This window comes from Schistocerca americana, chromosome 5, assembly GCF_021461395.2.
Source record: "Schistocerca americana isolate TAMUIC-IGC-003095 chromosome 5, iqSchAmer2.1, whole genome shotgun sequence".
Taxonomy (NCBI): domain Eukaryota; kingdom Metazoa; phylum Arthropoda; class Insecta; order Orthoptera; family Acrididae; genus Schistocerca; species Schistocerca americana.
Window position 1 is genome coordinate 396,993,240 of NC_060123.1, and position 72,089 is coordinate 397,065,328.

Consider the following 72,089-nt stretch of genomic DNA (forward strand, 5'->3'; position numbering starts at 1 on the left):
CCCGCGTTCGCCGAGGCAGATGGATAACCGCCTAAAAACCATCCACAGACTGGCCGGTTCACAGGACTTCGACACAAATCCGCCGGGCGGATTCGTGTCGGGGACCAGGCGCTCCTTCCCGTCCGAACGGAATAGTAGTTAGTTGTTATTAAAGTGTTACTTTGATCCTACTTTGATCCTGGCTTCTGCGAAAGGTAGGAAATGAATAACAGAATCTACAGACATATTTTTGTCAATGGTTTAGTCGAGAACAAAATTATCACAGTGCAGAACTTATGTTTATAAATTTGGCACTAACTAAAAGAAATGCTGGCTGTTACACATCTAACAGAAGTCGTATAATTGTCGCTGATTCGTCTCCGCATATTCATGACGTGGTTGGTCTTTCGTATTGAACGGACAGAGACTGTTCATTTGTCCATACCAATTAACACAGCACCGTTATCTTGAATTAATAAGCAGCCAAAAGTGTGTTTCGCACCAGAGCTGCATCTACATAGTGGGTCGATAACGTCGACCTGTCAGTTGTGGTTCAATACTGCCTGTCAGCCGTCTCTACTGGACTGTAGGTCTCTTATTCTAACAATACCAGTACACTTACATCAATGACGTCTGTTACTGACTGTTGACTAATACTTTTCCCACGTTCTGTTCTTATAAAAGTCACATAGGTCAATTAATACAGAGTTCTGAATAATTACACAGCGTATTGTATGACATCGTTTGCGATTTAATTTTACGTGCTGAGTCGCAACCGTTTGCTTGCTCAGATACATAGTCTTAAGCCAAGTGAGATGACATGGCACAATGTGTATGATCACTTCAGTCTGTATTCTAAAAAAATGGTTCAAATGTCTCTGAGCACTATGGGACTTAACATCTGAGGTCATCAGTCCCCTAGAACTTAGAACTTCTTAAACCTAACTAACCTAAGGACATCACACACATCCATGCCCGAGGCAGGATTCGAACCTGCGACCGTAGCGGTCGCGCGGTTCCAGACTGAAGCGCCTAGATGCTCTCGGCCATTGCGGCCGTCCGTTGATTTAGTAATCCACGTCGAATAATATGTTTTCCTACAAATTTAATCAGATGAAACTGAAAGTTTCGTGCAATTATGAAACTCGTAGAATATGCCCCTCCAATCAATAGTAGTTTCTCATTCAGCCCCAGGCTCTAACGGTAGAACTGGAGGCGTACACATGCCCTACCAGCCATTAAAATCTCACTCAGAAACCTTATCCGTTACACGTTCCTCAAGCAGCAGTTGTGGTAACAAGCCCTGCTGTATTACATTGCAAGTTCGTACAAAGGAAGCGTGGAGAAAACGAGCACTGCTTCTCCACGTGACAGTCCTAATCGCCTAGCCATGTGATTGTGATGGTAAACTTGTAATTATCAGATAATGTAATCAACGACTAAGTTCACTAAGGTGAGTTCATAATTTATTATGTGATGAAAATTTCAATTTTGTACATTCCTGCTACACAAATAGGTACTGCTCAGTATAACTGAGTGCGCAAAATATGCTGCTCACGTGAAAAGCCCACTAAATACGAAAACAAAAAGAAATTTTCAGTTCGTGAAACTTTTCATCTTACAGCTCGTCTCATTCACAGACGGTTTCACAAGTGGTTCACCAATGCAGAATTTCATCAAAGCTAAACGTGTGATGAAAGGGGCATTTTTCCTCTCCGACGTCTCTGATAAAATATTCATTCATTCGTATTGCTTCCTTTGAGAAGTTAAACAAAGCCACTTTCATTCAGGTAGATGAATAAATAAGGCAGTTTGTAGACTCCAGTTTCCCGCTTCCTCCTTTGAGATCCTGGTAGTGAGAGAATTCGCAGCAGAAAATAACGAATTACTTCCGTAGAGAGGCATCTGAAGCGTTCAATAGTATTTTTATGAATAATCTGTGTGCTACTGATTCGCTCCGCTTATCACGGTTAATAACAACGCGACCCTACTCCGTAATAACGTTTACAATACAGTGCTTATCAGAAATTTGGTGAACGTTGTCTTGTCCATTCTGGGCTTTATGATAGCTCGTTTCACACAAATATTTTTATGCTACAACGCATATTATATATCTAGAATAATAAGGATTAGGCCAAGAAAAACTAGTAATTTGGTAGTATACCTGCAAAACCAATATTATCATCAGTGCGACCAGTACAGCTAAGATCTGAATACGTTCTGGCAGCTAAACCATTTTCTGGTACCCGTCATCTAACGGGAAGTCCGCTATAGTTTGATTACTAGCACATGGAAGAGTCAATTACTTCAACCCACTCAGTGGCGAAGAGTTATCGTCTATCATCCAACTGAAAAACTGAATAAGAATGTGTTCGGGATATGAACTACAATTCTATTCTACTGAAGCGTCTGGCGAAAAGAAAGAATGATCTGTCGAATGAAAGATGATGACTGGTCCTCAGATCAGATAGTGATAAATGTTAAGCCCTTTAGGGAACTATCCTAGGTATCAAAAGGCTGAAGATGTACGTGTATTACTGCAGATGGGGCTAACATTTTTGTTACTCGTGGGTTAAAAGAGGGTTGATTATATCATCAATAGGTCATGAAAATGCTGTAACATTGATATTACGTAAACGGTATCCTTAGTCTAAGCATAACGGGCCGTCTTTCTGGAAGAAATTGAAGACAATGTACCATAGAAACACATTTTTATCACTTTCACACAAAGTGCTTCATTTTTGTGAAATGAAATGAAACGATGAAGATGATGTGCAATCTCACGCTTAACACATATAGTGGTAGCTTTTCCTGACACTTTCTATATCTAAGTTGGATTTACTTCTGTGTCGTACTGTCCACTCTCAGCGGTCGTAGCGGGAATCTATTTTTTTGTTTTGTTTTAGAAGGACTTCTTTCGTTGCTGCTAAATTTCATATTTTATTGAAAAATTGCAGTAGCAATATGACTGCGAATTGCAAGATGGTCCGTAGGTACTTCTTTATACCAATACAAAATCAAGGCATTTTGTTCTGTTACGTCACTCAGATGGGCGATTATTGTGAAATACCACTTATTGGCTCTGGCTGGTGTGCGGTAAAGTGATATATTTTGGTCTGCACCATCAGTGCCATCCATGTTATTATCCTAGTCCTCGAAGAGTTCTGGTTGAGGCACAGGTATAATTTGCTTCTTTTCTCTGTAAACACGTCCACCCGGCTTCCAAATCAGAGGCTGATCATAGTTTGTCCCTATTGCAACTATACTGTTGTCATTTCCATGTGACGATAGAAACACGTGAAACATGCAAGAAAGTTTTACATAATTTTTATAATAGGATAAAAAGTATAAAGAGACACATAAATAGTTTAAGTTTTCGTCAGTCTTCATATCTAAACACGTATTGTATGTCCCCTCTTTTTACCTTCTTCAATTTATCAGCCCGAGTAAGAATACAAGTTTCATGTATGCGATTCTGACGGATAGTTCCTGTTGCTTCAATGATTCTTTTCTTCAAATCATGCATGAGATCGATACTAACGAACAAATTGTCTAAAAAACGTGGCAGGGTACGTTGTGCAACAGTTGACCATCGTAACTCATAACAACTCCATACCCCAAAAACTTGCCAATGCATTTTTCCCTGCAAGTGTCAGCCCCCGGACGTGGTTCAAACCACACAAGGTACTCGTCACTTGTACTGCCACACTAGGATTTGTAGCCATATGGGGTAGATTTCCTGAAATAAAAGTTGATGATAAACCCATTACATGTAAACGTAATAACACAGTTTTAAGAATGGCACAGCTATTTACCTTTTATCAAATGTCTACTGAATTATTAAGGTCATGTGGAGCTGGAGTTTGAAATATTTCATTGAGCTCCCTAATTGTGTCAAATCGATTTGTTCTGTCAGATTCTTCGTTGTTTCCGACATGTAAATTAGTCATTATAAAATCGAACCTGTCTCTGGACAAAGCACTAGATACAAGTGTGTTATGACTATTCATTCCCAGATGCCAAACCATTTACCTCCTTGGCGCCACAATATAGCCACTGAGAAGAAGAACAGCTATGAATATCATCATCTCATCCTCTTTACGCTCACCTAACCTGTTCCTCCCTGCAGTATATTGGTTAGTGTATGAAACCATAAATTTGATAACATCTTCGTCAAAAATAATAGCTATAAAGGGCTTATCCCCTTCATATCTAAGACAGCAACCATGGGTGGCCACTCTACATTTGAAGAAATTTGGTAATTTCTCTATATTGTCCGTTTCAGCTACATGAATATACGATTTTTACTGCAGTGCTCAGTAGTTTCTCTCTGACACGCCCATTGTTAATCTAAACACCTTGTTATTGACCGTTAACTAGTCATGCGATATAGTGTCAAAGAGCACGAATAACTTCAATAGAGTAAGTCAAACGATCATTGATGTCAGCCTATGTGTCTACACCTGACTGACGCATTACTCATGGTTTGGCTAACACGCTGGCGTGCTAAACTTACGGACTGAAGTAACGTTCGCATGATGTTTCACTTGTAAGTACCATATCTCGATGAAACTTGGACCGTACATGGAAAGAAAAGCTACATTATAGCATAGCCGGTAACTGGAAAAAAATACCCAATTAGACGAACAGGAACGAGACTTATATTCAAAGACAATAATTACACTGAAGACACTGTGATTTTTCTGGAAATTTCAAGAGGCAGGACATGGTTGTCAGTAGGATGTATGATCACAATGGACTGCAGTGCTCGCTCTGCAACGTGTTCCGATGTTGGCCACATGGTTGATAAGGGGTTCTTGTGGTAGGGCGATCCATTCCTCCACCGGAGCCGTTGTCAACTCCTGGACGGAACAGGCCGAATGTCCTCTTGTTCCAAGAACTTCTCCACCTGCGCAGTTCGAAGCGGTCGCGCATTGTCATCCATAAAAATTAAGTCAGGGCCGAACGCACCCCTGAACAGAGGCACATATGGAGGGAGTACAGTGACACAATAATGTTGACCGGTGAATGTGGCGTGTTCAGAGATATGGAGGTCAGTATGCCTATGCAAGATTATGCCTCCTTGAGTCACAGTACCACCAAAACAACAGTATTCGACGAATCTGGATGTACCCTCGTATGACGAGAAACGAGAACCCGCAACGAACCTTGGAAGACTGTTGAAGCTGATCGTTTCCGTCGTCTACGTATAATTGTCTGGGGACACATAATGTTGTATGGCCATGCTGACTTTATGGCCCTCAGGTTGGTGACTCTGTGGTGGTACTAGTTTTCCTAACGTGAGCATCCGTATGGCTGCAAAAAAAAATGGCTCTGAGCACTATGGGACTTAACATCTCAGGTCATCAGTCCCCTAGAACTTAGAACTACTTAAACCTAACTAACCTAAGGACATCACACACATCCATGCCCGAGGCAGGATTCGAACCTGCGACCGTAGCACCAGCGCGGTTCCGGACTGAAGCGCCTAGAACCGCTCGGCCACCGCGGCCGGCCGTATGGCTGCAGCTTGAATTTGAAAATAGCAGACCTAAACTTTCACGGACCCTCGCCATTTTGTGAATTTTCTCCGTCCCACCATTCGACTGACCGCAGGCCATCAGTAGTTTCAATACGCCAGAGAAAGCAGATTTTATGCATAAATTGGCTAATTTTATTCACATTTTATTTACGTTTTTTATAGGTCTAGTATCGCTAGTCACCTATAGGTCGGTGCCTAGTATCACTGAACTCTTGTTTACCTAACCAATACGAGCTCACAATTACAAACATGATTCTCATTTAATTCAATGTTTTTCTAAGGAATGAGTGCACTGGACAGCTGCTGATTTTTCTCCACATGCATTTGTACATTTCAGAAAACTCTCTGGGCTACAATGTTAAAGGCTCAGAAGCAGAGCTATTAACTATGAAATAATTACCACATTAATCGATGTCCCTATCTCAAGGGTATAACTAAAAGTAGTGGCCGAAACGTAAGTGTGTTCTGTGGTTATCAAATTTTCTGTATAATGTGGCAAGTGCGTTCCACAGGCTTTTATTGTTTTCACCGATATCTTATTACAGTCCTGTATGACACGAGCGGTGTTCAATAAGTAACGCAGCACATTTTTTTTCGTTAGCAGGTTGGTTTTATGAAGGATCCCAATTACCCACATTGTTCCCTACTTTTTTGGCTAGCAAATGATAATTTTCAACATCATCCGTTCAATGCGACGGCCTTATACCACCTTATTGGGAGGGCCCGATGCTCGCATGGTACTACTCTACTGGTCAATGTAGGAGCCAACGTCTTGCTGCTGTAATTGCGTTCCAGTCATATACGTAATGATTCTCGTTGAATGTATCCTTAATTGGGCCAAAGAGATTGTGCGAGATCCAGGCTGTAGGGTGGATGAGGAAGGACATTACAATGAAGTTTTCTGAGCTCGTGTCTTGTGAGCTGACTGTGTAAGGACTTCCACAGTCATGGTGAAGGAGACGTTGGTTTGCATTTTTGTGACGACGAACATGCTGAAGTCGTTTCTTCAGTTTCCTGATGGTAGCATAATACACTACAGAGTTGATCGTTGCACCATGAAGGAGGATATCAGAGTAACCCGTTCAGAGTCCCAGGAGACCGTCGACACTTCTTTAGTGGCAGGGGATGCGGCTTTGAACTTTTTCTTCGGAGGAAACATGCTCTGGCACCACACCACTGATTGCTGTTTTGCTTCTGCATGTTTCGTCATCTGTGATTGTTGTTGTTGTAGTCTTCAGTCATGAGACTGGTTTGATGCAGCTCTCCATGCCGCTCTATCCTGCGCAAGCTTCATCACCACCCAGTACTTACTGCAGCCTACATCCTTCTGAATCTGCTTAGTGTATTCATCTCTTGGTCTCCCTTTACGATTTTTACCCTCCACGCTGCCCTCCAATACCAAATAGGTGATCCCTTGATGCCTCGAAACATGTCCTACCTACCGATCACTTGTTCTAGTCAAGTTGTGCCACAAACTCCTCTTCTCCCCAATTCTGTTCAATACCTCCTCATTAGTTACGTGACCTACCCACCTAATCTTCAACACCTCGTACGAGCTGCAAATACCCTGACACGAGAAGTTTGTTTCAATTAAGCTATGGTGTTTTAATTATTGATAACTTACGAAATACTTTGCCTAGGTGTCCAAATTTGTAATCTATGTGTTAAGTGATAATGTTTGGTTTTTATTTTCATTGTTTTGTAGTGATTTTCGCATCGGTATGTGTACAGCAGTTTTATCCACATGTCAGACCGTTTGAATCACTATATTAAGATTATGTAGACAAGTGGGCTGCAAGCGGGTGGTTATGGTGAAGTCTGTCTTACCGAAGTAGAGCAATGTGATACTGCTTTGCGCTGAATAATAACACGTACTATGGAAGCACTATCATCTCACACATCAAATGAAGCCGTACATCTCCAGCCATGTACTAATCAACGACCTCAAAATATGTATATCCACGGGATTGACGGAGTTCAGAGACTACTAGCTGGGCCCTCGATTTTTATGACTAAAGGTTAAATATAAGTGGTATCAAGCGTTCGTATATATACATTTTAAGGCAATACAGGTTTCATCTTACACAATGAGAAGCTTAATACTCTTTTTTAATCCGAGGTGAATACATAACCGGTACGGCTTCAGTGAAAATACCCAGAAAACTTTGACTCATGATTGAAAATTAGTCTGGCTGCGTGAGAAATTGCAGTAGTATTACATTTGTCCTGGAACGGAGGACGTATGGTACAGTTCCAGAGAGCATTTGAATCAGATGGGAAAGGAGCACCATATAATGTTCAATTCCCATAGGAATATTATGTAAGTGGGATAGTAAGGTAAAAGTCTCTGACTTTGAACAGCGAATTTAAATTGACACGCGAGGAAGCTACATTTATGAAGCTGAAATCGTTTCAAATGAGATATTAAGCCAATGAGTGCTTGCGAACAACGATCTCGCCTTAAATTCCTGTTTGGTGCATCATAAAAATGTCCATCAAAATGAAACACGGGACAAAGACTTATATTTCGTGCAGCGTCTTCATGTTTCGTCTAGTCCGGAAACACAAGTAGGGACTGTTTTCTTTCAAGCCACATGGCACGTTGCTCTAAGCTCACACCAGACCGGTCAGACAGATACCCTTCCAAAGCCTAGCGTGTGAATACACCATCTCTATGCGGACAAAGAATGTGACAGTCATAGGAGACGAAATTCATGCGAGATGTATCTTTGTACCTCGCCGGCGACTAATAACTTGCGTAGACTAAAAACAAAGCAGCGGCAAAAAAAGATGCTAGCGGAACACAAAAAGACTAAATATGCTCCTGTTTCGTAAAAGACTCTAAAAACACGATTACCAGCTGCCTCAGTCTGCCAACCTCAGCACGTTTAAAAATTTTTCCAAGAATTTTAGCATGTGAACATATTCTCGCTCTTAGTAACAGGCAACTCATGTCTCACTCCCACAAGCTCTTCCAATTGTAAATCGCTCACATCCACTAGACAACTGCTGTAAGTCACTCATAAGCATCCACTCTTCCGCGCCCGGCCATCCTGATCCAGGTTTTCCGTGATTTCCCTTAATCGCTCCAGGCAATTGCCGGGTTGGCTCCTTTGAAAGGGCACGGCCGAGTTCCTTCCCCATCCTTCCCTAATCCTATGAGACCGATGACCTCGCTGTCTGGTCTCTTCTCCCAAACAATCACCCCCCCCCCCCCCCCCACCCAACCACTCCACTCCCACTTGCCCATCCGAACTCAGTGTCATTAGCCGTTTGTGTCTCTGTGTCATTGTTCTGTCTCACAGCCAGCCTCCTTCATTCTGTCCTAATACTACAGTCTCCTCTCGCTGTCACTCTCCTTCTTGCTCTCTCTTACCGCTGCCACCTCATTCATGACTTCCCAATGCTGTTATCTCTCTCACTGTCACCATTCTTTCTTCCTCGTTTCAGTGTCGTAGAATTTGTCCCTCATTGTCACTGGCTCTCAGCAACTTCCATATTGTCTTCTTCTTTATTCATCTCCCACTGGCACTCTTTTCCTAGCACTGTTCTATCACTGTCGATGTTCCACCGCCACTGTATCCCTCTCTTTCCCTCACCCTGCCATTGACTCCTTCGCTCATTTTGTAACACAATCACAGTTTAATATCTTCCAGGATTTACTACTTTTCTATCTATTTCTCACTGTCATTGTCTCCTTCTGTCTCAGCACAAAGTACCTGAACAATTTGGCATTCCAAAAGTTATGGAAAATTTTTTAAAGGTCCCGAGGAAGGATAGAATGTGTCAGAAGGTACCCCATTTGTGGTCATATTCTTGTAACAGGAGTGTTATGATGACGGCGAACGAGTCGTCGCCAATGTTGACTGTGGCCAATGCTAAATAGACACATATAAATCACAGCAGGTTTGTCGGTAACGTCGATAAGGTGCTGGCTGCAAAATCTGGATCTGCCACGACTAAAATAATTAGAATTCGTTGGTAAAAAATAATATATGTTGTATTTAACTGGTTCTACAGGATTCTTCTTGGCTGCATTCATATAAATATAAAAATATAGCTATTGAGGCCTCACTTAGGCCATACGTTACCAAGTGCCTTGTTAGAGGTTGCTTCGTATCAGTTGAAGGCTATACTACTTTCCTACTTGACGTCCGGAGCAGAAGTGGACGAAAGTTCGCTAGAAACTTGATACAAGCTATCGACGATACTAATACGGACAGCGGTCGATAACTGCAACCCCTAACAAGTGTGGTATCCAAAGTTGATACCACAAGGAGTCTATTGGAAATTTGTAAATTGGTGTTAAGATCTTATGGGACCAAAATGCTGAGGTCATAGGTCCCTAAGCTTACGCACTATGTAATCTAACTTAAACTAACTTACACTAAGGAGGACACACACACCCATGCCCGAGGGAGGACTCGAACCTCCGACGGGGAAAGCCGCGTTGACCGGTGCAAGACGTCCTAGAGCGCGCTGCTATCCCGCGCGGCAGGGCCGTATTCTCCGATGTTGTGTACCAGTAGGACCATCATTCCTCTGATTCCCATTCCTTCTTTGCTATCGCAGGGCATGCCACTCATATGAAAAGAACTTTATGGGTTAGTAAAATCTTGATACTTTACTTTCTTGCAACTGAAATAACGTAAAACTATATATTTCTTGAAGGATATCATCTTTACGCCAATGACTGGTATACGTTTTTATTACACTGTTGCAATTTCGTCCTTAGGCCATTATCAAGTGCTGATATTGTGGCTCTAAGCCATGTCAACGTAATGTAAGCTGACATGTATGTCGTTCTCAATACTGTTAAATACACTCGTGAAGTTGTTACCCACTGCCAGCATACGTTTTACGTTGTTTGAATACGTATGATCGCACTGTGTAACAACGTCACGAGTGTATTTATCAGTGTTGACAACGACATACGTGTCAGCTTACATTACGTTGACATGGCTTAGAGCCATAATATCAGCACTTGATAATGGCCTAAGGCCGAAATTGCAATAGTGTAATAAAAACTTATAACAGTCACTGGCGTAAAGATGATTTGCTTTAAAAAATTTTTTTGACTGAGAATCCCAGCTGCAACAAGTTTATTCATAACTATATAATTTTACACCTCAAACCGGATCTTATGTGCAGGCGACAGAAATTTGGCTTCTGCTTCAGTGATACAACAACGTGGGGTTCCGAGTACCATTCTAATGATACCGGAGACGCTTTACAGCCTATTTCTACATATGACGCCACTTTTTAAACTACGCGTTCTCCTCACATCATATTTTACGTTCGTATTCTAGATGTACAGGTAGGGTAACTTTGAACGCTGTGTCTCCGAAACGAATAAAGATATCAAAGGTGTTTCTCGATGTCGGATGAAAATCTTTGGAAACGGGTAGATGGTACATTTAGATAAATGCCCAGAAAACCTGCCTTTAAAATTTGAGGAGTTCTCTGTGCTTGGTCTTTATTTATACACTCCTGGAAATTGAAATAAGAACACCGTGAATTCATTGTCCCAGGAAGGGGAAACTTTATTGACACATTCCTGGGGTCAGATACATCACATGATCACACTGACAGAACCACAGGCACATAGACACAGGCAACAGAGCATGCACAATGTCGGCACTAGTACAGTGTATATCCACCTTTCGCAGCAATGCAGGCTGCTATTCTCCCATGGAGACGATCGTAGAGATGCTGGATGTAGTCCTGTGGAACGGCTTGCCATGCCATTTCCACCTGGCGCCTCAGTTGGACCAGCGTTCGTGCTGGACGTGCAGACCGCGTGAGACGACGCTTCATCCAGTCCCAAACATGCTCAATGGGGGACAGATCCGGAGATCTTGCTGGCCAGGGTAGTTGACTTACACCTTCTAGAGCACGTTGGGTGGCACGGGATACATGCGGACGTGCATTGTCCTGTTGGAACAGCAAGTTCCCTTGCCGGTCTAGGAATGGTAGAACGATGGGTTCGATGACGGTTTGGATGTACCGTGCACTATTCAGTGTCCCCTCGACGATCACCAGTGGTGTACGGCCAGTGTAGGAGATCGCTCCCCACACCATGATGCCGGGTGTTGGCCCTGTGTGCCTCGGTCGTATGCAGTCCTGATTGTGGCGCTCACCTGCACGGCGCCAAACACGCATACGACCATCATTGGCACCAAGGCAGAAGCGACTCTCATCGCTGAAGACGACACGTCTCCATTCGTCCCTCCATTCACGCCTGTCGCGTCACCACTGGAGGCGGGCTGCACGATGTTGGGGCGTGAGCGGAAGACGGCCTAACGGTGTGCGGGACCGTAGCCCAGCTTCATGGAGACGGTTGCGAATGGTCCTCGCCGATACCCCAGGAGCAACAGTGTCCCTAATTTGCTGGGAAGTGGCGGTGCGGTCCCCTACGGCACTGCGTAGGATCCTACGGTCTTGGCGTGCATCCGTGCGTCGCTGCGGTCCGGTCCCAGGTCGACGGGCACGTGCACCTTCCGCCGACCACTGGCGACAACATCGATGTACTGTGGAGACCTCACGCCCCACGTGTTGAGCAATTCGGCGGTACGTCCACCCGGCCTCCCGCATGCCCACTATACGCCCTCGCTCAAAGTCCGTCAACTGCACATACGGTTCACGTCCACGCAGTCGCGGCATGCTTCCAGTGTTAAAGACTGCGATGGAGCTCCGTATGCCACGGCAAACTGGCTGAGACTGACGGCGGCGGTGCACAAATGCTGCGCAGCTAGCGCCATTCGACGGCCAACACCGCGGTTCCTGGTGTGTCCGCTGTGCCGTGCGTGTGATCAATGCTTGTACAGCCCTCTCGCAGTGTCCGGAGCAAGTATGGTGGGTCTGACACACCGGTGTCAATGTGTTCTTTTTTCCATTTCCAGGAGTGTATTTCGCCTCACACCCGATTTTATCTGCGTACTTTTCGTTTAGTTCTAATGTAACATTGAACCTCTGTGTCTCGGAAACGGATACAGATATAAAGAAAATTTTCGAGGTTGGGAGAGAAACCAAGAATACACCAGGAAAATATCGAAAAAATGTTAGCCATTTGGTGTGCATAACAGACTTGGAAACCGCGGCTCGGTTTCGGTACTCAAAGATCTTGTTTTTTGGGTTTTCTCAGGAATGTTCATGAACTAAATGTTTCCCCCATAAGCCACTTAAGACGCACCGTATACGACACCCAAGGAAAGAACAACCAACCCAATTGATCATTTCGTCTAAGCTGGAGGAAGTGTGTATTACTGAAATCGACTCTGCACTGCAGGGTCGTTACAGAAAGACGATCCTTCAGTTAGATATCCAAATGATACCTAGACCATCAGCTATCCAAAACTTTTGACCAATAGAAACCGTGAAATGAGCCCAGGAAAAATTCCGTTTTTATGGCCCGCTTCCTGGACCGTATTATGTAGTACATGGTATTGCATACCTACGGATTACTTCAAAGACTTGTTCTAGTGGATGACTTTCAACGTAAACAGCAATGATTCTCACAAAGTATGTAGGATGTCTCACGGTCAGTGTGACACGTGGGAGTGATACCATTAGCATACTTTAAGGAGATATGTCGAATCAGTTCCACTCGCGCTGAGCAGGTGACGCGGAAGCGAGTTGGCGGCTCCCCGTCAGCCTACAGCGAGATGCGGCCGTCAGGGTGACGTATTAGGACATGGATCCACGTAATTAAGCTGTTCGTCGCACGGTGCTGGCGGCCGGACAGGTGGGTGGCGCCAGGCGCCGCTGCGCCCCGTAAAGTGATTTAGGGCGCCCTTTGTTGGCGCCAGACGCGAGTAAATCAGTTACGGGCGCTGCCTCCGCTGAGATAGCCCTCTGTCTCTCCCACTCTGTGCAGCCCTTCTTGCGGAAGCGTCTCCTTCCGTTCTGGTGGCGCGTGGTCTCAAGCATGACTCTGAGTGGTTGTCTAGGTCACCGGGCAATAAATTTAGCGATCCCCGTTGTCCTGTTTCATTGTTTAAACGTCCTTCAACCTGACCCATAATTTCGAACAAAAGGTTTGTTCTGTTGTATCGTCATCCGGAAGCGACGATGACGCATAGATGTTTGTTCTGCCATCGGATGAGGATACCCACATGACGACTGTAGGGCAGTGATCTTTATTTAAGTAGGATGTCCAACTCAAGGTCCCTAACTATGCTGGCCTACGATTCCCACACCTCGTCTCGTACAACATGGCAGCTGCCAAGTGTCACTAGAATGAAAAGAAAAAAAAATCGGAGCCAGCATCCCCATGAACCTATTACATCACATATTATAGATTTCTGTCGAAGACCTAAACTCTGTCAGGGCTAATGCAAAAGATCAACTATAATTCTGTTGAATAAATTCAATAATCCCTGTGACCCAGACAAACTGATATGAAAATTCATTTTGCGTTATATCAACCGTGCTTTATTCACTGGACGGACATTCTGAAAGTAGATTTTGTCATTCTTTCTGTAAGAGAAGATGATTCAACAATGGAGAAAAACAAACGCCATTGATCCGTGTTGTGGCTCGCGTTAGTGCTGTTTGTAGGTTTCTGCCCTTTGTTTCAGGCCAGACGGTATCGTTTAGCTGGCATGGTGGTGTTTGTTTCTCTTTTTCTCGAGTTCACTAGCACCACTTGGTTTCGCAAGCGTTGCCTGTCCGGTAGTGGAAGGGATGGCCGTTATCGATAACTAGTAACTGTTGCCCTATCTTTGGAGTGACGTGACTGTTTTTACGGATCGAGCCAGTTTGTCTGGGGACTCAGGAGGAGCCAGGTCCGTACAGTGTGAGAACACGCCGGGACCACTGGCGGCACGCATGGACTGCCGGATGGAAGGGCTGTGGTCACGAGGATGCACGACCTCGTCGTAAACCGGATCCAGCAACTTTTAATATGAGTGTATTTCAATCCGAGTAGAGCAGAGTCAGTCACTGGTATGGGCTCCGTAGTACATATGTGATGTTGTGACAGATTATCATCGCGCCGTCATGTGCAGTTTGGTGGAATTGGGTATTGCATAGTACTTGAAGACCCTACTGCGTTAAAACTACTTGGCTCAGTGATTAGACGGTGTGGTTACTCAGCTGTCAATTAATAAAGCAGTGAAGTGATTTGTTTCTTTCTGCCAACTGTCGTCAGAGTTGTCACAGTGAGTTCAGTGTGCATTTGTGTGCCTAATGAATTTGATGTCATTAATTTGGTACTTGGTTTTGACTCACTTTGCATTGTTTCTGCAATGACGTGTGATTGCTGATTCGGGTTGGTTACATTTCAGTTTTGCCTTGCATGCAAATCGAGTGGGGTTTTAGTTACTGTTAGTTAGTTTATGTTCTGTACTGAGACTTGTTTGCTCAGATTTTCGGGTTTGTGGAATCGGACAGAAAACTGGTAGTGTTTCCTTTCTCGTTCTGGGCGCTCTAAACACAGTATTCTGAGAGCATAGTGCAGTCCGCCGGTTCCGGCTTTGGCGTGTTATTCCATTATTGCATTTGGTTATTGAACGTCAGGTAGCGTCAGCAAGATTATCATTAGTCATTCGTTAGACTGCCACTAGTCCATCTTGTGAAGTGGATGCAACTCGTGGCTGCCTACCTCATCGCTCGCGTAAGTGTTCGTTGCTGGACCGTCTCAGAGGTCGATTCCTGGAGCACCTTCTGTGACTGGTTCTTGTGCTTTATTATTCTATTATTTATTACGGTGCCTTGTAATGCCTACATTAAAGGTTATGCATGTCTAGTTAATAGTTCCAGTGGCCTTCTGGTATAAATAAAGCAGCGTAAGGGTTGTGTTATAAAGTTACCATCATCTTATTTCACCCGTTTAGTGGTCAGTTGCTTGTTGCTATTAACTAACTTCTGATTGTATTTGCTGTTTTACAGCAGGTTTCTAAAATTTTTATATAATTGCCATTCCTGGCGTGTAAGGCCTTTAGCTGTGATTGAGGTCATTTGCTTTAAAAATAATTAGATATTTGTATTTTAGCAGTAAACCTTTAAACCGTATTTACTGCCATTCCTGGCGTTTGATACCTTCTGATGTGTTTGTGGACACTTTTGTTTTAATATTTCCACTTCTGTAAGTTGTAATTGCAGCGAGTTCTTAAACATTCTTAATTTATTGCCATTCTTGGGGCGTAAGACCTTCAGCCATGTTCACAGCAGTTTTTTTTTTTTTTTAATTATCTGTATTTGTTTTTTACGGTGATTTTGCTAAATTGTAACTATTATATACACAGTTGTTTATTATTTCATTAATAATGTGTGTTTTTTTATTAATTGTTGAGTCTGGTATTACAGTTTTAAAAATAAATGTGTGTAATTGTAAAAGGCAACCAACTGCAACTGATTATGGCCCCATCCACAATCGTAACTGAATCCTGCCTTCCCTTGACTACCAGGTTTCAGCCATATGAATCCACACTGGTTACTGATTCAGTGCCGGCCGCGGTGGCCGTGCGGTTCTGGCGCTGCAGTCCGGAACCGCGAGGCTGCTACGGTCGCAGGTTCGAATCCTGCCTCTGGCATGGGTGTGTGTGATGTCCTTAGGTTAGTTAGGTTTAAGTAGTTCTAAGTTCTAGGGGACTTATGACCTAAGATGTTGAGTCCCATAGTGCTCAGAGCCATTTGAACCATTTGAACTGATTCTGTGACGGAAGAGGAACGATTCCTGCGCAGAGCGGAAAAGAAGAGAGAGTGGCAACAGATCAGCGTACTCGAGGTGATTCGAAGACAATCAGGAAAGGAGACAGACGTGTACTGACAACATGGTCACTAATGGAAGTGAGTGCCGTTATTCAGTGTGAATGGGCATGTGGGACTAGGGTGTCCGTCAACCACGAAAGGCTACAGACCTTCCATGGTGGAGAAGTCATGTGTCGTCAAATGACTCAATGTTGAGAGAAGGAAGGCAGAATGTGGAGGATGATGCTCGAAGTGGGAATCCCTCACAAGCACGAAAGGAAACAAAATTCCTAGACTACAGGACACGGTGTTAGCATACAGACGCATAACGGTGTCAAACTTGGAGCCCACTTTGCGTATTGGCGGTGCTGAAGCCCATCGCATGCACCATGTGTTGGATTACCGAAAAGCGTTTGAAAGTTGGGTGTCGGAAACCTGACACCGGATCAAAAGAGTACGAGAATGGCAACTAGCCTCGATTACTTGCTGTGGTATACACGACGGAAATGAGTTCCAGTTCAGAAGCTTCGCAGGTGATGAGGGATGGGTGCACTATTTTGCCGCAGAATCCGAGGCAGATTCGATGATATGGAAGCATCCTAGGTAAAAATTCAAAGTGTCGTCTTCTGCATTAAAGATTGTGGTCACAGTGTTCAGGGACGCAGGACGTGTAAATCTACTTTACTTACTCCAGCAAGGGACCACCACCGCGGCAGAGTACTGCGACGCCCTCTGCGAACTCAGATCCTCCATTTTACGGAAGAGACCAGGGCTCTTGAGAGCGGGTGTTGTGCTCTTGGACGGCAGTGTGAAACCACATACGGCAAGCATCACACGGACCAGGATCAAATTCGTCGCCTTGCAAGGGAGAGATTAGATAATCCAGCCCAATCGGACTTTCAACTATTCCCTCCACTGAAAGTCGCACTCTCGGGAGGTCACTTCCAAACTAATGCTGAACTGGAAAAGACGGTGTTATATCATTCCATGTAGGCTTTCACGGCCGGCGTCTTTATCAGTAAACTCTTCCGGGCTAAGTTGCCGTGGTCGATCTGTAGAACTTCTTCTCCCTGACGTTTCGTTCTCAACTACGGAGAACATCTTCCGAGGTGAGTCGACGAGTGGCTGCTAGGAGCTGGGGCCGCCGCTTATGTAGAGATCGTAGGGGGCGCCACCACACGTCACGTGGCGTCGATGTGCAGCTATCTCTGGCTATCGTCTGTTCTCTCGATTGCAGGCAATCGATTGTCACGTGATTGATGCAACGTCGACCGCCATATCTTATCCAATTTTAATCCTTCTTCTTTACGATTAAAATTGTGTTGATGTTTGTGGATTTCAATTGCCTCTCTATACATACGTGTATAATAGTGCGACGTCCTCGCTAGCACGCTTGTTTCACCAAATTTTATGTCGTGATCTCCATCCTTAAAAACATGTTCCGCTACTGCCGATTTGTCGATATGTCCCAAGCGACAGTTTCTTTTGTGCTCCGTCAACCGTGTATTGATGCTTGTTTTTGTAGTTCCTATGTAAACCCTGCCGCAACTACACGGAATTTTATATACCCCTGGGGTGGCTAGGGGGTGACGAGCATCTTTTGTTGATCTTAGGCATTCACTAATTTTCTTAGTAGGTCTAAAAATGGTCTCTACCAGAAACTTGGCTAGTACTTTTCCAATGCGATCCGTGATATTACGGATGAACGGAAGAAATACTTTTCCAGCTGATGGTTGTTGCTGTCTCCTATTTTTAGGCATTTTTCTATTTGGGTGAAGTGCTCGATTAATCTCGTTTTTCGTATAACCATTCTTCGCAAAGGCCATTCGTAAATGATTTAGTTCTTCTTGTAAGTAGCCTGGTTCACAAATATTATTGGCCCTATCCACTAGTGTTTTTATGACCCCCCTCTTTTGCCTAGGGTGGTGGTTTGAGTTCTTATGGAGGTAGCGATCAGTATGTGTACCTTTCCTGTAGACCTTATGGCCTAAGGTCCCATCCGCCCGTTTGATAACTGATACATCCAAGAAGTTAAGTTGTCCATTCTTCTCCTTCTCCATAGTAAATTTAATCTTTGGGTTGATGCTATTTAAGTGTACCAGAAAATCATTCAAGTCTTCTTCCTCATGATTCCATATTACAAAGGTATCATCCACATACCGATACCACTTCGAGGGGCTTTTTTTGGCCGACTGCAATGCTTTATGTTCAAAATATTCCATGAATAAATTCGCAATTGCGGGACTTATGGGGCTTCCCATGGCTACCCCATCGATCTGTTCATAAAATTCACCATTGTACTGAAAATAGGTTGAGGATAGACAGTGTTGGAACAGGGCTACTATATCAGTAGGGAACATATTGGCTATATGGGAGAGAGCTTCATCAACTGGAACCATCGTGAACAAAGACACTATATCAAAACTGACAAGTATGTCATTAGGACCGACAGTAATTTCCCTCAATTTCTCAATGAAGTGTAGAGAGTTTTTAATATGACTCTCAGTTTTGCCTATGTGAGGTTGTAACAAAGAGGCAAGGTGTCTGGCTAGTTCTTGGGTAGGAGCTCCAATTGCGCTGACTATTGGTCTCAAAGGAACATCAGGTTTATGTATCTTTGGTAATCCATATAATCTCGGAGGATAAGCCTCCGTTTCACATAGATACTTTTTAACTTCTGTATGAATTGAAGACTGTTTTATCAGACGATTGGTGGCATTCAGCACATTCGTTGTGGGATCCTTTTTCAACTTCTTGTATGTGCTGGGTTCCAGGAGATCCCTGATCTTCTTGTGATAATCCTCAGAATTCACACTTAAATAGCATCAACCCAAAGATTAAATTTACTATGGAGAAGGAGAAGAATGGACAACTTAACTTCTTGGATGTATCAGTTATCAAACGGGCGGATGGGACCTTCTGCCATAAGGTCTACAGGAAAGGTACACATACTGATCGCTACCTCCATAAGAACTCAAAACACCACCCTAGGCAAAAGAGGGGAGTCATAAAAACACTAGTGGATAGGGCCAATAATATTTGTGAACCAGGCTACTTACAAGAAGAACTAAATCATTTACGAATGGCCTTTGCGAAAAATGGTTATACGAAAAACGAGATTAATCGAGCACTTCACCCAAATAGAAAAATGCCTAAAAATAGGAGACAGCAACAACCATCACCTGGAAAAGTATTTCTTCCGTTCATCCATAATATCACGGATCGCATTGGAAAAGTACTAGCCAAGTTTCTGGTAGAGACCATTTTTAGACCTACTAAGAAAATTAGTGAATGCCTAAGATCAACAAAAGATGCTCGTCACCCCCTAGCCACCCCAGGGGTATATAAAATTCCGTGTAGTTGCGGCAGGGTTTACATAGGAACTACAAAAACAAGCATCAATACACGGTTGACGGAGCACAAAAGAAACTGTCGCTTGGGACATATCGACAAATCGGCAGTAGCGGAACATGTTTTTAAGGATGGAGATCACGACATAAAATTTGGTGAAACAAGCGTGCTAGCGAGGACGTCGCACTATTATACACGTATGTATAGAGAGTCAATTGAAATCCACAAACATCAACACAATTTTAATCGTAAAGAAGAAGGATTAAAATTGGATAAGATATGGCGGTCGACGTTGCATCAATCACGTGACAATCGATTGCCTGCAATCGAGAGAACAGACGATAGCCAGAGATAGCTGCACATCGACGCCACGTGACGTGTGGTGGCGCCCCCTACGATCTCTACATAAGCGGCGGCCCCAGCTCCTAGCAGCCACTCGTCGACTCACCTCGGAAGATGTTCTCCGTAGTTGAGAACGAAACGTCAGGGAGAAGAAGTTCTACAGATCGACCACGGCAACTTAGCCCGGAAGAGTTTACTGATAAAGACAGTGCTATAATTCCTTGAATCGCATTGCATTCAATCTTACCAGAGTGGTCTCTTCAAACTTATTTCACGCTACAGAAAATCTCTCAGTCGCCGGCGACCATGATGAAAAATAGTGCAAGGTGTAAATAGTTCATGATTCCATGGGTATTTGTGTCTAACAATAAAGTTTCCTTGTGTAAAACAAGGACAAAACTTAGTTTCGGAAAATCCTTCCTAGATTCCGCGGTCGTGCACAGCAGTGGCATGAGGTACGACAGAAATAAAATGTGAAGTTTAGAAGTAGTGGTTGAAAATGACGAACTGTTGAAATTGGCTAATTGCACAGATAGAAACAGATAATAGTATGCTTGGATCATTTTTTTGTTTTCAAAACACACTGAGTCTATGAACCACCATAAAATAAGGTAGTACAGTATTTAATGAAATTTCGCAATTTGTGGAATTTGTAAAATCGAGAGTTGTAAACAATGCAGACGCTTTTTGAACAAAACTAACATCGTTTGCTCAGACAGACCACTACTCACAAATATAAGTTGACATTAAAATTTGCTAGGGCCCATGCAGCTCAGTTTAACACGAAATACATCCTGAAGTATGTGATACATGAATTAGTGTATAACCTACTAGCATTTACGTTGCTATCTAACGTCGTGGAGACAAGTACTGTGAATGGGACACTATATTTCCTTAAACAAGGGATTGGTTATCGAGGTGTGGAACGCCGTCCAGAGAAGAAATCCGAGAGCATATTGTACCCTGTGTGCCGCGAAGATCCACTGTGAACCGTCTGCTGGCAGTAGGACTGAAAACACGTGTGAATTTGACCAGGACACCACTGACACCTCGTCACCACCTAGCACAGATACTCTGTCGTCTTTAAAAACTCGACTGGATAGTGTGTCTTCAGCGATAAGATTAGTTTCTTTTTGTATGCGAGTGATGGACGTAATCGTATACGACATAGACATAGTGACTGGCGCATTCTGCAGTGCATATGCTCACGACGCACAGGCCTCACCCCTGCCTTCATTGTGCGGGAGTCTATCAGCTACAACTCGTGGTCACATTTGGTATTTCTGCAGGGTAAAGTAATCAGTGCCCGATACATTTCACAGGTTGTTATCCCCATTCTACTTCCAATCTCTTCGTCAGGAAGGTGTGCTTTTCAGCAGGAAAATGCACTCAGATTGCTCGCCAGCTTAACACGTACGGGACATGATTCAGGGTGAACTTACTCGTTCTCCAGAGCCTGCAAGAACCGTTGCCTAATTGCAACAAAACGTTCACGGCGCTCGAGACAATCTACCACAGATTTCCATTCGGCACTTTTATCATCGTTAGCATAGGAAATACACGCCATAGTTGCCGCTAGAAGGGTGTGTACTGTATATTGATCACACTGGTTGGGTAAGCTTCAAAGTGATATGTGTGTTTCATTTGATTCGAATGTGTTACCATGTACTCTACAAAGATGAACTACCGTTCCTCTCACATCACTTGTCAGTGGCCCTTTTCCGGCCTTATCAATTAGAACAGCAGACAGAGTATAGCAAATCCTTGGAGGACTGACAGATATCTCTTTTCTTTTAGCCAATGGCTTTCCAGAAGGTGCTAGAAACTCTGATCTTCTTGACAGGAAATCAAGAATCTCGTCGCACAGCAGAGGGTGACAATCCATAGGCATGCAGTCTGATGAGATGCCGCTTGTGAGGAACGACGTGAAAAACGTTCTGTAAGTCTAGAAATACGATATCAGTTTAATGTCTTTTATGAAAAGCAGTCATTACTTCGCGTGAAGACTTTGTTAAGTTTTTTCTGTAGTTAATACGTCAAGTTTCCTTAGGCCCATAACGGAAAGCTGAAAAACGAGAGCGAGGGAGAGAGAGAGAGAGAGAGAGAGAGAGAGAGAGAGAGAGAGAGAAGGGATATGTACGTGGGTATCATTAAACCCCTTCCCTCAAAAACATTTCTCTTCCTTATACCTCCTCTGTGTTACCACAGATGACGTGTCACTGATCTCATTGATAAGAAGATCACACTACACGCGAGGTGCCTATTTGCTTGCACCACCCGAAGTGGAATGCGTAAGTTGTAACAAATGTTCACCATTGTGCAGTCTTCTATAGTTGTTGTCCCCTGCGCAGAAAACAGCGCGGAGGTCGTGAATCCGTAATCTTGAGGTTGTAATAAGCTCTTTGCGATGAACATATACTTCAGGAATGATTAAATTTCCGATCAGTTTGTTTATACGGAATGCCTCTCGCTTTTTCTTCGAATAACACGAGAAACTGCACAATTACATTATTTTTAGAGTCACAAACGATTTTCATTCTTCAACAAATTAATAAACTGCATATTTCCGTAACTAGTATCACACAGTTCTCAACTATATGTCCAAATAACAATACATTGCTAATGAAGTCGTAACTAACATCGACCGCGCAGACTACATGGATGCCTTCCGACATTTCTCAAGCTGTTCTATTCACAAACTAGACATTGCAAACTAAGTCTTAACTAATACCGCGGCGGACAATATGTGTGTCCTCCGAGACTGCCGAACCAGCTCTGACCTTAACAACCGAAGCACTTCGCCCCCCATCCAAGTTAGACGCGATCCGAAGATCATCGAAGTGCTTTGTCTGGCTTTTCGTTTCGCAGTTGTTTATTATTCTGCTGCTTATTAATACTTGTGAAATAATGGCATTATAGCACGCTATTGCGGGGTGCTTTACATATGAAATGCAAGTAAATAGTCTGTTTAGTTTGTTTAATATTAATAATAGAAGATTCTCATTTTGGCACGCAACTTCTGAATGCAGCAGCCAATCGCGGAGAATGCCCACAATTTAGGCGGTCTTTCTGACGATACCTGTACCTTACAAACCGTCTGTCATCGGCACCTCACGCCACATTAAATCATCTTGCCACAGTTACCTTCTCTACTGTTATAAAAAGAGCTTCTTGTAGCCGAATATGATGGTGCAAAGCCAGAAATATTACAATATGTGAAGTATCGTATTTTTGTGCACATTTAAAAATAATTTTAAATCATTGTTCGAAATTGCTATATTGTGATTTCTCTGTATATTTGAGTTTGTTTCTGTACCAAGATTTTGGCTGTAAGATGCAATAAACAAAGCCCGATATAAATCATTTATTAAATAAAAAATTAGAGCATGGAGGCCACTAAGTGATCCTAGAACTCAGCTCTCTTTCTGGTTCCGAACTACATGAATATTTTGCGTCGGAAGTTCCAAATTTCCGAAGAGGGCCAGACGGTAAAAGACGGTAAAGCTAAATATTATATGCTTCAAAAACTTTTGTGTGACTCGTATATTACAAGACGGATGAGATAACTAATTCTGCTATATTTCACTTATTACATACTCATAAACTATCGTGTTCCCATGCGGTACACAAGACTGGGAAGGAGTTTTTGTGGTAGAGTGCTCAATTCCACCACCTCCGCAAGTGACGTACTGCTGGATAGTCGTTGCTGTATGTGGACATGTTCCACTTCGTCTCCCCAACGCATTCCATACGATAATGTTCGACAATGTTCCAGAATGCATTACATGTTCCCACCGCTAGCCGTATGGCGCACGCCCAGCGTTGTCCAACATGACTGTTTGGTGGTCCAGTTGCTATGGCGCCGAGACGAGTTATATTACATGGGTGTGCTGATCTCTAAATCTTTGAAACGGTACACTCACTGATCATGGTTATTTTGAGTCTGTACACCATCCCCCCGTGCATCTCCTCAGGGGTACATTCGGCCCTGACTTAATTTTTTATTTTTTTTTGTAATGGATGACAATGTGCGATCGCATCGAGCAGCACAGGTGAAGGAGCTCGTGGAATCGAGAGAATATTGGCCGAATTAACTGACCTGTTCGCACTGGTCGTGGAATGGAACGCCCTGCCACAAAAATTCCTTGCCAGACTTGTGGTCAGCATGAGAGCACGTTTCAGAACATGAGTTGCAATCCGTTGTGATCACACACACTATTAAGAACCATGTTCCACCTTTTTTAATGTCCCGGGGACTGCCATGAACCACGTGCCATCACTTTAATTATTGTCTTTGAATAAAAACTTCGTTTCTGTTCGTATCATTGCGTACTTCTTTTAGTTACTTTGTGTACTATACTGCAGCTCTTCATTCCATGCATGGTCTAAGTGTCATCGAGTTATTTTACTTTGTATTGACACATGAAGCGAATGTTTCTTTCGTCTGTAGGTTTCGCACACGAGTGTGCAAGTGTTGCAAAAAATGCAGACATCTCTTGGACATAGTTGACAGGGTCTGTTCAGGCATGCCACTACGAATCAACTGAGCAAATTCTCATAAACCGTAAACTCATCAAATGCGTGAGGTCACCTACATGCCGACATAAACTGAAATACACTTTTGCATACTTGGTATAGGAAGTGATTAATTGGAAGCGACGTATTTCCGAGAAAAACTTATCTTGGAACTCAATATCGTAGAGATACGTAGCGCAATCGCGACAATGTATTTCGGTCAATATGACATGAGCTGTCGAATTTTCAGAGAGATTTTGTTGCGTACTACCTCCTAAAGTACGGACAAGAGGCGTGGGCTCAGAGTGGTACAGCAGTGGTCATCCTAGGAAATCTGGTCAAGAGCAGAAATGTGTAGCGAAGAAATAAATACAATAAGGAGAAGTTTTAGTTAACTTTTTCCAGGCATTGCCAAGAAACTTTACAGTAGTACAAAGAGCTCTAAAGACTAGTTATTACAAGAAACAAACTGAAGAGTGTCGTGTAGTGTGAAGCTCCTCCTACCAACGCAGTTGTGAACTATCGAAGGCTGACTAAGCCTGAAGATTGCCAAAGTTGCGACTGAGTGTGGGCTGCATAGCTGCCGCCGGCCAGTTTATATCGTGGTAGCAGAGGACGCTCGTAGTCGGAGACGCTGAAGGCATGTCCCAGCCGGCACGCGTAATTGGTTCTGCAGGGTCCCTGCACCATCGCTATCGGCGTCTGTCGCAAACGTGAATTTCTGTTGGCAACTGTGAGACGCTGGTGTGAATGATGTCGATCTGTGACACCACAGACTTCATGGTCCCTTGGATATAAGATTCAGTCCAGTTTGACAAAAGTAGTATAGTTATTTGGAGGTAGGCAATGTATTTCGAGAATCGTGTTACAGTCATTGTCAGTTTCGTGACAGGTACATAATGTAAAGACGCATTTCACTCGATTTACTTGTGGGACACTGAATTTCCTTATAACACTATCAACTGCATCAATATTTCCGTCTGTATAATTACTCTATATTGCACAGTTAAGTGTCTGGCAGAGGGTCCAATGAACCACCTTCAGGCTATTACTCAAAAATGTTCAAATGTCTGTGAGATCTTATGGGACTTTGCTGCTAAGGTCATCAGTCCCTAAGCTTACACACTACTTAACCTAAATTATCCTAAGGACAAGCATACACAGCCATGCCTGAGGGAGGACTCGAACCTCCGCCGGGATCAGCCGCACAGTCCATGACTGCAGCGCCCTAGACCGTTCGGCTAATCCCGGGCGGCAGGCTATTACTCTACCATTCCCCTGTCGAATAGCGTGAGGGAAAGACGAACACTTCAATCTTTCCGTGCTCCTTCTGATGTCTCTTATTTCATTATGATGATCACTTCTACCTATTTAGATAGGTGCTAGCGACATATTTTTGGATTCGGAGCAGAAAGTTTCTGATCGAAACTGTATGAGAAGGTCTTGCCACAATAGGAAATGCCTTGGTTTTCATGACTGCCACCCGAATTCGCGTATCATATCTGTGACACTCTCTCTCTTCACTATTTTCGCGATAATACAAAACTAGATGTCCTTCTTTGAACTTTTTTCTAATTGATGCAGGTCCCATACCGCGCAGCAGTACCCCAGAAGAGGAGAGATAAGCATAGTGTAGGCAGTTCCTTTAGCACATCTGTTGCATTTTCTGAGTTTTTGCCAATAAATCGCTGACTTTAGTTCGCTTTCCGCACAACATTATCAATGTGATCGTTCTAAGTTGAGTTATTCATAACTGTAATCGATAAATATTTAGTTGCATTTACAGTCTGATTGGTGTGATGCGTCGTGTAAAGGAAATTTAGCTGATTCAATTAAGTAATTATGTGGGTGACTTCACAGTTCCCAATTTTTGCAGTAAACAGCCACTTTTCTCACCATGCAAATGTCTTATGTAACCATTTCCTAATTGGTTCTGATCTCTGATGACTGTATTAAGACCGTGATTGTCAGCATTATCTGCTGAAAGTCTTAGAGTGCTGATCACATTGTATCCCATATTGCTTAAATTGATCACGAGCAGCATAGAGCCTGTAACACTTCCTTGGGCGACACCAGATATCATTTCTGTTTTACTCGATGACTTTCCGTCACTTACTACGAACTCTGAATCTTCTGACAGAAAATCACGAATCTAGTCTCAGAACCGAAATCTGATTAGAAGCTGCTTGTAAGGAATGGAATCACAAGCCTTATGGAAAACTAAAAATATGGAATCAGTGTGATGTCCTCTGTCGTTATTATTCTTACTTGTAGTCCTTTTTAACAAGAACCGTAATTTCAGAATCCATGCTGGCTGTGTGGCAATAATTCGTTTTCTTCGAGGTAAAACATAATGTTAGAACACAGTATATGCTCCAGAGTCCTACTGCAAATCTCGATTATAAAGGCCTGTATTTCAGCGGTTTACTCCTACTTCCCTTCTTCGGTATTGATGTCACCTGTGCAACATCCCATTCTTTAGATACGGATCTTCCGAATAGTGTATAGGACTCATAAAATTGAGCTAATGTATCAGCATATTCTGATAGGAATCCAACTGATGTACAGTATGGAAAGAATGACTTGCCTTTATTAAATGACTCAAATTGTTTCTCTATACCAAGGATATCTACTTGCAAGATACACATATTGGAAATCGTTCCCAACTCCAATTCTGGAATATTTTCTTCGTCTAGTGAAGGAATTTCGGAAAAACTTGTTTAGTAACTCCGCTTTAGTAAATTTGTCGTCGGCTATGTTATCATAATATGGTGCAACGAATGTGTTATTTCTTCCCACTGGTGTACTTTTATGTATGACCAGAATCTCTCAGATTTCGAGACAGTGTTTCGTTGTGGAAATTATTAAAAACATCTCGAGTTGAAGTTCGCGCTAAATTACAAGCTTCTGTAAGATTTACTGGTTTCGTTAATGTGCTACCGGTTTCGGCGTTACAGTACACCATCTTCAGCCCACCTTATGACTCTGGAGTAACATGTTGATACCGGGAATTGCTATGATACTTTCTGAAGTAAGGCCAAAACATCGGCAGCAGTTAAACTGAAGCCTTTTATCATGTATGGTGCTGCCTCTGTATACGCCATTGGCGATAAGAGACTTCACTTTATCGGCAGACGATATATTGGACAGTCTTCAGAAAGTACCATAGCAATTCCCGGCATTATCGTGATCACCTAGACGTAACCGGATCTGAAAATTGTGCACTGTAACGCCGAAATTGATTGCATTTAATTAAAACGTGCAAATACAGCTGATGCTGTTATCCCTGATACATATAACACACAATAACGACTGTTGTGGCAATGTCCACCGGAAGACAGGTGTAGAGAGGGGACACTGATCTTTATTTTACCATTCAGAAGAGCAAATCCAGAAGACAGACAATAAAAGAAGACAGACCGTAAAACTCACACCTTGTATGAAGGAAGAAGTTACTTTTCTTACGTGGGTATCTTTTAATGTAATATTGCGATATCTTACTAATCTGGTAGTTCCGGGATTCGCACTGTGCTATAGTCAATGAGTTAACTTTTATATCCAGAAAGAAGTAGATAGTAGTTAATCAAATACAACCGATAGAAACTATAACATGGCTGACGATCCAGATGGTAGCGATATGTAAGCGCGCCGTTATTGTAAAATCAGAGACCAGAGTTCTACAATCAGACAACTGGGTATATCTTGGCAGAGGCAAGAGAAGCCGCACGCAGCATTATAAGTTGTTGAGAACTCGCCTGCTTGGTGCAAACCACCAGGCCTAAAGTGGCCTTTGAAGTCCGCCGCAATGCACAACAGAGCAGATGTCTCTGCTGGATGAAGCCTTTCCGAATGCGCCACAACAGCCTTGTGTTGTTAGCCTCTTTTTGTGTCGCTCATACTCTGTTGTTGACGGACGGTGCTGTATTTACAAAACGATTGCCTCGCAGTTTCTGCTCTGTAGTCGCTCACCCCCATCTTCAGGCCGGTGCGAACTCTGAGCGTAACCTTTACCCTCTCCAGATAATCCACTGGCGTTTAATTGTTTAGAGGCGAAGCCGGGCATCCCTTTGTGGGAATCTCGTTTGGCCCATGTTAGTTTGTATCCAGTGGAGTACAAAATGTTCAGCGTGTGCACCGGAGGTAAATCAGTAATATCGTGTTATAAACCAATTTTAAAATGTAAACTAACGTTAATCAAAGTTGTAGCAACAAGAAATAATGGACCAACAGCACCCCCTCTTGTGAGATGAGATCACAAAAGCAGTAAGTTAGTTACGTCAACATACAACTTTATAGCGCTTGGTGGATGTTGCTTCGTACATTTTTCTCCCCTTGATTTTACGTGTGGAACGAGGAGGTGACTTAACACCCTTATCCTACTTTTAAGATTCCTGCACAACATATGTGAGCGGAATAGCAGAATTGAACACAAACTACCTGGGATGCCTAATCTGCAAATCTATCCGACAGGTTCTGCGAGAACAGCATCGCATTTCTTTCAAGATTTGAGAATTTTAGTTCTCTGAGTAACCATTGCAGTTCTGTATGGACACTATACAGACTAAGAAATTTATATGCCAATGAACCTAGAGGGTTAGTGAAGACGTTTGAAAAAAATAAATTAACAACAAGAACCACGGTTTGAAACGCTATCCAACTACGCTACGTAACATGGCATATATTGGGGCCACATCTGCCACTGGATTAATCACTCGGCAATAAAAGTCAGTTAGTATGCTGATGGAGCGAAAGCACTACTCATAGCAATATAGCAATATCCAGGACGTTACACGGTGTCGAATGCGTGCATGCATCTCAATGTAAACTGCAGGGCATAAAAACTCATATTCGCTGCGGAAGCTTTGGCCCAAGTGTTGGTCCCCACAACTTCGTCGTTCTCTAGAGGCGATGGATGACGTTTCCGGATATGCGTTCCATCCCTCCAAAATTTGAAGTTTTTCAGCGTGATTTTCTTACATCCTGTACAATCCTATTAAGATCCTACGTCAAAGTCTCATAAAATCGTTCTGTGTTTTGGATGAGGACTCCACACAGTGTGACAGTAGCAAAGAGCCTTTTGCGCTAAAGTCTAAACATAGTTTCATTTGTTCGTGGACTGTAGTTCGTGCCACATGTGCACTGCCAGACAAAAAACGTTAACCATCTAGAAAGAGAGGACGAAACGAAAAAAACTTCACTGGCTGAGGGAGTGAGTATGTGATGTTTCAATGATTTCAAAATCGAGTCAGACTTACAAAGAACTTGGCAGCATAATCCCCTAGTATAAGGCTGGTCGCTGTCTGGCCTGTATGCACACACTGATTCGTTTGGAAAGGGTGTTCAACAACTCTTGCATCTTGTCCTTGATAATCTCGGCGGAGTTGACATCCGAGCTGATCCCATTCATGCTCTATTGGAGAGAGATCGGTGGATGTTGCTAGCCAAGGGAGTATCTGAACATCTCGCATCCGGTACATACAGACGTATAGAGAAGTGACATCTGTGGACGAGTACAGTTCGTTGTTCCGGTTGCATCAGAGGTAGTAAATGAGGATGCAGGATGCCCAAGACTTGCCTTTGTGCCAACAATTACTACCACGAAGCTAGGAATAACTCCGCTCTGCCTCAGAAAATCATTTGAAGGATGGGACGTCTCCGCTGGTCGCCACTGTACTCCTTGACGATGGCAGTCCGTTGTAGTGCAGTACTGAGATTCATCGCTGAATCCAATGCGTTGCCACTGATCAGCCGTTCACGCGTCCCAGTTATGGTCTCTCTCCAAACACAGCCGTTTGTGTGGTGCCGGTAATGGCAGCCCAGACGTGAGACGGTAATTCCCTAGTTCGAGTAAGCCTCGCACTGGTAGTAACACATGATGGACTGGAACTTCGACGAGTATGTTTGCCATAACTTTCCCATACAGTCCAACACCAAACCACTATCTTATCCGAATGACCCAGAATTCTGCAAATTGTATGATCCGACCAGCCGGTCAAATGTATACCCAAAATGAGGGCACTTTCGAACTCTTCAGTGTCTGATAATGCTATCTCAGACATCCACATCTCATCTCCTTGAGAATGGTCTGACATAGCTCTCACCCATTATGTACTCTACCCAGACCCGCAACAACCCTAAAAACGAGACAATAATCTGGTGACCATTCTACTGTCAGACAGCACTGCACCTCTATTATTTACATACCCATCAATAGTTTTTTACGTGTACTAAGTTCTATTGGCACCCAACCATGTATTCTGGATGCACAAGTAAAAGCCTTATGTTCACCATCAACAACCACATCGTCTTACTTCATTTGTCGGCTGAAAATAACCAGCTACCATACACAGATAGTGTGCCATTACCATGGATACTTTTGTGAGGTATTGATGGTCAGTTAACTGAATGGCTCTAGTTACCCCATAGATTATTATGGAGAAACTATGGTGAGTTGATGTATGGTGACTACCATTATGCCAAACACTTGGCGCATGCTATAGGGGTAACTATGGTCATTTTATGTATGATGACTACCATCACCCTGAAAGCAACTGGGGCAACTCTGGTGAGTTGACAACAGTCACTAGCCCAAATGAATCTGGGGCGATCATGAGGAGTTGTTAGAATGAGTACCATACTGTGAATCTATGATGATACTGTATGCATCGTAGCTTGACATTGCATGTTAACTTCTGGATGTTACATCAGAATTCTAAGACTTGTAACTGATCATGTGTGTGAGGAGTGGGTGTCAGTTACTGGATGTCTAAAACTGTATTTTGACACAAAAAGCTGACAGTGTGTATGTGCAGTCAGTGTCAGCTTTTGCATAGCCATCAGATCATACATTATTACAAATATTATACACGTTACACGCCTTTTATCAGACCACGCAAAACATTCATGACTACTTGTTCTTCCTGTTCTTTCAGTACTCCTTCATTTGTTCGCTAACTGCTCTCTTCCTTTCTTCAGTCCACTTTGAGCTTTGGGTTTTATGTGCTGTTTTCTCTGACATCACTTTCCACTTGTACACCTCGTGTCTATAGACGCCTTTGCCAATGACGTCCGCTGAATCTATTTGACCTCTTGCCAGATCAATTTTGACTTGTCTCATTCAGGGTGTAGTGGTCCCGAGTTCCTGGATGTTCCTGAGGATTCGGTTGGTGAGTCTGGTCTGTGGAGATCTGCTGATGTGTTCATAAAATTTTGGTCGCCTCTTTCTAATCTCCGCTGCGATGTTGGGGAACTTCTCTGTGGCGTCCCTGGAGTGAAGCCTACATTCTTCGTTCGTGAGTTTTGGTCCAATAATTTTACTAATGATTTTTCTCTACTGTGTGAGAATGTCGGCCTTTGTCCAATAATTTTACTAATGATTTTTCTCTACTGTGTGAGAATGTCGGCCTTTGTGTGTAACATCAAAGTCTTACTGGCGTATGGAACCTCGGGTTCGATTACAATGTTGTAGTGACAAATTTTGGTGCAGGTGGACAAACATGTCTTGTAAATACACTGTTTTGTATAAGGCTATCTTCATTTTCAATAACCGAGTGTTCTGGGCAATTTTCTCCTCTTCTGTAGTTCGAGCACTTCCAGGGTACTTAAAGTGTGTAACCCTGTTGATCTTCCATACTTTGTGTTCAAATTTGATATGTTTAATATCGTGCTCAGTTTTCTGAAAGGAGATGTATGGGCCTACTTTTTCTGCGCATTCTTTGAGTATTTCTATCTGTATGATTGCTGTGGTTTCGTTAGCTGTGAGTAGTGCCAGATCGTCTGCGAAGGCTAGATAGCCGACCTCCAGCTTGTCCTTGCGTCGTCCAAGTCGCACTGGCTTCCAGTGGCCTTGTATTTGCAGCTCTTTCTCCCATTCCCTGATGACCTTATCCTGCACTAGGTTGAGGAGGAGCGGTAAGAGTCCGTCACCTTGCTGAACGCCTGTCTTGACCTCAAAGGGTTCAGAGATTTTCTCCTTGAACTTTACCTTAGATGTCGTGTCTGTCAGTGTCTGTTTGATCAGTCGAAGTGTCTTGCCGTCCAAGCCCTGTTCATGTAGAATGTTGAACAAAGACTGGCGGTCGTGTGCCAGAGTCATATGCCGTCTTGAAGTCAACGAAGGTATATATGACTGAACTGTTTCTGAGGGCTTTGATTTTCAGCGTAGTCTTCAGATTGAAGATTTGTTCTGCACAGGAGTGACTAGGGTGGAAGCCCGCCTGGTACTCGTCGATCTTATGTTCGATTTGGTTCCATGTCCTTTGGAGTAGGCTCGCTCAAAATACCTTGTATGTGACTTGTACTAGTGAGATGCCGCTGTAATTGTTCACATCTGTCGGGTCACCCTTTTTATGCAGAGGGTGGATCAGTGCACATTTCCAGTCGTCTGGCAAATTTTCTGACGTCCATATGTAACGATCTGTGTGAGTTGTCTGAGTGAATTTGGTCCGAGGTTTTTCATTAGTTCGGCCACTATGCCGTCTTCGCCAGATGTCCTGTTGTTTTTGAGGCTGAGGATGTGCCTGTGGACTTCCTCTTGTGTCTGGGGGGGGGGGGGGGCGGTAGTGAGTCTATGTGTCTGTTTGTACGTTCTTCGTTTGGGAATCTCTCTGTGGGTTCTGGGCAATTTCTAAAGCAGAGGCTCGGTGGTGTGTACCCTCGGATGTGCCCTGCAAAAGTCCTGTAGAAGTCCCTTGCGTTGTAGTTGTGGAAGTTGTCCTCTGTTCCTTCAGATATTTCCTCTTGGATTGTCTAATTATTTTTGGTGTTGTCTTTCGTGTTTCGTTGAACACTTGTAAATTTTATGGGGACTTGTTACCGTTGTATTTCTGGCATGCCAATTTTCTGGTGACGAGTGCATTCTCACAATCAGTCTCCCACCAGGGGTACTTGGTGTTCTTCTTCAGAGGAATGAGGGCTTGTGGTTTTTCTGTGATGTCGGAAATTTTGCCAGTCATTTGTATGTTCTTTTCCCCAAGCCTCTTTCACTCCAGACTCAGCCATGTTTTTCGTGTCAAGTTTCAATTAGGGTGTTTTCTTACAGAAAATTCTCTTGGGGGTGAACTTGACTTTGATAATTTTTAGGTAGTGGTCAAAATCAATGTTGGATCCCCTGCGTACCTTTATGTTATGGATCTCTTTCTGTACTAAGTATGAGATGGCCACATGGTCAATTTGGAACTCGCCTAACTGTTGGACTGGTGAACGTCAGTTTTTCTGGGGTGTTTTCTGAGGGATGTCGACATGAACTTGAGGTTGTGCGGCTGTCAAAGTTCTATAAACCGTGTGCCATTTTTTTGGTGAATTTATGTGCGGCATAATTTCCAACTGTTCTCCTGTGCATTTTTTCTATGCCGATCTGTGCATTGAAATCACCCATAAGAAATCTGATGTCATCAAATGGTTCAAATGACTCTGAGCACTATGAGACTTAACATCTTAGATCATCAGTCCCCTAGAACATAGAACTAATCTAAGGACATCACACACATCCATGCCCGAGGCAGGATTCGAACCTGCGACCGTAGTAATCACGCAGATCCGGACTGCAGCGCCTAGAACCGCACGGCCACGGCGACCGGCTGATATCATCCTTGGGAACTTTGTATAACACCTTATCAAGTGTTCATCAGAAGTTATCTGCGGACTTTAGGTCTCTCTTGTTGCTCTAGTTAGTAGAGGCGTGTGCAAACGTCAGTGTGTATTTTATTTTGGTGCACTGAACGCGCATGGTCATCAGTCGGTTGTTTACTGGTGTGACTTCTCTGATGGATTCGAGTATGGTATTATGGACCGCGAAGGCCATCCCCAACAGTGGAGCGCCTTTCGCAACTTACCTATGAGTTTTGCTCTTAAAGAGGCTGTACTTGCCGTAGTCTGTGATGTCTTTGTCTGGGATACTTGTCTCTTGCATGCGAGGATCAGTATCATCTACCTATTGAGCTTTGTCACTAGGTTGTGCAGCTTTCCAGGCTGTATGAGACTTTTCATGTTGAAGGTGCCTATGTACGTTGGTGTCTTGTGTGGGAGCTTTCCAGAGAACTCCGACTTTCTCTGTGATCTTGGAAGTCCAGTTCTCTCAGAGCCCGAGTGCCCGGTTGCCGCCTGTCGAAGGGTGGATTGGTTACCACCTGCGGTATCGCTGTTAATACTTTTTTTTTTTTTTTTTTTTTTTTTGGTCATGAATTTACTGATTGGTTTGATGCGGCCCGCCACGAATTCCTTTCCTGTGCTAACCTCTTCATCTCAGAGTAGCACTTGCAACCTACGTCCTCAATTATTTGCTTGTTGTATTCCAACCTCTGTCTTCCTCTACAGTTTTTGCCCTCTACAGCTCCCTCTAGTACCATGGAAGTCATTCCCTCATGTCTTAGCAGATGTCCTATCATCCTGTCCCTTCTCCTTATCAGTGTTTCCCACATATTCCTTTCCTCTCCGATTCTGCGTAGAACCTCCTCAATCCTTACCTTATCAGTCCACCTAATTTGCAACATTCGTCTATAGCACCACATCTAAAATGCTTCGATTCTCTTCTGTTCCGGTTTTCCCACAGTCCATGTTTCACTACCATACAATGCTGTACTCCAGACGTACATCCTCAGAAATTTCTTCCTCAAATTAGTAGACTTCTCTTGGCCAGAAATGCCTTTTTCGCCATAGCGCGGCCTTTTCCTATTATACCTCCTCCTCTTGTGGTTCTTGAACAGGGTATTCGCTATTACTAGCTGAAACTTGTTACAGAACTCAATTAGTCTTTCTCCTCTTTCATTCCTTGTCCCAAGCTCATATTCTCCTGTAACCTTTTCTTCTACTCCTTCCCCTACAACTGCATTCCAGTCGCCCATGACTATTAGATTTTCGTCCCTCTTTACATACTGCATTACCCTTTCAATATCCTCATACACTTTCTCTATCTGTTCATCTTCAGCTTGCGACGTCGGCATGTATACCTGAACTATCATTGTCGGTGTTGGTCTGCTGTCGATTCTGATTAGAACAACCCGGTCACTGAACTGTTCACAGTAACACACCCTCTGCCCTACCTTCCTATTCATAACGAATCCTACACCTGTTATACCATTTTCTGCTGCTGTTGATATTACCCGATACTCATCTGACCAGAAATCCTTGTCTTCCTTCCACTTCACTTCACTGACCCCTACTATATCTAGATTGAGCCTTTGCATTTCCCTTTTCAGATTTTCTAGTTTCCCTACCACGTTCAAGCTTCTGACATTCCACGCCCCGACTCGTAGAACGTTACCCTTTCGTTGATTATTCAATGGTTTTCTCATAGTAACCTTCCCCTTGGCAGTCCCCTCCCGGAGATCCGAATGGGGGACTATTTCGGAATCTTTTGGCAATGGAGAGATCATCATGACACTTCTTCAATTAGAGGCCACATGTCCTGTGGATACACGTTACGTGTGTTTAATGCAGTGGTTTCCATTGCCTTCTGCATCCTCATGTCGTTGATCATTGCTGATTATTCCGCCTTTAGGGGCAATTTCCCACCCCTAGCACAAGAGAGTGCCATGAACCTCTATCCGCACCTCCGCCCTCTTTAACAAGGCCGTTGGCAGAATGAGGCTGACTTCTTATGCCGGAAGTCTTTGGTCGCCAATGCTGATTATTTATCAAAATTTAGGCAGTGGCGGGGATAGAACCCGGGACCGAAGACGTTTTGATTATAAATCAAAGACGCTACCCCTAGACCACGATTACGGTTTTTGCTTACACGAGTCATTATTGCCTATAAGCATTAGTGTCCATTGGCCACCCACTGACTTACTGTTAAAGCAAGTCCAGACTTGCTCTGGCAATTTGCTGCTTGTTCCAACCACCAAATCCCTTAGATTCGTTAATCACATGTAAAGGTCAGTGTCCCAGGCCATGCCCCCTTCAGTACAGTGTCATCATGACATTACATGTGGATCACTGACCTTCAATGCGTGACATCACAAATAACATTATTTTACAAGCCTCAACTGTACTTAAAGTAATGTCAGGCACCCAATCAATTGACCACATTGCTCCAAAAGCATGAGGGGTAATAGTAGTGACCTTTTTCACCTTATCATCTCTGTCCCAATTGCATTTGAGTGTGCCATGCAGGGAATAGTTTCTTTTAGCTATCTGTCAATTGATTTCTCAGGTTGGCGGCACTGCTGGTTGTGACAGTGGATAGAGTAATGGGTCCACCACCAGATGCAAGTTCACATGTTGTGACACACGTTTTAAGGACAGTCGCTTTGGTCATCACTCCCAGTTAGTTCAGAGCAGGCAGTGAGCTGCGAGCAATGGCAGCGTCTTGGGGGCCAATGGCAGGTTTGGGCAGTGGTTACACCTCAAATTTTTGTCTGTGCTGTTCCCAGGTTCCATTTGTTGTTGTTTGGGATATGAATACTACCCAACGAGAAACTTTTTCTGGAGTGATGGTTGGACCTCTAGTGGTGCTCTGGATGCGAATATCTGATAAAACCCTGTGTTAGCTGCGGCGGCGGGCTCACAACCTGTCAGTCAGTTCTGATCATTGCTCATAAGGGCAGCCAAGTGCTCGGATTAAAAAAGGTCTAGGCCAGGGATGTAGCCTTTTGCCCCTTCTGTTGAACCTATACTACGAAGGAGCAATGACGGAAATAAAAGAAATTTCAAGACTGGGACTAAAATTGAAGGTGAAAGAATTTTCGTTACGACTCACTGATGACGTTGTTATCTTCAGTGAAAGTGACGAAGAATTTCGGGTTCTGCTGAATGGAACTAACAGGCTAATGAGAACATAAAACGGAATGAGAGTAAATCTAAGAAAGACGAAAGTAATAAGCAGGAGCAGAAATGAGAAACGGGAAGAAATTTAACATAATAATTTGTGATCACAAAGCAGATAGAGTTAGAGAATTTTGCTACCTAGGCAGAAAAATAATCCATGATAGATGGGGCAATGAGGATATGAAAAGCAGAATAGCACAGGGAAGAAAGGAGATTTCTGGCCAAGTGAAGTCTTCCAGTACCTAAGATAGGCCGTAATTTGAGAAAGAAATTTCTATGAATGTACGTTTGAAGCACAGCACTGTGTGTCAGTGAGACATGGACTGTGAGAAAACGCGAACAGAAGAGCACAGAAGCATCTGAGATGTGGTGCTACAGACGAGACGAACGTTGAAAATTATGTGGACTGATAGGGTAAGGAATAAGAAGGTTCTCTGTAGAATCAGCGAAGGAAGGAATATGCGGAAAACGCTGACAAGAAGGTGGGACACCACAGAACAGCTTCCATAATTCTAGATGGAGTAGAGGAAGACAGAGAATGGGATTCATCCAGCAAATAATTGAGAATGTACGTTGCAAGTACTACTCTGAGATGAAAAGTTAGTGCAGAATAGGAATTCGTGGCAGACTGCGTGAAACCAGTCAGATGGTTGTTGACACAAAAGATAGACTGTCTTGGCTGATGCAGTGCAGATGAGGACCTGGTATTTTGGTACTCTCTAGATTCTCCACATGTGTAATACCTGGGGCAGAGGGAAGAAGCGTAACGGCTACTTTGATCAGCATACTTCAAACACTATGGTGCAACGTTTATCACAACATTTAAATGCCGGCGAAGTCTTGCATCTAAGAGAACGATACAATATAAATTACTTCTATTTGTCATCATTTGTCCCAGAGACAGCACAAATATTCCATGTGTTAAAGAGTGACCCACAATATGGCTTCGACTACCACTGTCAGCGCGGAGCTCTGCCCAGTTCATTCTATCTGCGGTATACCTCGTACTCGAAAAAAAGCCGTTCCTAAAATGGAAAACGCCACTTGACAGCTGCCACCCTTTCCTCCGCTGTCCATCGGGATAAGCTGCTACGTGATTCCCATTGTAGAAAAGGTATTTCCAGAACGGAAGGGCAAGGGAAACGGCTTCCCGTCTTCACGCCTAATGGCTGCCACCGGGTACAATGCAGAATACTATTCACTGAGTAACGGTTACTCAAATTATCTTCAGCAAGAGCTCAAACGTAGTATCAAATAATATTATTGTATCACAAGGTATGATTACATCTTTCTCTACATGAGCAGCATTACATATTCATAAATCAACGAAATCGTATTTTTGTAACATACAACGACCTCTGTGCAGTAATACAGTTCCGTTGTAAGCTGCACCCTGAGACAGGTTACAACGGCCGTTATCCTTTCTCGTCCATACCGTCCTGTACTATTGACTGCTGACTCTACCGTTAAAGAAATGTAAATGTCGTGTGACTTCGGCCTCCCCTCGGGTAGACCGTTCGCCGGATGTAATTGTTTCGATTTGACACCACTTCGGCGACTTGCGCGTCGATAGGGATGAATTGATGATGATTAGGACAACGCAACACCCAGTCCCTAAGCGGAGAAAATCTCCGACCCAGCCGGGAATCGAACCCGGGCCTTTAGGACAAACATTCTGTCGCGCTGATCACTCAGCTACCGGTGGCGGACGACTCTACCGTTAATGTTTACTAAACAATTTGCAAACAATATCAAAAGAACAAATATTTAATTAGCTCAGTATGCTATTAAAAATGCTAATCTCTCTATTAAAGTTGAGGACACAGTGGCTTTCTTAATATTTATTTACAAAATAAACTTTTGTATGTAAAATACGAAAGAATAGTCCGGAAAAACTTTGTTATTCATTACCTGTATAATAACACTAATGAGACTTTATAGCCAGATGATAAGCGAACTAATGCAGTGAGTCTTCATCGTAACCTAGCTATAAGCTAAAGATGCTATAAGAATCTGAAGACCATGCACTGTACAATGAACGTTGCAATTTCGCTCATTTCACCAGTATCACTATATACCTACTCGTTTAACTCTTCTTCAAAGCTCCGTTTTACCGGGACAGTGCAGCGACCACAACTTGCACAGAAACAATTACTCACCATAATTATTTCCACCTTGAAACCGCTAGACCCTAGGATTCCTAAACGTTGTTTTTAGCAAGAAATGTTTTCTGTGTCTGATCGTAGATTCAATATTAAAAGTCTTTGATAGGAACAATATTTTGTTGTAAAAAACAAGCATAAACTCAGAGTCTTTCAAGAGCAGTTTTATCTGTACTAAACAAACCATCTATTACTAAATTCAGCTGTGAGATCAGGAAACTAACTTTGCCTCATTGCAAGGTCTGGTTACTTTATTTCATAGTGACTAGATATTATCTACCACGCTGTCAGTTTCATACTGCATCATGAATGGTAGAGAGAAACTACACACGGTCTAGATTTAAATACTACTGTTTCTACAATGTAATGTATAAAGATGCTAATGTGAACAATTTCAAGGATGTATGGATGCATACAATGACTAAATATTGAGCTGGCAGAAACGTATGTTATTTCAGTAATATTTTAAACAAACTGCGGCTTGTTACTAAAGTTACTAACTAAGATAATATTACGCAAAGCTTGAATATGTCTGTCACTTTCGAATGAAATGAAGTTTTTATCTGGCAAATCAATAATCAGGTATTTTCCTGCTATTTGGTAGTAGCAATCAACTACGGTTTCAGAAATTAATGTAGTTTTACTCATTAAATGTTTCTGAAAGAATCTCTTCAATTAACAGTGTATATTATCAGCTGATGCTCTCTAGTCAAGACAAATGGCTCTCTCTGCTATATCCAATGTTCAGGTATCACTGCTTAAAGGTTTCAGGAGATAGTGACATTAATTTTGCCAAGAAACTTTTACGTACTTAACAGTAATTCCATTTACATAGGCTATTAAATGAAAAAATATGCGGCCTTCTTACTTTAATTTTTCCAAACAAAACTAATATTATCAAAATGAAACCCACCATTTCATATAAATATAACTTAAACTTCTTGCCTTGTTTGCTGAAGTTGCGTTTGACATACGTTTTAGCAGTACTAGCTTAACAAAAAGTGGTTCAAATGGCTCTGAGCACTATGGGACAACATCCGAGGTCATCAGTCCCCTAGAACTTAGAGCTACTTAAACCTAACTAACCTTAGGATATCACACACATCCATGCCCGAGGCGGGATTCGAACCTGCGATCGTAGCGGTTAAATGTTAGGCTGCTGGATGTGATAGCTAAAAATATTTTGCTCATATTTCTCTTGATGTACGAGCTTTACCATTTATTCCTTTCGAAGTATTGTTATGCAAACGTCCACTTGTAGCTGGTATTTTAGAGAGCCTTCAACATTTCCTTGCCATCTCGTCACGTAGTTCGGTGCATACAAAACCACGATATTGCATAGTTGCTCTTTATACTTCAAGCACTGAATTTCGCTTCACAGTCAAAAGAATTACTTTTAATCACTGTTCAGATACATACTGAGTCATTCCACGAAGTGTTTAGCACTTTAGAACTGGTCTTACTACATACATCTGTTTAAACTATGGAAATACAGTGATGTTAACGCAACTACCCCTTGTCAACAACATTGTTCGCCTTCCTTTCTGCTCCGGTACTGTGCGCTTCTCATTTTTGACGCTCTCCACGTCATTGCTACGATAATAACCATCTGTACAACACAATTATCGCAACTAAGGTGAATTCACAGAACCTCCCTGAACATTTTGTATTTATGTTAACATTTGGTAGATATGTCTACAGCAACGCACACGTAAAATTACAATTATCATAATTTTATAAAATTAGATAAAACATTTTAGAAGTAACTTCTTCTCATATTCCGCAAATATTAGAAACTTCGTTGGGTTATAATGTAGAAAAATTCATATTTTATTTACATGCTAAGCCGCGCTTCGTGCCCGGATGAACGTTGCGTATCAACCTATAAGTACTATGTCACTGAAGAAATTTACGCCTGAATGAAGGCTCATCGATCTAGAATCCTTTATGGTCAGGAAAAGCGTAATATTTCTAGTACAGGTGAGTGGTTTCTACAGGCAATCGTTTTCCGTGATCAGAAGAATTTTGGGCAAGTGCTACACTCGTGAGAATTATTAACACTGATATTTGTTTATGGCTAACCCACATTGTCAATGGCACAACTGACTTCATAACGTCCCTGGGATAAAACAAGGGTTTAAGATCAACTAGGGTTAGAAACACACATTTTGAATGATCGAAAGAAGCGTCACAGTACATTTTGATCGATTCTGGCACAATTCAGTAAACCGGGAAGTGAAATTTGTGTCGCGTGGAGAATTATAAACACATATTCCAACATTCAGCATCCACAGTCGTAGGCGTGTGCGATGTATGGAGCAGTAGACCACCTACATGGGCAGTGCCCTAAGTTTAGCCCTCCACAAAGCGTTACCCAACTTCGGAACAAGGGGCACGGGACACGGCTGCAGGCTGCGACCACCTACGCAGTGACGGTTACCCAGCGCTGTTCTACAACTTTCCGATAGAAATGGCTTCCCACAGCTGTTCCGAGTTGGCGTTCCGTTTCTGATCTTCAGAGTGCTTCAGAGAAGACCGAATCATAACACGCTACTGTCGGTGCACGTCCAACTTTATGCAGCCCTGTCGCAGTGATCACCCCTTGAGCAACAACAGTGGACAATTAGTGGGCTTCGCCGATAACGATCAGATAACGATAACATGATATACCAGCGGTGGAGACTGTTCTACTTCAAAAGCAACGAAATTAAACTCATAACTCACTTAAGCCGTTTTAACAAGAGCCATATAGACACCAAGCCGAGGAAACACGTCTTACGAGGACTTTTTATTTGGTAAAGTTTTTGGATCTCAGAGATAGTCCTGGAGTCTGAGAAGAAAGTATGCACTTTATATGCAAACTGAAAAAGAATCTCAGAAAAGGCAAGCCAAATTAGTTGGCTTCGTAAATCTAACAGGAAAACCACCTTACTAGGTCCAATGTCTAAGGATCTGTTCAACAGTCGGCACCTACCAATGACCGATTCAATTTTCAGGCTACCATGAATTCAAATAGACTCATTTAGCTCACGTACACCTCTTTGCCTTAGGCACAAGACACGTATAAACCACTGATAGACGATAGAGAAGACTGAATGGTACTAAGGTACAGTATCGCCACACTTAAACTTAGTAGCAGAACATCTTGTGCAAAATTTCTGAGTTACAGCTACACTGCTGAGCTAGAGATGTTGACACCAATCTCCCTCTGGTGCCCATTTTGCTAACATTTTAAGTTACGCTTCCATTATAAATAGAGGCAAGATATTGGTGCAATGATGCTGTACGGGGTGAACCCAACACCGATAAAATTTCAGATACATTTATTAGTATTTTGGTATAAGTGACTAGTCGTCTCCGGTGGCTGGTGAAAGAGTAATCAAGTAAGAATGATTTACTCAGTTTATTGTTAATATTAGCTTTGTTTCTCTTAAAACATCTTTGCAACAGGAAACATTCCTCTAATATGAATCACGAAAACGCAAAACACAAAACAGAGTAAAGCAGCAAACCTCAGCTGGCGCAAAAGTACTGTGAAAAGGTTGCTGTCACCTGTGGGTACGTGTGTACTAGCTCTTCCACTGCATTCATTGAAACCATATACGAGAAACATGTCGATCAACTCGTCATTAGCAATTCTATTCATAATACCGTACACTGCTGTTAGCATATAACTAACAATGCCGGGCCGGCCGCGATGGTCTAGCGGTTCTAGGCGCTCAGTCAGGAACCGCGCGACTGCTACGGTCGCAGGTTCGAATCCTGCCTAGGGCATGGATGTGTGTGATGTCGTTAGGTTGGCTAGGTTTAAGTAGTTCTAAGTTCTAGGGGACTGATGACCACAAATGTTAAGTCCCATAGTACTCAGAGCCATTTTAACAATGCCGGAAAAACAAATTAGAGACAGGAACGAGAAGCGTTTAATGTAAGCTTGTATCTTAAAAGTGAAATTAAAACCAGGGGCTCTAACGTTAAGACTGCAATGAAAATTCCGCTATTAAATGCAGAGGCATGAGCGAATAGGTGGAAACGGTACACTAAAGGCATCCATAAAGTAAAGGACTTCTCTCATGGCGTGATAAAAGAAGTCACAGGAGTCGCCGAATTAAAGTCAGAATTTAAAACATCTTTGATCGACTAAAGATCAAATAGGGCAGGAGGGGTAGGTAACATTCCATCTTGATTTCTCAGATCACTGGCTGAAATGACATCAAAACGACTATTCATTTGGTGTGTAGAGTCTATGACGATATACCACCAGACTTTAGAAAGAAAGATCATCCACACAACTCCGAAGATAGCAAGAGCTGGCAAGTATGAAAATCATCGCAGAGTCAGCTCAACAGCTCATGCATCCAAATTTCTCACAAGAATAGTATACAAAATAATCGGAAAGAAAATTTAAGATCTATTAGGTGACGATCAGCTTGGACTTAGGAAAGGTAAAGGAAGCAGAGATAATGGAAGCAATACTGAAGAAATATCAAGACACGGTTGGTAACTTGATACGAGGAAAGGCACCAAACACCAAGTTCATTGGTCCCATCGGATTAGGGAAGGATTGGGAAGGAAGTCGGCCGTGCCCTTTGAAAGGAACAATCCTGGCATTTGCCTGAAGCGATTTGGTTAAATCATGGAAAACCTATATCAGGATGGCCAGTTGCAGGTTTGAACCGTTATCCAACCGAATGCGTGTCCAGTAGGCCTTCCACTGCTCCGCCTCTCTCGGTTTAAAGCACGTTCATAGGATATGCAGACCTGGAAAAAGGGTTATATTTGTCAAACGGTGCGACATGTTCGAAATCCTGAGAGAAATAGGGGTACGCTATAGGGAAAGGTGGGTAATATACAATACGTACAACAACCAAGAGGGAAATGTAAGATTGTAAGATCAAGAATGAAGTGCACAGATGTGGAAGTGTGGACGACAGGGATGTAGTCTTTCACCCCTACCGTTCAGTCAGTACGTCAAAGAAGCAACGAGTAAAATAAGAGAAAGGTTCAAGAGTGAGATTAAAAATCAAGATAAAATTATAACGATGTTAACATTCGCTGATGACACTGTTGTCATCAGTGAAAGATGTGGTGGATGCAATGGTCTGATGAGTAAAGTATTGGACTGAGAGTAAATCGAAGGAAGACGAAAGTAATGAGAAGTATCGGAAATGAGAGCGGCGAGAAATTTAACACCTAAATTGGAAATCACGAAGAAGACGGAGTTAAAGGATCGTGCTACCTAGGTTGCAGAATAAGACATGACGGACAGAGCAAGGGGGATATACCAACCAGACCAGCGCTGACATTCAAAACTAAGAAAGGTCTACTAGTATCAAACAGAGATCTTCATTTTAGGAAGAAATTTCTGAGTATGTACTTTTGAACACAGCACTTTATTGTACTGAAACATGGATTTCGAGGGAAATCGTAGAGAAGAGAATCGAAGGATTTGAGTTGTGGTGCTACAGACGAGAGTTGAAAATTAAGTGGACTGATGCGGTAGAGAGTGAGGAGGTTCTTCGCAGAACCGGGGACGAAAGAAATAAATGGAAACTCTGACAAGGAGAGGGGATCTATAAAAACATCAGGGAATGACTTACGTGGTACTAGATGGAGCTATAGGGGTCAAAACTGTACAGGAATACAGACATTGATTTTCTTTTTTTTAAGTCCTTAGTGTTCTGACTGGTTTGATGCAGCCTGATACGAATTCCTCTCCTATGCCAACCTTTTCATATCCGAGTAGCGCTTGCGTCCTATGTGCTCAGTTATCCGGTTATGTATTCCAATCTCCGTGATCCTTTACAGTTTTTGCACCCTATAGCTCCCTCTAGTACCACGGAAGTCAATCCCTGATATCTTAACAGATTCCCTGTCACCCTGTCCCTTCTCCTTGTGAGTGTTCTGCACTTATTCTTTTCCCCTCCGATTCTGCGCAATACCTCCTCATTCCTTACTTTATCAGTCCGCTTAATTTTTAACATTCATCTGTAGGACCACATCACAAATGCCTCGAACCTCTTCTGTTCCGGTTATCCCACAGTCCATGTTTCACTACCATACAACGCAGTGCTCCAAACACACATTTTCAGAAATCTCTTCATCAAGTTAAGGCGTATGTTTCATATTAGTAGTCTTCTCTTGGCAAGGAATGCCCTTTTTCCCAGTGCTACACTGCTTGTGATGTCCTCCTTGCTCCGTCTGTCAGGACTATTTTGCTGCCTAGGTAGCAGAATTTCTTAACTTCATCTACTTCGTGACCGTCAATCCTGATGTCAAGGTTCACGCTGTTCTCATTTCAGCTACTTCTCATTGCTTTCGTCTTTCTTCGACGTACTCTCAGTCTATATCTGTACTCATTCGATTGTTCATTCTATGTGGCAGATCATGTAATTCTTCTTCGCTTTCGCTTACAATAGCAGTGTAATCAGGGAATAGTATCACTGACACCCTTTCGCCTTGAATATTAAGATTCAGGAACGGTCCAGAATATATCTTTTATTTTCATCATGGCTTCTTCGATGTACAGATTGAACAGTGTGGGCGACAGACTACATCCTTGTCTTACACCATTTTTAAACAGAGCACTTGTTTTTGTTATTCTACTCTTATTAGTCGCTCTTGGCTCTTGTACATATTGTGTATTACGTATCTCTCACTATAGCTTTGTCCTATTATTGTGAGAATTTCGAACAACTTGACCATTTTACGCTGTCTCACGCTTCTTCCGGGTCGGTAAATCCTATGAACATTACTAAATTCTTCTTTAGTCTTGCTTCCATTATCAACCGAAACATTAAAATTGCCTCTCTGGTGCCTTAACCTTTCCTAAAGTCAGAACGAACATAAGCTAACATATCCTCAATTTTCTTTTCCATTCTCCTGCATATTATTCCTGTCAGCAACTTGAACGCGTGAGCAGTTAAGTTGTTTGTCCAATAATTCTCCACTTTTCACCTTTCGCAGCCTTCAGAATTGTGTAAATGATATTTCTCCCAGAGTCAGAGGGTGTGTTGACAGTTTCACACATTCTACTCATCGATATCAATAGTCGTTCTGTCGCCACTTCCCCCAATGGTTTGAAAAATTCTGGTGGAATTTTATCTATCCCTTCTGCCTTATTTGATCTTAGGTCCTCCAAAGCTCTCTTAAATTCTGATTCTGATATTAGATCCCGTATTCCTTCCAAATCTACTCCTGTCTCTTCTCCTATCACATCAGACAAATCTTCCGCCTCATAGAGGTCTTCAATGCAGTCTTTCCATCTATCCACTCTCTCCTTTGCATTTGACAATGGAATTTCTCTTGCAGTCTTAATGTTACCACCCTTACTTTGAATTTCACGGACGGTTATTTTGAGTTTTCTATCTGTTGAGTCTTTCTTTCCGACAATCATTTATTTTTTGATTTCTTCGCGTTTGTAATGCAGACATTTCGTCTTAGCTTCCGTGAACTTCCTATTTATTTCATTCCTCAGCGTCTTGTATTTATGTAGTCCTAAACTTCCCTGAACATTTTTGCTCTTCCTTCTTTCATCGATCCACTGAAGTATTTATTGTGTTACTCGTGGTTTCTTCTCAGTTAACATCTTTGTACCTATGTTTATCTCTCCAATCTCTTTGGCTACCACGTTTAGAGAAGTCAGTTCCTCTTCAACTGTATTGCCTAGTGAGATATTCATTATTGTTCTATCTATAGCCTTAGGAATCTTCAGGTGTATCTCGTCATTCCTTGGTACTTCCGTATCCCACTTCTTGATATATTGATTCTTCTTGACTAATCTCTTAAACTTCAGCTTACTCTTTATCACTACTTCATTGTAATCTGAGTCTATATCTGCTCCTAGATATGCCTGCTATCCAGTATCTGATTTCGAAATCTCTGTCTGACCATGGTATAATCTAAATGAAATCCTCCCGTATCAGCCGGCGTTTTCCAAGTATACCTTCTCCTCTTTTAATTCTTGAACTGAGTATTCACTATATCTTGCTGAAATTTATTACAGAACTCGACTAGTCTTTCTCCTCATTCCCTGCCTCAAGCCCAACTCAATTATTCTTTCTCCTATCTCATTCCTTGCCCCAAGCCCATATTCTCGTATAACCATTTCTTCTACTCCTTCCTCTATGACTGCATTCCAGTCACCCATGACTACTAAATTTTTATCTCCGTTTACGCACTGTATTTCCTTTTTCAATATTCTTATATACTTTCTCTACCTCTTCGTCTTCCGTTTGCGACGTTTGCATTTATAACTGAACTAATGTTGCCAGTCTTCATGTCGATTCTGACAAGTACAACTCTATCATTGAACTACTCACAGTAACACACGCTCTGCCCTACCTACCCATTCATAAAGAATCCTACTCCCGTTATATCATTTCTGCTGCTGCTGATATTACCCACACTCGTCTGACCAGAAATCCTTTACTCCTTACCATTTCACTTCACTGATCCCTACTATATCAAGATCGAGTCTTTGCATTTCCCTTTTCAGATTTCTAGCTTCGCTACCACGTTCAGCCTTCGGACATCCCACGCCCCTGCCAGTAGTACGTTAACTTTCGTTGGCTATTCAATCTCTTTCTCCTCCTCTTTAGCAGTCCCCTCCCGGAAATCCGAATGGGGGAATCTTTTTCCAAAGGAGAGATCGCCCTTTTTCACTTACAGACCACATGCCCTGTGGATACACATTGTGTGCCTTTAATCCTCATTGCCAGTGATCATTACTGATTCTCCCGCCTTCAGGAGCAGTTTCTCACGAAAAGGACAGGAGATTGGACTGAACCTCTGTCCGCTCCTCCGCCCTCTTAGGCAAGGCCGTTGGCAGACTGAGGGGGCCTTCTTATGCCGAAAGTCGTCGGCCACCGATGCTGATTATTGATCAAAATTTGAGTGGTGGTAGGTAGAGAATCCGGGACCGAGGAGGTTTTGATAACTAAGCAAAGACACTACTCCTAGACAGTAGGTGCACGTCGACATTGGAGTACATCCAGAAAATAGTTGACGTTCGGTTGCAATTTCTACCCTGAGATTAAATGGTTGTCACAGTAGAGAAACTTGTGGCGGGCCACATCAAACCAATCAGAAGACTGATGACGCAAAAAAAAGTGAAATATTAAGCCGAGATTAGGTATGTGAACTGAAAAATTTGTTTTGAAACGAAACGCACAAGGCATACCATTGACATTTGCAGTGATGTGCATGTATTTTCAGGGAAATACAGATATAACAAAATGGGGGGGGGGGGGGGTAATAAATCACAATAACTGCAATTACTCCTTAACAAACCATTGACCACGCTTACCTATTACCAAAATATTACGAATTACGCTTGTAGAACCTTTGAAATGTTGCCGGTGGACTTCAGGTTCATCCTGTATAAACATCCACGGATCCCCATCCAAGGAAGCGAGAAGGAGATGTGGCAGACTTGTTGATCTAATTATGTATACACAAATTAGATTAGGTCTGATATTTCAGTTACGAAATTTTTTAGTGAGGATCATCCTCTCAATTGACGTTTTTGCGAACAGTTTCACGCACTCATAGTGGAATTAAATGTCGCGGAAATGGGCAACTGCCACATCCGAATACCGTCACTCATAGCTACCCAACAGTAGGCTCTGCTAGTAGGCTAGACGGAAACTATGTTTAGTAGAGACTCATACGCACTATCGCAGTTTTCCGCTATTTAATAGCTAGTTTTTCTTATCAAGTGGCATATCATGTAACATTGAATCACAACCACAAGTTACGCAGAGACCTTGTTTTCTGGCACTTCAGCTACCTTAGAGTAGAAGATCATACTGTGTCGGCAAAAAGCTGCAGAAACCATTTCCAAATATCAAATCTCACTTTCCCTTACATGTGCAACACAACAGCAATAAGTTGATGAATTGTTTGGTATCTTACGCAAAAATCAAGCTATAATGGGAAAAGTGCACGAAAGACCTTTACTTTATGGCAATATGATCAAAGTACAGCGTTCCCACACAGCTAACAGGAACTTTAGTTGGTTAGTTACGTGCTCCACAGAACATCTGAAAGAGTCTTTTATTCTAAATTAACTGGAGCAAGTGAGTTTATAGGGTAATCACACATGATTCGGTTTAACATTTGTGAACACATTATTTTTATTTCCCACTCATGCAACAACACTTAAAAATAATTTTTTTTGTGTGTTACTAGTCTTTGAACAAAAATTTGTCCATTAAATAGTAAGATTTGTGCAGAAGAAATGATTGTAAGTTAAATATAAAATCTGATTTTCTACTTTGGAGACGTTGTATGTTACGTGAATATTGTAGAGAGTCAAATAGTTAGAGCTATTAAGCTAGTTAAAGGTAGAAGTTTTACAGTTAGTTAAAATGTGAAGAAATATTGGGAGTCAGAAGTCGTATGTGTGTTACATTCTGTTGCACAGTCCAGTGGTATGGTACCATGACCCAAGTGAGTCAGCAGAGCGCCGAATTACGCTACACGAAGGAGACCACTGTGTAGAACACTGTGTCAGCGACCAGTGGAGGGTATGGAACGGAGCAAGTTTGCTGCACGCCGGGGTGTCAACATCCAGCGCGGTAACTGGGTCAACTACACCAGCCGAGCAACGCTAGAATATCCCACCGATCTATCGGGGACGAAGAAATTCAATCATCAGTGGCAGAAAGCCGTACTTAAGGACCGGCAGCCAGCTCGTCACGACCGTCGTGAGGAATTGGAGTGACGCAGAGCCTGCGTCACTCAGAGCTGTCACCATTTTGGAGTTGTTACTGTTATCGCAGTCATCGTAATAGTCACTGTCGTAGAGCAGGTCGACGCCTAGGAGGCGCCAGAGTAACGCCGCCGTTGTTCTCTTTACCATCACTATGGGCGGACGCCGTTAGCAGGCAGCCGCCTGTAACAGGAGTTATCGCCTGCGGGGCATTTTTGGTATTGCCTGTCACCATCGTCCTGGGATGCTGCCCCCACGAGCACTGTAGCTGGTGCTGGAGCCAGGGACCCTGTCCTGACGACGCAAGACAACCATCGCCGGAAATGGTCACTGAGATAGGGTACTGTCCTGCCCCACTGCCGCAGCCTCAATGTCCCCCAGCCACGATCACAATAGAGGCCCGTTGTGCGCGGTTCCAGCCGCCGCGGTACGGTTCAGGAAGGCCAAGGCAGTGGCTTCCAGTTACGACAGCGCAGGTACAGTTGCAGCAGCGGGAGCATGAGTGAGCATCCGGTGACCACTTTGTTGCTGCTGAGACAATTACGAGTGGAAGCCAACTTCGCACAGAGGATCAACAACCATTGTAGTGCAGCTGAAAATGTTCAAATGTGTGTGAAATCTTATGAGACTTAACTGTTAAGGTCATCAGTCCCTAAGCCTACACACTACTGAACCTAAATTATCCTAAGGACAAACACACACACCCATGCCCGAGGGAGGACTCGAACCTCCACCGGGACAGTGCAGTTGATCAGTAAATGTAGTTATTCTGTCATTTGGAGCCGTCTGTGGACACTCGCCCTCACCGTCGTCTTCCCAGAAGACAACCCAATCTCGAATTCAGCATTACAGAGTGGATTCCTGCGCCTGGTTACAATGCTGTGTGGAAGACCGCTGAGGCATCGTGAAGGATGGCCTCGAGGACTGTGGAGTCAGCAGTATGCATCACTTACAGCTACAAAGGGGCCACAAAGCAAAGAAAGTAAGTTCCAATTTTGGTTGTTTTGATTTCGAGCTTTTTGGGTGGTCCGTTTCTTTTTTTTTTTTTTTTTTTTTGCCTGGATCATTTTTGTGTTCTTTGGGTTACTTTTCTCTTAATTAAACTGTAGTCATGTCGAAGGAACTTTCAGCTGCTGAGGTTATTCAGCAATTTAGAGAGCAGGTACATAAACTTCTGACATAGGTAAATCACTTAGAGCAGCAGAGAGGGAACGCTCACGTCCCAAACTACCCAATCTGGATGTCACTGCTGTGGCATTGGTTACCCGTTTTCAGGGAAACTGGGGGAAGACGTTTTTATCTTTTTTGACAGTTTGGCTACAGCGGCAAAATTGGGAGGGGGAGGGGAAGGGAGTAGAGTAAGGAATCCTTGGAAGATTCTAGAGCACATATTATGTGTAATGAGAATCTGAAGGATGCTACAACATTTGACGATTTTCAGGAAGGGTTAATAGAGAGATATGGGAAGAAGAACATGGCAAGATACTGTCGGGAACAACTTACTAGTGCTCTTCGTGAACGGAATGAATCGATTGGAAGTTTTGTCGACCATATTCGTAAAATCAGTTTAGGTACCTATGAGCTCAAGAATGGTGAAAAGGTTAACCCGTTAATTTTGCTGGAAGCACAGGGAAGGGCTCTTGAGGCATTGAGAAGTTACAACCGGAAATGACAAGCAATGTTCCCTTGGAATTTCCTAAGTATATGAGTGAAGCAATGGATATTGTATTGTCATTAAAGGAAATTAAGTCATTGCCTAGTTCAGGTAGTGCATAGTACGTACATAAATTACAATAGTGGCCATTACAATTGCTACACCAATAAGAAATGCAGATGATAGACGGGTATTCATTGGACAAATATATTATACTATAAATGACATGTGATTACATTTTCACGCAATTTGGGTGATTAGGTCCTGAGAAATCACTACGCAGAACAACCACCTATGGCCGTAATAACGGCGTTGATACGCCTGGGCACTGAGTCAAACAGAGCTTGACACGATACCACAGTTCATCAAGAGTAGTTACTGGCGTATTGTGACGAGCCAGTTGCTGGGCCTCTATTGACCAGACGTTTTCAGTTGGTGAGAGATCTGGAGAATGTGCTCTCCAGGGCAGCAGTCGAACATTTTCTGTATCCAGAAAGGCCCGTACTGGACCTGCAACATGCGGTCGTGCATTTTCCTGCTGAAATGTAGGGTTTCGCAGGGATCGAATGAAGGGTAGAGCCACGGGTGGTAACACATCTGAAATGTAACGTCCACTGTTCAAAGTGCCGTCAGTGCGAACAAGAGGTGACCGAGACGTGTAACCAGTGGCACCCCATACTATCACGCCGGGTGATACGCCTGTATGGCGTTGACGAATACACGCTTCCAATGTACGTTCACCGCAATGTCGCCAAACACGGATACATCCATCATGATGCTGTAAACAGAACCTGGATTCATCCGAAAGAATGACGTTTTCCCATTCGTGCACCCAGGTTCGTCGTTGAGTACACCATCGCAGGCGCTCCTGTCTGATGCAGTGTCAGGGGTAACCGCAGCCATGGTCTCCGAGCTGATAGTCCATGCTGCTGCAAACGTCGTCGAACTGTTCGTGCAGATGGTTGTTGTCTTGCTAACGTCCCCATCTGTTTACTCAGGCATCGAGACGTGGCTGCACGATCCGTTACAGCCAAGAGGATAACATGCCTGTCATCTCGACTGCTAGTGATACGAGGCCGTTGGGATCCAGCACGGCGTTCCGTATTACCATCCTGAACCCACCGATTCCATATTCTGCTAACAGTCATTGGATCTCGACCGACGCGAGCAGCAATGCCGCGGTACGATAAGCAGCAATCGCGATAGGCTACAATGCGACCTTTATTAAAGTAGGAAACGTGATGGTACGCATTACTCCTCCTTACACGAGGCATCACAACAACGTTTCACCAGGCAACGCCGGTCAACTGCTGTTTGTGGATGAGAAATCGGTTGGAAACTATCCTCATGTCAGCACGTTGTAGGTGTCGCCACCGGCGCCAACCTTGTGTGAATGCTCTGAAAAGATAATCATTTGCATATCACAGGATCTTCTTCCTGTCGATTAAGCTTTGCTTCTGTAGCAAGTCATCTTCGTGGTGTAGCAATCTTAATGGCCAGTAGTGTATTTACGGTGTGGACAAAACGGTCATATACATAGAGACTGCAGACAGTAACGTTGCAGGTACTGTAAGAAATCTGGTCACTCGGATACACAACGTCACAAGATAAATTAGAAACAAGATTTATTTGTACGTTGTTTTCACGTTGTTGTTGTTGTGGTCTTCAGTCCAGAGACTGGTTTGATGCAGCTCTCCATGCTACTTGGTTCAAATGGCTCTGAGCACTATGGGACTCAACTGCTGTGGTCATAAGTCCCCTAGAACTTAGAACTACTTAAACCTAACTAACCTAAGGACATCACACACATCCATGCCCGAGGCAGGATTCGAACCTGCGACCGTAGCGGTCGTGCGGTTCCAGACTGTAGCGCCTTTAACCGCTCGGCCACTCCGGCCGGCTTCCATGCTACTCTATCCTATGCAAGCTTCTTCATCTCCCAGAACATATTGCAATCTACATCCTTCTGAAACTGCTTATTGTATTCATCTCTTTGCCTCCCTCTACGATTTTTACCCTTCACGCTGCCCTCCAATAGTAAATTAGTCATCCCTTGATTCCTCAGAACATGTCCTACCAACCGAGCCCTTCTTCTAGTCAAGTTGTGCCAGAAATTTCTCTACTGCCCAATTCCTTTCAATACCTCCTCATTAGTTATGTGATCTACCCATATAATCTTTAACATTCTTCTGTAGCACCACATTTCGAAAGGTTCTATTCTATTCTTGTCTAAACTATTTATCGTCCGTGTTTCACTTCCATACATAGCTACACTCCACACAAATACTTTCAGAAACAAGTTCCTGAAATTTAAACCTATACTCGATGTTAACAAATTTCTCTTCTCCAGAAACGCTTTCCTTGCATTTGCCAGTCTACATTTTATTTCCTCTCTACTTTGACCATCATCAGTTCTTTCGCTCCTCAAATAGCAAAACTCTTATAGTACTTTAAGTGTCTCCTTTTCTAATCTAATTCCCTCAGCATCACCTGATCTAATTCGACTACATTCCATTATCCTCGTTTTGCATTTGTTGGTAATCATCTTATACCCTCCTTTCAGGACACTGTCCAATCCGTTCAACTGCTCTTCCAAGTCCTTTCCTATCTCTGACAGAATTACAATGCAATCGGCGAAGCTCAAACATTTTATTTCTTCTCCATGGAATTTAATTGCTACTCAAAAATTTTCCTTTGTTTCCTATACTGCTTGCTCAATATGCAGATCGAATAACGTTGGGGTTAAGCTATAAACCTGTCTCACTCCCTTCCCAACCACTGCTTCCCTTTCATGGCCCTCGACTTTTATAACTGCCATCTGGTTTTTGTACAAATTGTAAATGGCCTTTCGCTCCCTATATTTTACCCCTGCCACCTTGGAGGGAGTATGCCAGTCAACACTGTCAAAAGATTTCTCTAAGTCTACAAATTCTAGAAACGTAGGTTTGCCTTTTCCTTAATCTATCTTCTAGGATAAGCCGTAGAGTCAGTATTGTCTCACGTGTTCCAACATTTCTACGCAATCCAAACTGATCTTCACCAAGGTCGGCTTCTACCAGTTTTCCCACTCGTCTGTAAAGTATTCGTGTTAATCTATTGCAGCCGTGGCTTATTAAACTGATAGTTCGGTAATTTTCACATCTGTCAACACCTGCTTTCCTTGGGATTGGAATTATTGTATTCTACTTGAAGTCTGAGGTTTTCGAGGGTCTCATATATCTTGCTCACCAGATGGTAAAGATTTGTCAGGGCTTTCTCTCCAAGGATATCAATAGTTCTAATGGGAGGTAGCGTTGCTCACGTCCGTAGGTTTAACCTTAAAATACCCTACACGAGCCTCCTGGGTGGTGCTAATTGAGCAACAGTGATTACAGGCAACCAGTCTATCCATAGGTTCTCCTGGCAACGACATATCAACTAAATAGCAGAAATAGTTCTTTTCAGAGCTCATTAACAAGAAACATTGGACCAACTATCAGACTCCTTCATCTGAATATCGAAAGCATTAGCAGGGCAAAGTGTGACTACCAGTCAAAATTTTTGCTGGACAACAATATCAATGTCGTCGCCATTCAAGAAACTCGTGTTTCCAGCGAAGAAATATTCCGAAGCCGAGGTCGAATTCCTGGATATTCTGCACTTGGTGTAACTTACCACGAGGTGTATGGAATTGCTAAGTATGTCCATAACAACATAAACGAAGCTTCACTGATTTCTGTAAGGGGGGAGGCAGATATGCATACAGTTGTCTTATAATTGCACGGCATTACCATTACAAATGTTTACAAACCACCCAAAACAACATGGCCCGATTTTGTCCTACACACAGCAGAACACCCCGCAATTTACATAGGAGACTTCAATAGTCATAATGAACTTTGGAAGTACTCTCAAAATGATGAAAATGGGAGCATGCTTGCAGAATGGATCGAAGAGAATGATCTTCATCTAGTGTTTGATGCCAAAGATCCTGACTTATGCTTTGTTAGCTGCAACGAAACTGGTTTTTCCCATCAACACCACAAGGAAAGTGATAGATGCCTTTCCTCACAACCAACACAGATCTGTAATAAAACAAATTGGCTGCACTGTTCCTGTCATATGATCAACTCCGCATGCTCGATGGAATTTCCAGAAAGCTGACTGGATGAAGTTTTCAGCGGAACTGGATAAGACCATGCGATGGATACCTCCTTCACATAATAACTATCAACGCTTCATTGGTGGAGTAACAGTAACAGCTAAAAAGTGTATGCCAAGAGGATACCGAAAAGAATATGTTCCAGGATGGAATGATGAAAGTGAAACACTATACCAACACTTCCAGCAAAGTGGTGACCAAGAGATAGCTACGGAACTATTGTCCAGCTTGGACATGTCTCGGAGGCAGAAATGGGCAGAAACAGTCGATAATATGGACATTACCCACTCGAGCAGGAAAGCATGGAGTCTCCTGAGAAAACTGGGAGGAAGTGCACCAGCATGCAGAAAAAATTCCGAAGTAAATTGCTTCCCACATCATTAGTACCTCCTGACAAGAAACATACAAGACATATCAGAAGACAGCTTCGTGACCTGAAAAAGAAGGCATCTCCCTCATCTGAGTATACCCATCCCTTCACAGTTTCAGACATTGACTCTGGACTGAAGGACCTCAAACCTCTTAAGGCACCTGGATTCGATGGTATCCATCCAGAATTCCTGATCCATGTGGGAGGAAAAACTAAGAAATGGTTGGCAGAATTCTTCACTGAGATCCTGCTGACTGGTCAACTTCCATAAGAGATTAAAAAGGTGAAGTTAATATCTGTTCTGAAACCTGGCAAACCCAGCAACAAGGTAGAAAACTATCGCCCCATTTCCCTACTCAGCTGCTGCTACAAGCTTTTTGAATGGCTAATATATAACAGAATAAGTAGCGGTATCTTAGAGAACGTTCCAGTTGATCAGGCAGACTTCAGACCAGGGTGTAGCTGCTGCGACCAAGTATTGTCTCTCACATCCTTCATAGAGTCAGGATACCAAATGAAGCAGAAAACATCTGTGGCATTTGTTGATCTAACTGCCGCCTTCGACACTGTGTGGAGGGAAGGCCTTATCTACAAATTTCTCCGGATCATACCCTGCAGAACAATGGCTCGACTGATTAACAGCATGCTAAGTGACTGGAAGTTCCAGGTAATCAGTGGAAGCAACATAAGTAAGGAGAGGAAGCTGAACAACGGATTGCCTCAAGGATCAGTTCTTTCACCCTTACTTTTCAACCTATATCTATCTGATCTACATGACACTTCGTCCAGAAAATACTGCTATGCCGATAACCTGGCTCTAGCCGTAAAACACCAGGAAATGAATACAACAGAAGAGATTCTAGTGAATGACCTGTCTGCATTAGATAATCACTTCAAAACCTGGAGACTCCAACCCAGTGTGAGTAAAACAGAAGTGTGTTGCTTCCATCTAAATAACTGGTACGCGAACATAAAACTGGAAGTAAGTTTCAGAGGCAGAATTCTTCGTCATAATTGGAACCCAAAATATCTTGGTGTCATCCTGGATCGTACACTATGCTTCAAACAACACCTTCTTAACTTAGCTCAAAAGCTGAGGACTCGAAACAACATCCTCCATAAGCTATGCGGACCTACCTGGGGATCTTCAGCAACCACCCTGCGATCTTCAGCTCTGGGCATGGTGTACTCAAGTGCTGAGTATTGTGCACCTGTTTGGATGAACAGTCATCATACAAGGCTTGTTGATACCCAGCTAAATACGACAATGCGCATAATATCTGGCGCAATCAGATCTACTCCAGTTTATTGGCTTCCACTGTTAACCGGTATAATGCCTCCTGATCTACGCAGATGTACTGCCCTTATGAGAGAATTCCACAAGATCTCCAGGAATTCTAAACTACCCGTGCATAGCGACCTGCCACTTTTAAATCGCAAGAGACTGAAATCACTCTGTGCAATGCTGCTGACATGGTTGCTAAGAATTTCAAATCTCTTGAAGAATGGAAAGGTCGTTGGGAAGCAGTGACAGATGCGCACCTGCATAACTTCTTCTCAGGTGCTAAACTTCCAAGTGGATTCGACTTACCACGCAAGACCTGGACTACTCTCAACAGAATCCGTACCAGCCATGGGCGATGCAGGGATGCTCTCTTTAAGCGGAAGAAGCTGCCTGATCCAGCTTGTGACTGCGGGGCTCCATACCAGACTGTTCACCACATTGTCAGTGAATGCAGGATTCGAGCCTATCACGGCGCCAAAGAGGACTTCTTGCTAGCAACTCCACATGCAGTGCGCTGGATTGAAGGACTGGATATTCAGTTATAAAGACAAACTTAAGTTTCTTGTGTGTCAATATGTACATATGTATAAGTAATTTAATTTCATGATATGTCTGTATTAGCCATACGCTAAATAATAATGATAATAGTTGTAATGGAATGTTGTCTACTCCCGGTAACTTTTTTCGACTCAGACCTTTCTGTGCTCTGCCAAACTCTTCATGCAGTCTCATATCTCCCATTACCTCTACATCCTCTTCCATTTCCATAATATTGTCCTCAAGTACATCGCCCTTGTATAGACTCTCTATACACTCCTTCAACCTTTCTGTCTTCCCTTCTTTGGTTAGAAATGGTTTTCCATCTTAGCTCTTGATATTCATACAAGTGGTTCTTTTTTCTCCAAAGGTCTCTTCAATTTTCCTGTAGGCTGTATCAATCTTACACCTAGTGATATATGCCTCTACATCCTTACATTTGTCCTCTAGCTTCCCTGCTTAGCCATTTTCCAATTCCAGTCCATCTCATTTTTGAGACCTTTGTATTCCTTTTTGCCTGCTTCATCTACTGCATTTTTATATTTTTTCCTTTTATCAATTAAATTCAACATTTCTTATGTTACCCAAAGATTTCTACCAGCCGTCGTCTTTTTACATACTTCATCATCTGCTGCCTTCACTATTTCATCTCTCAAAGCTACCCATTCTTCTACCACTGCATTTCTTTCCCCCATTCTTGTCAATCGTTCCCTAATCCTCACTCTGAAGCTCTGTACAACCTCTGGTTCTGTCAGTTTATAGATCTTCCATCTCTTCAAATTCCCAGCTTCTTGCAGTTTCTTCACTTTTAATCTACAGTTCGTAATCAATAGATTGTGGTCAGAATCCACATCTGCCCCTGGAAATCTCTTACAATTTAAAATCTGGGTCGTAAATTTCAGTCTTACCATTATATAATCTATCTGAGACCTTACAGTATCTCCAGAACACTTCCATGTAAACAACCTTCTCTCATGATTCATGAACCAAGTGTTAGCTATGATTAAGTTATGCTCTGCGTGAAATTCTACCAGGTGGCTTCCCCTTTCATTCCTTACCCCCATTCCATATTCACCTACTACGTTTCCTTCTCTTCCTTTTGCTACTATCGAATTCCAGTCACCCACGACTATTAAATTTTCGTCTCCACTATCTGAATAACTTCTTTTATCTCATAATATATTTCACCAATCTCTTCGTCATCTGCGGAGTTAGTTGGCATATAAACTTGTACTGCTATGCTGGGTGTGGGCTTCGTCTCTACCTTGGCCACAATAATGCGTTCATTATTCTGTTTGTAGTAGCTTACCCGCACTCCTATTTTTTATTCATTATTAAGCATACTCCTGCATTACCGTTATTTTATTTTGTATTTATAACCCTGTAGTCACCTGACCAGAAGTCTTATTCCTCCTGTCACCGAACTTACAAATTCCCACTACATCTAAGTTTAACCTATCCTTTTTCCTTTCTAAATTTTCTAACCCACCTTCCCAATTAAGGGATCTGACATTCCACGCTCCGATCCATGGAACGCCAGCTTTCGTTCTCCTGATAACAACGTCCTCCTGAGTAGTACCCACCCAGAGATCCGAATGGTGGACAATTTTACCTCCAGAATATTTTACCCAAGAGGATACTATCATCATTTAACCATACAGTAAAACTGCATGTCCTCAGGAGAAATTACAGCTGTAGTTTCCCCTTGCTTTCAGCCGTTTGCAGTACCAGCACAGCAAGGCCGTTTTGGTTAGTGTTTCAAGGCCAGATCAGTCAATCGTCCAGACTGTTGCCTCTGCAGCTACTGAAAAGGCTGCTGATCCTCTTCAGGAACCACACGTTTGTCTGGCCTCTCAACAGATATCCCTCCATTGTGGTTGCACCTATGGTACGGCTATCTGTACGCAAGCCTGCCCACCGACAGCAAGGTCCATGGTTCATGAAAACAAGGTCATTGTTAGTTTCGACGTGACATTTCATATGTACACATTTTATTTAGTATCTACACTGTGATGCTGATGTGTCGGTAGTTCTGTACCATGCTTAATGTTTCTTGGAATCCAAAGGAAACCAGCGTTCTGTTCTGAGCACCAGAATGTTTTTAATTGGATCTTTAAAAAACGTAGATGTTGCTGCAGTTATTAGGCCTGGTAAATAGTTATTTTAATATTGGCATTAATTTAACGCCGGTTGTGGGTTGTCCACTATGCCACGCTCCCAGTAAGATTTGGCATTTGAAACAGACCAGTGGCAGACTTTTTTTGACATGTGGGGGATAAATTACTTAAAATGTGGCTGTATACCAGTTCTTAGGTATCAGTTGTATGTAAGTGAGTATATGAGGCAAATAGGTTAAGTGCACGACAATGAACGTTAAGTGGCGTAGGTGGAGGGTGTGTAAATTCACTTGGTACTGGAGTGTTGAATTTCCGAGTGAGGGAGGTTGGCTTCCAATTGGATGCAGAAGTTCTTTCCATGGTTGGTGGTACGTATGATGTTATTCTCGGATTTGATTTCCTGGTTGCAGTTCGTGCCATAATTGACCTAGAATGGCATGCAGTAGAACAAGATAGAAATTTGTTTCAGGTAGCCTCTGCTGCTGGAATACCTTCACACTAGCAAGGTCAGCCCATCGGCCACGGGAAAGCCATTAAATTGCATACATGGTCCCTCGTGGTCAATTCACAGGATGACATACTGGGAAGTATAGGAAAGGTAGTCTAGACTGAAGTTGGTATTGACCTGCCAATGAAGTCGTTGTGTATCGTTGAACCTTTGGCGGATTACGAAGTACTAGGTGCAGTAAGTTATTTTGTACAGCCTGGTGTGTCCTTTGTTCGTGAGGCAGACAGCATGAGGGTAGTGTCTGTCGCTATTGATAATTTTGGCCCACAGGAAGTAAAGTCGTCACATGGTACCCAGGTTGCGAATTTAGAAGTGTTAGATGAGGATGAACAGAACGTTATTTTACAGCAAATTACCCAATCCTAGGAGGGTCCGTCGGCTGGGCAGTGCTAAGGAGTGAGGCAGCTCATCTTCAAGCACAGGATAGAGCATTAGCGGAAAAACTGTTGAGTGAATACAGGTCCATTACCTGTAACATCGCTTTTTCAGCACCAAATTGCTGCTGGAAGTTAAGCACCTATCTATAAACGACTGTATCGACCTCCAAGGTTTCTACAGTCTATTATGGAAGAATCTATAGATTAGCAACTTAGAGATAGTATCACAGAACCTAGTTGCAGCCCCTGATCTGCTACCATTGTCATTGTAAGCAGAAACTTGCCAGATGGTGTGGAAATCGTATCGTATCTGTTGTGATTATCCTCGACCAGGGAATGGTGTCAGAAGCCTATCCTAAGCCAAATAAAACAGAGACATTGGACAATTGGAATCAGTGTCAGTACTTTGCGTATTGGTTACCTCTAGTTGTAAGAGATGGCAGAGGATCGACTGAAAACTGCATTCTCAACGCTAACTGCACACTTTCAGTTTCGCTGGGTGGACTTATAAACGTGCCAATAACCTTTCAGCGCTTGTTGGATAGTGTGTTGAGAGGATTAAAACCAAAAAATTTCATGGTTCATATGGACAACATAATCGTGCATTCAAAGGATATTCCCAGAACATTTGGGGCAGTTGCGAAAAGTGATTCGTTGTCTGCATGCAGCAAAGATCCAAAGCTAGCTGAGACCATTCAAAATGTTTCGACACCCATCAAGGTAAAAGAACTGCAATCTTATATGGGGATAGCTAATTTTTACCCTAGATATGTTCCAAAATTTGGAGAAATTGCAAGACCTCTTACGCAGATGCCACAGAAAGGAGTGAAGTTTCATAGGACAGCTAAGTCTGGGGTGGCATTTCAGAAGTTAAATGATCTGTTGACATCTAGTCCTGTTTTGGTCTATCCAGATTCTGAAAAACTGTTTATTCTTTCCTGTGATTCGAAGTATTTTGAGCTAGGAGTTATTTCGACTTAGGAAGTAGATGGACAGGTGCTCCCTACTGCATACACTTCACAGCATCTCAGTAACGCTGAACTGAATTATTTCACTATCAAGAAGGAAATGGTCACAATAATGTTTTTAAACTGGGTACTTTTGTGGTTTCCTGTATGGTAGACGATTTGAAATGGTGACTGATCGCACAGCTCTTAAGTGGCTATTAGAACTTTAGAATCCAGCAAGTAGATTGCCGAGATGGACTGTGCGGTTAAGCTATTTTGATTACAAGGCTGTACATCGGCCTGGAAGGATGCATGCTAATGTGGACGGACTCAGGTGTAAGGTATGCACTACAGAATACACCAGCATTGATGTAAATGAGTGGAAGACAGCACAGAGTGCTCATATGGACTTACAGCGCTTTGCTAAACAGCAACAGTTCGGCACAGAGGATGGAGTACTGTATCAACAATCTGAAATGGAAGCACAGTGTTTGCATGACGAAGTGTTGAAGGAAGTACATGATTTGATATTAACAGGACATCCAGATCGAGGAGCAATGGAGAGAGTGGTAATCGGAATTATTAGTGAATGACGCATAGGCTGCACATAGACTATTACTTGAGGAATTGGATTCTGTGTGCTCAAAGAGTAGGACTTAACCACCAGAAAATTAAACAACAGAGATTACCAGAAGCTAATAACCCCTTCCAAATGGTAGGGTTGGACATCCTAGGGCCCGTAGCACAAACGCCAGCAGGGAATCGTTATATATCATCTATTGTTGACCATTTTTCTCATTAAGTTTCATTGATAGCTTTACTGGAACAGCAAGTCACGACTGTGGTTCAGGCTCTTGTATGCCAGTGGATACTTTGATTTGTTCACCAGCAACCACAGTCATGGATCAGATGATAAATCACACATGAGCGGTCTGCATCATCAAGCTAACAGTCACACAGAATGAGTCCACAGGAAAATTGCAAAAAAGTGTTCAGTTTTTATATATATTCCCAGCAGAATAATTTGGACATCCTATTGGCTTACGTTATCGTTGCATACAACTCAGAAGTTCACTAGAGTACATGGTTATTCCCATATGAAGTAATTTTTGGGTGCAAAAAGCCTTCGCCGTATGAGTTTGGAAAAGACCCACCACAAGGAGACATCTCGTCAGTGAAGAATTTCGCTAGGAGACTGAAAATTAGCTGGAGCAAGTACAAAAAAGTAATATGAAATCTGTAGAGACAAAGGAAAGGGCATAAGATATGAAAGCAGTGTTACCTAAGTAACTTGTTGTCAATGGGTTATGTGAGTGAATCACCATGGACTGAAGGGGTAAACAAAGAAGTTTGTGTCACGGTGTAATGGCTCTTACTAGGTAACATAGATGACATAGCCAGTTAACCGTTAAACCGTAGCTCCGCACGCGCCCTTAGATAGTCCATTTAACACGGATTCGGCTGTCTAAGGAGGATATGGACGATTTTCCTTGGGTGACTCCAAATTCTGTAGGATTTGGGGGGGGGGGGGGAGAGAGCTATAATCGATGGAAGAAGGTGAGAAAAAGGAAAAAGTATAGCATATTATCCTAGGCGAATAATTGGTATGGAAGACCTAGAGCAGGGATGCAGGACTGACATTACGATTCTCTTTCCCTGCAGGACACACACTTCCACCCCAGGAGAAGATGGAAGCAGCATTCAGGATCGCATTCAGTCCACAGAGGAGGGATGGAGCATGGAGTTCTATCGTATTAGGCATATTGTACTATGGGTGTGTGGCCAAAGCAGTTAAGTTACATTCTGTGTCAGGAAGTATCGTGTTTTCCAAGCAGACCGACAGGTCACCACTGGACATTAATGGTAAACTGCAACATTTGGCCACTCGGGAATGAGAGTCAGAGACTGGAAAAAACGTTTGGGAAATTGTGCAGCATGATGAATAATCAGTTTGGTGTAACGGTACACAAGGAGAATATTGTCTATTAAGATCGGAGTTTGCAAAGCTACTAGGACAGACTGCGGAGCTGATCCCATGGGTTACACAGGCAAGAGGATGGGTGGACACTGGCAGTATAACCTAAAAACAGGGTTTGGTACAGCCAATGCGGGTGACATAGTTAACGTCATAAAGCATTACAGTAGGCGATAAGCTGCAAGAAGGCACTGAATTTGCATGTAACCCAGCTCATCAGTTTGGAAAGCAATGGTCCAAACAACACTCGGCAGCTTCGTGAGTTGGCCACTACTTTAATGTCGAATATTAGGTCATCTGCTCAATCGGAACATGCGTGTTACTGGTGATTGTTTGGTGAATATTGATGCACAGTTAATGATTGCAGTATTGCTATGCAATCTGGCTGACACAATGGCAGATGCTCGTGTTGAAACTGTGGAATTGCAGGAAGCACTGTTTCTTGACATGCACGGGCATCTTACACCAGTTCTTCTACTACCGTAACTACTGTTGACATGTTTGAAAGAAATCAAGACTGTTATGCTTGCACCTTTGGAACTTATTAAACGGGAAAGGGGGGAGTGCCTGGCTATGTACTACTGCTTGGTTACCTTTATGAGCCAGCTGGGAAGGTCTTACATGGTAGTTAGCATATACATACCGCTAATTTATGGAAACTGCTATTTGGAGTGTCATACGGTACACGCCTGTCCAATAGCGTGTCAATCTTTGCGGGAGAAAGTCCGACTAAATGTGTGGCAGATCTTAATAGTGGTACCAAACAGATCCACTTATGCATTAATGTCTATACAAGAGTTGTTACACTTTGACACTGGACTGGTTACCATCTGCCCTTCGAAGTTAGTGAGTGCGGTGTCAAAGTCTTCCTAGTTCATTTTGTTTTTCTGCGACAAGGGTATCACGAAATGGTATAAGGAAATGCTGTCAGATGCGGGGAAATATTTCCAGTCCGTAGAACAGCACTGGTTATATTCGATGGCCGAGCCGACATTCGTTATTTGTACATATTACAACCAGGGCAAGTTAGATGTTACACAAAGGTTGGCACTCCTCTTCCCCCCCCCCCCGCCCCCACCAAAAAAAAGACAGTGTAATGAGTGAACAGTCATGAAGGAAAAGACCAAGTGTGCTCAAGATCCATAATGACGAATGGTGTGTAAGAGGGAGAGCTGTGGTGTAATTAGTAGTGAAAACCCACAATACATAGTTTCAAAAGAACTGAACCATGTAAATATTGTACAAGTCCTATTTTAGTAAAGATTCAAAACCATGTAAATTGAGCAGTGTAAATTGAGTCATGTGTAAACAGATGTAAAGGCAGAATGCGAGGACGCCTACTTTTCGTAGAAGGTTGGAATGTGGAGAATCGAATTATTAGAGCGATTAAGTCAGTTAAAGATAGGAGTTTGTATGGTAGTGAAAGATGACTATGGAAAAAACTTGAACAGAAGAGAATCGAAGCATTTGACATATTGTGCTACAGACGAATGTATAAAAGTAGGTCGACTGATATGGTAAGGAATGACGAGGTTCTGTGCAGAAAGGAACGAATGGAAAACGCTGTGGAGTGGCGGGCGGCATAAAATTACCTTCAGAAAATCTTATTTCATAATGGAGCCAGCAGTCGTATGAATGTTACATTCAGTTGCACAGCTCAGTGGTAAGGTATCGTGCAGCAAGTCGTCGGCAGAGCGCTGATTTAAGCAACACTAAGGAGAACACTATGTCACCGACCAGTGGAGGACATGACAAGGAGCAACTCGCTGCAGGCCAGAGTGTCATCATGAAGGGTGGTAATCGGGTCAGTTACCCCAGTCGAGCTACGCCAGAACATTCCACCGATCTACTGGGGAAGAAGTAACGCAATCATCAGTCGCAGAAAGTCGTGTTTCAGGACTGACAGCTAGCTAGTGATGATCGACCGTCGTGAGGCATTGGAGTGATGCAGAGCCTGTGTCACGTAGTGCCGCCACCCAGTCATCGTAACTGTCACTGCATAATGCCGGTCGTCGCCTAGGAGGCACTAGAGTGACGCCACCATTGTAGTCATCACCATCACTGTCGTAAGACGCCTTCAGCAGGCAGCCACCTGTAATGGGAGTCATCACATGGGGTGCCTTGTGGTAACGCAGTGTCACATTTATCCTGGGACACTGCCTCGACAATCACCATGACTGGGGAATGGGCAGTGGAGTTCCGCGTCTGTTTACAGAATATGTATTGCGGCAAATTGTATCCCTTTCTGAGCCACTGACAGTTTTAATAACGAGTAATAAGGATCACATTTATCTGTAGTGCTGCAGATATGGACATCACTATTCGTCTCAAATAATGGCCGGCTATTTTTAATGAATTTCACTGGACATGTGTCGTGATGGAACAGTTAAAATGCCTGATTTGTCGGAAGTGCCATAAGATGACGATAGGTGAAGACCACAAACTATACTTACTGTTCTCATTTGTGCATTCAGCAATTTCTTTCTTCGTGAATAGTTACCCCAGAACATTATTCCAAAAGATATTACTGATTGAAAACAGGTAGAATATGTTAAAGGGTAATCCATTTGGTTCCAATACTAGGTATCGTAGCACAATCTAATCTAACTGAGCTTGTTTGACCAGCTCTGTAATATGCTTCTTCCAGTTATGTTTTCATCAAATTGTGCGCCCAGAATGTTAGTACATTTTATCCTGTTTACTGACTGCTGTTCATGTGTTACACCAATGGATGGTATGACTTAGTCTGTTGTACGGAATAGAATATAGTGGGTTTTCTCAAAATTTAGGGGAAGCTCATTTTCAGAGAAGATTTTAATAGTTCTTGGATAAACATCATTAATAACTTTCCTTCAGTTTTCCCTCTAACGGCACTTATTATAACACCAGTATTTTCAGCAAAAAGTACCACTACTCCTTGATGAATACAAAATGGAAAGTAGCTCACATGTATAAAGAATAGAAGTGGTCCCAAAATTGAACACTCAGTGATTCCTCCCATGACACTAAAATGTTCTGTTCTTCAAAAAGTTTTTTTGTGAGGGAGTAACATATTCTACACAGTCAAACGCCAAGGAAAACTCACAAAAAAAACCGAATGGGAATGATTTATTGTTGTTGTCATATTTCTCGTGTGGATGGAAAGACAGCATTCTGATTCGAGTATCTCTTTGGTAAGACCAACTATGATGTCTAATGCAAACTATCTGTATTTAAATTTCATATTTTTCTTTAGTAAATTACTGACTGAAATGAGAAACCTCAGAAAAATTTTAACTAGCCCATCGAAAGTAAAAATTTATCTTGGGCCCGTTTGTAACTTGCTGGTCGTTGCAGGTGGCAGTAGGGATATCTCTGACGAAGGTAGCTCTCGCTGCGTGCAGGTCGAGACCAGATGGTGATAACACAGCAACAAATGGCATTCTCCATTGTCCATTTCCACACATGAAATTAATTTAAAACCGTACGATGTGTTTTTTGTCGAGAATGTCGCATTGCATTCGCCTCCTCATGTCACATTGCAATATTTTCCGAAAAAAACGTCTGGTCCCGGGAATACGCGATTCCCTTTCTGTGGGGGATTTGATTGATGTGCCAAACAGTCACGCTCACTGTAGTTTGGGACATGTCTGACTATCATCTGGATTTTTCTAGTGCACCGAGTGGAAGTCACGTTAAACATAAGCTGAACAAGTGTCCCGTTGCCCGGATATGCAATTATTCCAATATTCTCCCTATCTCTGTCCTTCTGCTCTATACCCCATTCTCTGTCCAACTCCTCCTCATCCACTTTCTGTAGATCTGCTCCTCCACACTCTCTCAGCCCATCTGCTCCTTTTCTGCCCTCGCCCCCTCCGTCTTCTTCTCCCTCATCTCTCTGTCCATCACGTCCTCCTCCTTCTCTATGTCTATCTCCTCCTCCACCTTCCTCCCTGTGTCCGTCTCCCCCTCCCCATATGTCCATCTCTTTCTCTCCATTTCACTCTCCACATTATCACCTCCCATTTCTCTGTCCATCTCCTTCTCAGCCCTTTCTGTCCATTCCCCCTGCCTCCACTCCCTCTCTCCCTGTCCATAAATTCCTCCTTCCTTTCTCTGTCCATCGCCCCATCCCCATCTGTCCATGTCTTTCTCTCCCTTTCACTCTCCACATTATCACCTCCATCATCCTAGGAGGCTGCTACTTCTTACCCTCAAAGTACTGTTTCAGACAGTAAACAATATTTGTCACGAGTTTGGTTGTCATCGATCCATGGGTTTAGGAAGAGATTTTTACCTATGAATTTGCTCGCATATGCACATATCACCAGTATTTCACGTACACTAAATATGTTTCACACGTATTTGTACACATATTTCACCTTTATCTCTAGCTAAATTCGCCCTACAGTTCCGTCTTCATTCAGACTGTGCGCTGTAGAGTGATACAATTTCGCAGCTATATCTGGTGGTATATGTGAATACTGTATGCGAAATTTAATGCGATTAGAAGTGCTATTAAATAGCCACGAGATCAATATGATTGTCTGGCTGCCAGTTAACGCTAGTTCATTTAGTTCACTTCTATAATTAGACGCTATCCAGGGCGCACGTGTAGTATTCAACTAGGGGCGTGAACTAACCTTACACCCCAGTCATCCCTTAGCAGAATAGGGGCAAATCACGGAAGATGTGTAGATACTCTTTACAAATGGGAAAAAACCTCAATTCCCAACTGTGACTGCGGAGACAGACCATTCGCCACATCGTCCAAAAGTATGACAGAAGAGTATACAGTGGTAAGTTCTGATGGCAACAGACGTCGCAAAAGACGCCGCAAGAGACTTTATATATAATCTTGATGCTTGTATTTAATTGTATTGACCATATACACTCCTGGAAATGGAAAAAAGAACACATTGACACCGGTGTGTCAGACCCACCATACTTGCTCCGGACACTGCGAGAGGACTGTACAAGCAATGATCACACGCACGGCACAGCGGACACACCAGGAACCGCGGTGTTGGCCGTCGAATGGCGCTAGCTGCGCAGCATTTGTGTACCGCCGCCGTCAGTGTCAGCCAGTTTGCCGTGGCATACGGAGCTCCATCGCAGTCTTTAACACTGGTAGCGTGCCGCGACAGCGTGGACGTGAACCGTATGTGCAGTTGACGGACTTTGAGCGAGGGCGTATAGTGGGCATGCGGGAGGCAGGGTGGACGTACCGCCGAATTGCTCAACACGTGGGGCGTGAGGTCTCCACAGTACATCGATGTTGTCGCTAGTGGTCGGCGGAAGGTGCACGTGCCCGTCGACCTGGGACCGGACCGCAGCGACGCACGGATGCACGCCAAGACCGTAGGATCCTACGCAGTGCCGTAGGGGACCGCACCGCCACTTCCCAGCAAATTAGGGACACTGTTGGTCCTGGGGTATCGGCGAGGACCATTCGCAACCGTCTCCATGAAGCTGGGCTACGGTCCCGCACACCGTTAGGCCGTCTTCCGCTCACGCCCCAACATCGTGCAGCCCGCCTCCAGTGGTGTCGCGACAGGCGTGAATGGAGGGACGAATGGAGACGTGTCGTCTTCAGCGATGACAGTCGCTTCTGCCTTGGTGCCAATGATGGTCGTATGCGTGTTTGGCGCCGTGCAGGTGAGCGCCACAATCAGGACTGCATACGACCGAGGCACACAAGGCCAACACCCGGCATCATGGTGTGGGGAGCGATCTCCTACACTGGCCGTACACCACTGGTGATCGTCGAGGGGACACTGAATAGTGCACGGTACATCCAAACCGTCATCGAACCCATCGTTCTACCATTCCTAGACCGGCAAGGGAACTTGCTGTTCCAACAGGACAATGCACGTCCGCATGTATCCCGTGCCACCCAACGTGCTCTAGAAGGTGTAAGTCAACTACCCTGGCCAGCAAGATCTCCGGATCTGTCCCCCATTGAGCATGTTTGGGACTGGATGAAGCGTGGTCTCACGCGGTCTGCACGTCCAGCACGAACGCTGGTCCAACTGAGGCGCCAGGTGGAAATGGCATGGCAAGCCGTTCCACAGGACTACATCCAGCATCTCTACGATCGTCTCCATGGGAGAATAGCAGCCTGCATTGCTGCGAAAGGTGGATATACACTGTACTAGTGCCGACATTGTGCATGCTCTGTTGCCTGTGTCTATGTGCCTGTGGTTCTGTCAGTGTGATCATGTGATGTATCTGACCCCAGGAATGTGTCAATAAAGTTTCCCTTTCCAGGAACAATGAATTCACGGTGTTCTTATTTCAATTTCCAGGAGTGTATAATCTTGGTGTGTCTCTTTAATTGTATTGCTAATTATCTGTATGTTTTATTGCTTTTTTATGGATATCTTTGTTTAAACATTTGTAAGAAGTGTTAAATGATGTGCACTGCCATACGCTAAATAAATAAATAAATTAATTAATGCGAATAGAGTCAGTAGTAAAGAACTAATAAAGTAAAACGTCATGTATTATGAGTTTTTCACTCAACTCGATGTTTATGATGTCATACTTCTTGAACCACATGTCGTGCAGTGATATACTTTTGCAAGTATATTGACTGGCATAGCTGAATACTGTCTGCAAGAAGTGTTTACAAATGGTTCTTTCCATCATATGTGCACCAAGGTTTGTAGAAATCGAATCGATACAGTGGTTTAGCAGGTGATGTGGAACATACATGCATAAACACTGACAAACCAAAACATTATGACCACTTGCTTAATAACGTCTTCCTCTATCTTTTGAACGCAATACGTCGCCGATTCTGCGTATCATGTATTCAACAGTTTCTTGGTACGTTTGTAGAGCTATGATGCACCATATGTCCAAGCATAGTTCACGTAATTTCCTTAAACATGTGGTGTTCTGATTTGTGTACGAGGTGATGGTGCCCGATAGCGACACTAATGGGTGCCACTGGATTCACATTAAGTGAATTTGGTGGCCAAGACATCAACGTGAGCACACTATCACGCTCATCAAACCACAGTAGCGCCGTTCAGGCAATTATCCTGGTGGAAGATGGCATCGCCTGCGAAGAAAATATCAAGCATAAAGGAGTTCAGGTGGTCCACAGCTGTCAGAGGCTCTTCGATTACTACCACAAGTCCCATACGAGCGCAGCTGAAAGTCTCCCATAGCACACTACTTCTCCCACCAACCTGCTTCCTTGGCGCAGTGCATATTTTGAACCGCCGTTTGCGTGCATGAGGTCATTTGTGGAGACAAACATCGACCTGATGTTTCAGAAACGTGATTCATCCGAAGAGGCGACACTTTTCCGTTCATACAAAATCCAATCTAGATGATCTGTGGTCACTTTAATAGTAACTGATGATGTCGTTGGGCCAACATATGAACACGCAGCAGTCGTCTGCTGCGGAACTCCATGTTCAACGATGTACGATGAACGGCGTGCTCCGAAACACGTGTGCAACAACATTGTGCTCTTTCGGCAGACATGCCACGGATCACCACCTATCCTGCTTTATAGTGCAGGCAAGACTTCAAATCCGACGTTCTGTGAAGAGTCGTGGTCGTCTAACCAGTAGCCCTGTGGTAGTTTCACTGTTGTCCTACCACTTTCCATAGATGGTCACTACAGTAGAACATGAACATTCGACCAGCTATGACGTTTAAGAGATACATCCGCATCTACATCTACATACATACTCTGCAATCCACAATACGGTGCGTGGCGGAGGGTACGTCGTAGCACAACTAGCATCTTCTCTCCCTGTTCCACTCCCAAACAGAACGAGGGAAAAATGACTGCCTATATGCCTCTGTACGAGCCCTAGTCTCTCTTATCTTATCGTTGTGGTCTTCCCGCGAAATGTAAGTTGGCGGCAGTAAAATTGTACTGCAGTCAGCCTGAAATGCTGGTTCTCTAAATTTCCTCAGTAGCGATTCACGAAAAGAACGCCTCCTTTCCTCTAGAGACTCCCACCCGAGTTCCTGAAGCATTCCCGTAACACTCGCGTAATGATCAAACCTACCAGTAACAAATCTAGCAGCCCGCCTCTGAATTTCTTCTATGTCCTCCCTCAACCCGACCTCATAGGGATCCCAAACGCTCGAGCAGTACTCAAGAGTAGGTCGT